This window comes from Diadema antillarum, unplaced genomic scaffold (assembly GCF_040938485.1).
Source record: "Diadema antillarum isolate AM-2024a unplaced genomic scaffold, OU_Dant_1.0 scf00000139, whole genome shotgun sequence".
Taxonomy (NCBI): domain Eukaryota; kingdom Metazoa; phylum Echinodermata; class Echinoidea; order Diadematoida; family Diadematidae; genus Diadema; species Diadema antillarum.
The window spans coordinates 1,291,030-1,363,118 of record NW_027271028.1 but is presented as its reverse complement, the minus strand read 5'-3'; the positions used below and the strand labels follow the sequence as shown (position 1 = coordinate 1,363,118).

At 40.7% G+C, this 72,089-nt stretch overlaps 1 protein-coding gene across 1 annotated transcript; it reads left to right on the top strand.

Moving 5' to 3' along the window:
* Positions 1-29,680: 29,680 nt before the first annotated feature.
* On the top strand, positions 29,681-66,064 carry LOC139721129 (plasma membrane calcium-transporting ATPase 4-like). The gene is made up of 5 exons (XM_071632458.1): positions 29,681-31,549; positions 53,951-54,156; positions 57,462-57,647; positions 64,950-65,180; positions 65,850-66,064. The coding sequence occupies exons 2-5, from the start codon at positions 53,982-53,984 to the stop codon at positions 66,062-66,064; spliced, it is 807 nt and encodes a 268-aa protein (XP_071488559.1). The 5' UTR covers positions 29,681-31,549; positions 53,951-53,981.
* The last annotated feature ends 6,025 nt before the right edge of the window (positions 66,065-72,089 follow it).

Sequence of the window (72,089 nt, the reverse complement as noted above, 5' to 3'; positions counted from 1 at the left end):
CTCAGAATAAATTTGCTTCCAAAAATACCAACCTCCCAAAGTCTGCCGAGTTCGTTATTCATAAAGGACAGCCGGCAATTTGGTGACGTCATTCCGCTCCAAAACAGTTTGCCCCACAGCGGCGAGTAAAACTGGCGTGGATTGCGGAGGGGCTTTATTCACCCATCCCACAGATGCATATTTTGTGCATTTCTCGTGCAATTTTCTGCCTGCCGAACATAATATACACTGCAAGACATATGATTCACATGCGGTGTGCCACTCTCGCCCATTGTAGCTCGACGGATTGCGTAGAATGTAGAGAGGGATTTTGCAAAGTGCATGTTGATCATTTTGTGCCATACTTTGTATGGATGGTGATAAAGCAGACATATTTGAAAGGGGTATTAGTGGATGTTCTTATTGGTTTATGGTTTTTTTTTTTGTGTATGTGTGTGTGTGTGTTTGTGGTATTTTACCATCTTTTACCACAATTCAGAAAAGAATAGTAGCAAGTATTGAAGAAGAAAAGAAATTGGCAATTGCTAGAGGGAAATTAGGGTTGCTTTTAATGAAGTGGGAATATATTTATTAATTGAAATATTTTAATAGATTAGTGAGAGAAGCACTCTAAAGTTTATGTTTTTTGATTGGTAGAGAGCGGCTGGGGCTTTGTAAGGAGATAGTTAAGTTTTATAATGGTTCAAATTTATGTGTTTTTTTCTCTGTTGCTTGTTGTAAATGCCTATTCTTTTCGCTGCTGCTTACTGCTAGTACCTGTGATTTGTAATTAGATTACATCAATTAGTATAGGGTTATGGGCGGTGGATATATTATGGAATTTTATGATGATTAAAGGTAATTTATTGAAGTGTTGGATTTGGATGTGAGCGAGTACCCTAGAATATGGGGGTAGGGTAGGTCAGGAGAGGTTTGTGTGTGTGTGTGTGTGTGTGTGTGTGTGTGTGTGTGTGTGTGAGTGTGTTCAAGTAAGTTTGTGTATGAATTCAAGATGTATGGGTTATGTATTGATTGATCATTGTTCATTTGATTAATTATTATTGATTGAATGCGGTTGCATACATTTAAGATGAATGTTTTGTTATGTAAAATTATAAAATCAAGTGAAAATCACTGAAAAAAAGTGTGTGTGTTTGTGTGTGTATGTTTGTTTGTCAGTGAAAAACAGGGATGTTGTCTATACTCTAGACCACAAATCTATTTACCCATCTACACTGTAGTCACAAGAACCACATACACAGTCCCAATCCCTCTCTTTCAGTAGAAGTCGTGTTCGTCGGTATTAAGCGTTGCGATTCAACCAAGATTAAATTTGACCCATGAAGCATTAATTCATCAAAACTGCTGGTATCTGACAGCAAACTGCCTCGTTTTGTTAAGTGAATGAATAGATACATTGGCAGCAGTGATTATAAGCAGAATGCTGAGACATGAAGTTAGTTTAAAATATGAAAACTTTTGCGATTTCAGCGTGTGTCTGCCTAACATCAAGATGTTCAGATACAGTTGTGACCTGTTGTTTGTATAATATGCCTACTTTTGTACTGGTGCACTACTGATTTAGTGATTAGAACCTACACAGTTTATGGTGAAAAGATTAATCTTGCATCAAACAAATAAAGAAACCATTTGAATTTACCCATGGCACCATCTGCAGTGAACAGTGACCTGTGTAGCGAGAGAAATTTTACTTTGAAGAGGGAGAGTACAGTAGGTGAAAGAAAGAGTGGGAGAGAGGTGTGAGAAAGCGAGAGTTTTCAATATTGTAGTGCTATACATGTTATAAGTAGCAGATCGTTGAAAACTTGAATAAATTTAGCCCACAGTGATATCCAGTAATGGTGGTAAAAAGGAAAGTGGGTAAGCGGTGAATATGGTGTCCTGTGGCTTGTGAGTGATAGTAGAATGACATTTTGCTTAGTATAAAACAAATAATGAACATATTGCAAGCAGGAACCACAGTTATGTGACCTAGAATGACATTTTGCTTAATATAAAACAAATAATGAACATAAATTGCAAGCAGGAACCACAGTCATGTGACCGAGACAGCTGTTTCTCTGTGTGCATTGGCTGTCATGTTCCACGGCCCACAGACATTGAAATGCTTATTACAATTTTTGTAAATCTTATCAATTTCTTCTCATGTTTTGAATTAGAATCTTTCCTCTGCTACAATTTGTAGTATTCACGCATAACATGAATATCTTCCTGGTATTATTATGGCTCTGTGTGTCTATATTATATGAAGACACTGATATACCAAGATTTTATGATGCCAATGAAGGAAAAAATACAATTGCAAAATACAATTAGGTAGACAACCACAGAGTTGAAACACAATGCTTCATGTACGGGTTCTTTCCGTCATAGAGAGCCGTAACTAGTCTGAGGTATACTGGCACAACATGTGATTCTTGGCAGCTAGCTAGTCTGTTGGCTCAGACCCAAAGCATGACTCAACCAGCCCCAATAAATACGCACCCCCAATAAATACGCACCGGTAATCTTGATCAAGCCACATGTCTGCAGGCTGCACTGTATGTGTTTTTAACATGAATACAGTGTGGCTGTATTACATTACACAGGGCAGCCCAGTGTTATGTGCCATACATTGTAATACTAGTAAGTCATCAGACACAATTTTTACAATCAGATACAATATCTCAGACATCAAAATATTTTGCATTGTTCAGAAACAAAAGGTAAGATTATGTGGTCTGTGCATTAATTTTTTCGGTGAATGAATTCCCCTGTGGCATCCTGTATTGAAGGGAAAAAAAAACCAAACTAATGTATCAGTGTCTATGTTGTACTGATATGAGGTTAATGCAAAGGCATGGTTAAGTTCAACCAACAGGGGTCTTTCACATTATCAGTTTATTCCAGCATCACCAGAGACTTCCAGTACTGTAAAACACAATTTTTTCGTGGCATGAAATTTTCGTGAATGGGAGCTGATGGCCTTAATCCCAGCATGAAGTTTTTGCGAGTTGCCTCTAACATTCAATGCATATAGTGTAGACGAGATCTTAAGTGTACATTTTAATTTCACAGAATTTGGCTCTCGCGAAATTTGCGAAATTAGAATGCACATGTACATTCCTCGTTTTACAGTAAATCGTTAGGTCACTGCCCCCAAGAACCAATCCTGTATTGACTCATTATTATCATCATCCCTTCAAATGCTTCAAACCCTGTTCAGACTTTTTCAATGAATTGGTGTAGACTCTGTACATCCAAGAGGGGAAACAGCTTGACTTCCTTGGAAAGGATATTTCATAATAGTTATCCTTTTCAGGATTTGTTATTGATATGATTCATTCACATTAATTTTTCATTCATAATGTGGTCTTTTTGTCAAGTGGTTGGCCTGTTTCTAAATGGGGTTGCCTAATATTGATATTCTGAGATTTTTCTGAAAAAATTATACGCATATTAAAGATATTAATAGATAGGAATAATAGATATGAATATTTGTGTTCAATGATATAGAATTTTGCTTGTTTTTAGGTGAAGAGCCATTTCCTTACCACTTTATGTTCTCTATGTTTATGTAACTACAAGCTTGTATTTTACTATGAAGAGTTTGGTGTATTTCTTGATAGACAGCAATTTGTCTCTGTGTTATTAGATATCATTCTCTCTCTCTTGTCTTGGTCAAATTCAGAGATTTATGTGAATTATGAGGTGATACATGGGTATTATCTTTTGGTGTGTGAAAGTGTGATGGAACTGTCTGTTACTGTATTCTGACTTAACAAAATGGTATTGACGCATGTGAAGTATGTCTAGCCTGTAATTATCTTGATGGCAACCATACCTTTTGATGATGTGATTGTTCTTTCACTACCAGCAATTTGTTCACTGGCAGTAGGTTGTTAAATACATCCATGTCAGAAATGTAAATGCACCACTTCCAAGAAATGATTTGGGAAAATTTGCCGGGCAGTGGTGACATGCGATTTTCAGAGTCATTGATCAAGTGTAGAAAGAGCAAGAAATATTTCATGTCTTTAATTTTACCACTTGACCATAAGAAAGCTTCCGAAAGCACTTTTTTGTTGTTTTATCTTTTTGTGTGTATCTGACAGCAATATCAGGCATAATGTTAAGCGTTGTTTTGTTCCATTCATGTCATTTCTTTGATTGCTTTTTATCTGAGTTGTAAATGAATGGTAGATTGATCAGTATCTGTCAGTTTTTGCTCTTTGAGTTACATTTTTAAGGAAAGCACAAATGATAGCAATAAAATGCATTTCTATTTGAGTGTTGAAGACACCATGAGCAAGCTCAACTTACTGTGTGTGACCCATCTTGTGACCACTCTCTTTCTTCCTTGTCCCCTCAGACAGGAGTGTTAGATTCCAGTCCAGCGCCCTCTGCTGGCCAGCGACGTCCTCTCTTTCTCACCGGCCCGGCGGAGAGGAGAGAGGTATGACGGCTTGCACCAAATGCAAATAGAGAAACCAATACCTCTGTTCCCTGGTGAAACAGTGTATCCCCTCGTAACAGCTCGGCATGACCTAACCCTTTACACCGAAGAATGCTGACTCTCCTTTACATACCTAATCTTTTATTTTTTTTCCCCACCATATTTTATTCACTCTAATGTGGACTTCAAAGCTGCCTGACGCTAACCATCTGCATATGACATGTACCTTGGAATGCTGCCTGATTCATGAAAAGCCTGTCTGTGTACATCTCATGTGAGCAATTATGCCCCGCATCACTGCTCAAAATATATTCGTGCAATAAGGCACTCACTTTGATAAACCACTGCATATCTTTCTACACATGGGACTAAACATACTGAGGAGAGCTTCACGCAAGTTCATGCACTCGGGTTATCACAGTAATTGGGTGGTATAAAGCACATATCTCAGTGAGGCAAGTCTTTCACTGTGTCATATTTCATAAGTCGGGCCTGAAATACCTACAAATACCTTTCAGTGAGGGCAATAATATCCAAACTCACTCTATAATTCTAGGAAAATTTTCTCTCTCCAACCAGTCACTACTACTACATGCTCATATAAATTCACTGTCCCTTCATGTACAAGAGTGTTTAGTTGCTATATTTCTTCCTTCTTTTTCTCTTCCTCCTTTTTCTTCTGGTACTTTTTTCTCTCCTTGCACTATTAAAAAGTAAATTCACTAATCTTTTCATGGATGTCTCAATTTGGCATAGAGACAGAGTAGAGAGGGGATTAGAGATTATCCAGATTAGGAAGATTTGTCAGTGGAAGAAAACCCTTGTGAGAACATTAATCTTCTGCTAAGTAACCATGTTCCTGGATACTTCATCATAATTAGTATTGAATGTTATGTTTAAATTCATTAAATATTTCCATGTTATTTTTATTTTTTTATTTTTTTATCTTTTTGGGGGGTAACTTCACAAGATTGACAACTTTGTCTCTTCTTTGGTTTAAAAAGTATACAAGGCCAAGGGGTGGGGGGGGGGGGCAATTTACTGGTATGTGATACTATGTAATTCAGGATCATCCACAACCCTTTTTGCTTGTAACATGACTTCTCATCATCAAAACAAATCATGAATTGAAGTCAATATAATCATCATCAGCTAAAGAAAGATCCAAACAAACCAAACAAAAAAAACAACAGAAGCCTACCTACAAACAACATTTCTTTCAGTAGTGCTTTGCAGTTAGGTTTCCTCAAATAACTTAAAAAACAAACAAACATACTGCCATCCCTGTACAACTCCATTACCTGGAACATCGAGCACAAAACTGCAAAACTTTTTAACCAGCCTATGACCCGACACGATAAGCCTTGTGCACGAGCATGATTTCTGATTATTGACAGTTTCTAAGGCATGCTACTTGTACAGGGTACAGCTTGAGAACTTGTGATCTCAGCTCATAGATGATATGCATGCAGTGTGTGTTCGTTTGCAGTCTGCAAGGGAAATTAGCAAAAGAAAAGAAAAGTAATTGGTGTCAGTGCTGTTAATAGTTGACAACTCATCATAACGCACACTCACATTATGTTTGAAACAAAATTATACATGGAAGGTTTTATGTTTAAATGTACATGAATAAATGTGTAAGATTTTAGTGTTTGTACTCTGAGACCATATATTATACTGAAATGCCAGAATATAGATTACTAAATTTCATGAAATTTTTCTTGGCTTATTGCTGCATGGGTGTGTTTGTGGGTTTGTGTGTGTGTGTGTGTGTGTGTGTGTGTGTGTGTGTGTGTGTGTGTGTGTGTGCATTCAAATATTCATATATTTACCGACACAAACTTCCTTTACTTCCGCAACATACTGGAAGGCTAAAGCAAATTTATCTAAAAAGGGCAATAATTGACTTCTGAACATCTAAATTCCATCAAATTGCATCTTTGTCTCTCCTATCATAATGTGGAAAATAATAGGATAAGATAGGAACTCTCCTGAGAGGGGCTATAATATCGGAGCACAACATTTGGAATTGACCATTCCGCCATGATATCCATCCACAGTGTCTTGACAAGAGATGGGCAGTTTTCGGATTAGCACTCGTTATGCATTTGATATAGGTCTATAGGTAATAGAGTCATTTGTCGTTCGGAAAGGAAAGATGCTCGCAGTTATTGGAAATTCAGAAGCTTTGAGGAGGAACAAGGGAATAATGGACAGTTTTATCTTATCTCCAGGAGTCATTATCTTCCATGTGATTCATTTCGTCATGAGGAGAGGGGTGTTTGCTAAGAGGGGGAAAGGATTTGACATTTTGATTCTTTGCATTTGATGATTCATAGAGGTATGGATATTATGGATAGAAATATGGGTATTTACGGATAGAAATATGGATATTTACGGATAGAAATGGATAGTTATGGGGGCATTTTGCCACCATTATGGCCTGAGCACTGCAGGTTGTTTGAGGTAATAACATGCATGAAAATGAGACTCATGAATTCGTGACTCACTAACCCTAAAACAATGGCATGAAGTGAGATGGTGGGATAACATGTAAACCTGAGTTATATACTCTAGTCACCTTTAGTGTCTTTAATTTTGCCCATTTGTCTCCTCAGTTTCTTCCATTCCTTATTAATATGCCGATTCTTTTTGGTAGATAAAGAATCCTACTGTGGTCATCAAAGACCTACCCCTACATTTGTTTTTGCTGTGAAGTATTCATCCGGCAAAAGTTAGTTCATTGTTCGATGTATATTAATACAGCTCGTATTACAGTCTTGCCAGTAGTCTAGTCTGAAACCCAACCCACTTTTTCTTTTCTGTGAAGTTTATTTAGATGCTTTAGCCTCTATGAAATGTGATTTTGTGTTAATGATGACAAAAATGTGAACATAGTGTTGATCAATGTTGTAAAACCAAAAACATTTGTAACATGATTCTCTCGTGAATCGGAGTGTATGGCCTTTTTCACGGCACGAAACTTCCACGAATCGTCACTGGCATTCAGTGCATTGTGTAGACAAACGTTTTTGTGAATCTTGGCGCCTCGTGAAATTTGTGAAAGTAACTTGCGCAAAAATGTCTGGTTTTACAGCATTGCATGCAAAGTGATGATAAAGAGTAGGTAGGAGCAGTTTATAAACAAAGTGATGCTCAGATTCATGCGACAGATGGCAGCATTTAATTGCCTTCAGTTTTCCCTCTCTATGAATCGAGAAATTCATGAGAAGGGATGTGCAGGTCTAGTGACAGTGGAATGATGCAATACAGACCATAGTTTCTGTATCGACACCGAAAAACATCGACGCAGATAGCTGAAAAATGTGATGACATGAAAATGGATAGTATTCCAGCAGGTCTTGGATGAGCTTTCCCACTCCCCACCCCCCCCCCCCCCCCTTGCATCATCTTCTAATAGTGATGGTGACCTTTTGCCAAGTTTATGTAAACTGCTTTTTTCCGGCTATGATGAACACTCCTCTTCGGGTGGTTTAACCTGGTGAAGAGACAAGTTTCTCATGCCTGCGTTGGTTGTGATTACAAAATGTAGCATCATCATCATGGGATCAATTGACTTATTCTGTCATTTCTTTCCAAAGGATGTAAGTATCAAGATGCTACATCAAGTTAGATAATCCATCCAACAAAGTTGTATAATTCAGGGTCTTAAATAAGCATTCATAGCACTGTGCATCATATGCTGTGATTAAAGTAGTGATTACCATGGCAACAGATTTGATTCTTTTTCTTGTTCTTTTTTTACTGCCAAGCCTGTACTGTTGACCCACAGTAAGAAGCCATAAAACATGCATTGCCCAATGCCTCCACTGGCAGATGCTACAGAGACAGCCTACTTTACTGCACAGGCACAGTGGTGATGGCGCCGTCTGTCCCGCTGTGTGAACTCTGACCTTCTTGGAAGACATTGAGCGTGAAATGCAAGCCGCTCTGCTGCCCTCGTGTGGTGCATGCCGCCTCTCCAGACCCCCAGGCCATCTAAAATATTAGCTCCACTCTTAGCCCCAGTGCGTGTGGCTGATTAGGAGTGCATAACCAAGGATATATGCACACACACATACACACACACACACACACCCTCTTATATACACACGCGCATCGGTACATATGCACATACACTCGGCAGATGCACCTAGTTTCACACACACACACACACACACACACACACACACACATATGTGTACACACAAAAAAAAACACACCCACACAAGACTAAGACAAATCAAGGGGTTAAGTTGCTAAACAACAACAACAACAAAACACCTAACACCATTTATAAATACAAAGTTTTACTTCTACATTGCACTCCTGTTCGCCAACACATAGGTATAGATAGTGCATATGAGAATAGAATCAAAAGTAAAATTCAAACAGTAGGTAAACATTCTTTACATGTTCTTGAATCCATTATATGGGTGCTGTTTGCCTTAGTTTATGCTACAATAAAAGGGAATTGTGAGCATCACACATAGATTGTACGTCATATCTGTGTTTGCAGCGGAAGATAATCGTATTCCTTAAAAACTCTTTATACATTAGTCATCACCTGTGTATGTGTGTGTGTGTGTGTGTGTGTGTGTGTGTGTTTTATGGGGGATTTGTTTGCCATACTTGTAAAAACAAAACAGAAATATTCTCGGGAGGTGATTCATCACTTTCAGCTGAAAGCCCTGCAGGGTCCAGACAATCGTGGCATAAAATTTTTGAATCTGTAACTAAACCCAAATATTCCCGTCTGGACTTTGGTGAGTGCCAATGATGTGAGGAAATAAGTTCATATCTCATGCTGATAAATGTATCAGCGATTTTTCTGGCGCCGCTGCAACAACACTGTTGCTTTGCCTGCAGCTCTGTACAGAATACGCACACAAAGAGAATTCCCTTCTGAAGACCGGTGGAAAGAAATGTTTAAACCTCATGAATGTAGGCTACACACCAAAAAAAAAAAAAAAAAAAAAGGGGGGGGGGGGGAGAACAACTCAAGTGTGAGAGCATCATTGCGACAATGTTTGTTTCTTGCCTGCAGTCATGATGCACGGGGTATAATATGAGTTCAATCCAGAGTCTGCTTTCTCAAGAGAGATAGATAGATAGATAGAGATAGATAGATAGAGAGAGAGAGAGAGATAGATAGAAAGAGATAGATAGATATAGAGAGATAGATACATAGATAGAAATAGATAGATAACAATGTAGATAGATAGATAGAAAGAGATAGATAGATAGATAGATAGAGATAGATAGATAACTATGTAGATAGATAGATAGAAAGAGATAGATAGAGAGATAGATACATAGATAGAGAGAGATAGATACATAGAGAGAGATAGATATATAGTAGAGAGGGAGGGAGATATTGACCATGATGGAACTTTTTAAACAAAAAGAGCAATCTGAAGATTACAGAAATACTTCTTGCTTCCTACATTTATGTGAATTCATGTGATTGTCTTTCTCTTCCTTCTCTCTTTGTAGCTATATATGCCTATATAGCGTATAAACATTCATATACATGGTGTATATATTATATATTGTATATATGTATCTGGAATGAACGGTTTAGATTTCAATGAAAAAACATGATTTATTTGTAATATGCTTGCCTGAATGAGCAATGACACATTTGTCAGATAAATCTCTTATAGGTATTACAGGTATATTTGATAAACTACCTCCCCCTTTAAAAAAAAACCAACACAAATAAACAAACAAAAACAAAACAAATATATCAAAAACACCCCAAATGATAATCTGTATAGTTGCACAACAGAATTTTGTCGAAACTAAAAATATTTGGAATACAGACTGCCGAAAGTACTGGCAAATATTTACTCAATGATGTACCCTTTGACATATGAAATTTATTTCTCACTGTCCACACACAGTTTGCTGCACTTAATCTCATATTTAGGAATTGTGTGTTATTTTGGCAAAATACAAATGGGTCACATGGGTGAAATTTAGGTCAAATTTTGCCTGAAGAAGGAAGCGACAAAATAAGAAATTGCATCGTGGAGCAATAATATTCCTGGCTGCTGCTACAGTAGCATCTTCTGCCACCTCGTTGCATCGAACGGCATACCCTGCGCACACAGACCCCACCGCAAGCTTGCGTGAGTGACATTAATTATTCTCAATACCTCAACCCCGGGCCTGTGAATGAGCACACCATGCGAAAAACACAGGACACCCTCTCGGTAGACTTCTGTGACAGTTGTTAAGTCAAAAACCTCATGCGGTGGTGAGAATTCTCTCTGCCATTATGTGCCTGGCAGTGGAGGGAGGGGGGGGGGGGATATTTACAGGAGGCTGGTTTCCACTCTAGCGTGCATTATCACTGAGCATGCATAAACAACACAGGGACTTGGAAAATAATCACAGCATATGAGTTGCTCGTTATGGCCATATCATCAAGTGATGGTCGCCCACTGATACGCTGGGCACTGCCTGTGATGTGAAAATAAACCTGTGCAGCTGTGCATTTCAAATCTCGGTGTAGTGGTGGGGCTCTACCATGCCAGAATTGTGTCACCAGGTTTTTTATTTTTGTTGAAGCAAAGCTGTTTCCATCATTAACATCTTCAAAGTCCCATGTTTATTTTGCTAAAAACTTTAAAAAGACAATTCAACAAAGGAACCGAGAATGTAGTATAGTGATCAAGTATAATGTTTCATTAAAAAAAACAACAACAACACAAGTATTGCATATTAGAATTATAATCTTTGCTGATACCTTGAAGAATTAGTTCTGATAATCATGACTGAATGCATGTAGCTTATGTTTACTGACGCCTGGGCTGAAATAACATTTGTGATTTCAGATAATATAGTGGGAGGGAGAGAATAATTGGCTTGTTTAGAAAATCAGTGAAGAATTGCCAGTCGTGATATTGGTGGGAGACACGGAAAAAGTGGCTTGTTGCAATCATGAGTAATAGCAAACAGCATTTTCAATTCAGATGCCCTTTAAGTACATGTATATTACACATCCAAAAGTCCTAAAGAGCTCACATCTTATATTTGAATCTTTTTGACAGCTGTTGTCAACATTCATGCAGAAGTTCAAATGTTGGTCATCTTTTTTTTTTTCGGGCGTTACACGGCTTTAGATAAACATTGAACAAATGAATGCAATGGAAATTTGTCAATTGTGGCAACAATAGATTACTCCTCTTATAGAGAGAGTGCTATATATGGTATCACTTGCAACATGAAGAATAACTCCCCAGTCTTGCCCTTCTTCAAACATTTTTAGCCCATCTGCCCAATCATAGCCCCTCATAGAAACAGTCAAGGTGTTAGACTACCATCCATACCTCTCCCTCTTTTACCCCTCCCCATCATGTACCAATTGCCCAGGCACAAATGCACTGCCGATGTGCACACGCACAAAGTGTGGATTAGACTCGCTGGAAACATACAGCTATTTGACCTTTTGGGGAGCGTGAACAGCTAGCTCGCTCTCTCCCTTCCTTTCTCTCATCATGACCTGTAAGCAGACAACATGTATTCTGTCTCTCTTACTCTGTGTCTTCCTATCTCTCTCCCTGTCGTGGTAATTAAACCGCCCAAATGGCAGAGTTAGACATGGCCATAAGGAGGGTACAAAATATTGGCCTTTGCTGGTAGGCCATGAAACCGGCCCCCTGGGCTGTCACTTGTAATTGTACACATCAGAACTTCCCTCTCTCCCTCCCTCATTTGCTCTATCTCTCTCTCCCTCTTTTATCTCTGTTTTTTTTTTTCATAGAACCTTTGTTCAGAGAACGTGATTCTGAATTTCAGTCGGCTCTGTACAAAGCATGTGCAAATTTCAGATGTTTATTCATTTCCACTGGTATGTGTTAAATGCTTTAAATTCCTACCATTCCTTCAAGGTCATTGTGTATCAGTTGAAGCATTGTTGTAGTTTTCTAGATTGTAAATATGATGCATCATGCGTTACCCCGGGGTACCGTAGTACCCCGGGGTACCACATTGTGTAGCGCCACCTCACATCCACTCGAGGACAGCCGCAGAGAAATGCATGCACTGTGTGTGCGCGTACATAGTCATTCCCATGCCACTGCATGTTATACTACAATGTATGCATGCATGGCATGCTGTGCCAGCAATAGCGTGTGCTTCAGTGCAGTGCAGTGCAGTGGCTAGCGCACGCTAGCTCCAGCACCAAAATAATTTCCACTTTTTGGCAACCCAGGGTACAACCTCTTTAAAAAAAATAAGAAATGGCTGATTTTTATTTGGTACCCCGGGATACCATTTATGTCATCATATGCTACTGGAATAGGGTAAGGTTTTTTTATTGTTATTTTTGTTTTTTCATTTTAGTCAGATACTCAAAGATGAAGTATGAATGAAATATTCATAACAAAGTGATTCAGCCTCGTATAAATGTCATTTGAAAGTATGAGGGAAGATCTGGTCATCTGTTTCAATCTCTTGGAATAAGATACAGATAGGGGTTATCAAGATCATATGAAAGAAACATACCATTCACATGCATTCTGTTTCTTTGTGTCAATTACAGTGACTTTTTTTTTGTGATACCCAGTATGGTCCAAGGTCCACAAAGATCTTGATTCATTCTATTGAAGCAAATTCCTGCAAAAGTTTATCTCTGAATGCTGAAAAATGTGGCACTCTTTAGCAGGAGTGGATAAAACTTTATTATTTTTTTAAACAACAAAATGTGCAATGTAATGATTGAAATTGGACATGCACTGAAGTGATACCCAACAAAGACTACAAACAGCTGATTAGCGGGATGATTAGTGACAAATGCAAATGAGATCATAGTTTGTAGTTAAGGTACAACTAAATGCATCATTTACTGTCACATCCCACTTTGAGTTATACGTTAAGAGTTAACTGCAATGATGAAAATATTGGAAAATTAGTGCCACAGGTTTTTAATCGTCTAATTAATTTGATTTCCAATCCGCTCATTATAGCCTGTTATGAGTTTCTCATCTAATCAATCGACCAATGAGATCTCTGAGGATTCCTATAGTCCTTGTCTAAGGGGAGATGTGGGGGGGGGGTAATGAAAAGTTGGTAGGCCAGTTCATCTAGCAGCTATCCTACCGCAAAATGGTTCACAATCACATTGTTCAAATAATTTAATTGGCTTAGCCAAAAAGGTTCCAGAATATGAGCTCTGCATCCTGGATAATGAACAGGTTCATCACATTTCAGTGGAATTGATTCAATCAATTTGCCGCGGTATGAACGTCATCTTAGTGGGCATGACTTGGAAGATATTGTCGAGTGAACTTGAAGGCCAGAGAGCCGGTGGTGATGAAACATTAACAAGTTCCTGCCGCAGAACAATTTGGCGGAGACATGGGACCTGACAGCCGTGTGAAAGGCACATGGCGCGTGCCTCGTGCAGTTCGCACCTCACTAAATACTGTCCAGCACTACACACTTCTCCTGATGTGTGCAGGACTGACTCTTGTGCTCCTGGACAGCTAATGGAGTTAGTCTCAGAGTCAAGAGTCTCAGGATGCTGTTCGCTTTTCAGCTCCAGTCGGGACCTCTTCTCTCGGACCACTTTCGTGAAAGCTGTTCTCCTGCCCTATTTTTTAAGATGTCATGTGAGGATTCCCAACAGAAATTTTGCCCTTATCAGCTGAATGTGGACCACTCTTGGTAGTGAACCTGTGCCAACATATGGCTCGGGATCATAATGTTTTAATTTTCTTCCGAGAAATGATGTCGGTACTCATCTTAGTAGGAACAAAGAAGATTTCCAGGACTGAGAAGGTTGGGAAAGTTTCAGACAATTTCTTTGGTTTCTCTTTGCCAAGCCTGCTCATTAATTTGAGCTAAGATTTGAAACACAATAACAATGTAACACATGAGCAGAAAATCAGGTTATTCCTGTCCTAGATACTCTTCATTTTGAAGTGTGGTACTACACTGGCAATAAGTAGAGGGTGGCAGTACCACTCATTCTGAGTGCCTCAAGTATTCTGAAAATGTTTCTATGAGTTAGTTGAATTGCGGCCAAACAGAGAGTGGATTACTGCTGGACCTACATAATCCTGAGAGGTAGATTATTCAAGCTAGCTTATCTTACTTTGTCAAAGATTTAGGAGACAGAAATGTTTGATGATTCGAGGAGTATTTGTGAGTGTCACACTCTTATCTATTCTGTGAGGCCATGAGCCACTAAGTTCTGATGTTCACAAGTTCACAGCAATAACGTCGGGACCTGTACAAGTGCATCATGTGCTTTTTCATCGATGTTCGATACTGTGGCTCGATAGATCAATGTAATATGTGCAGATGCTGAGCAGTGAACTTGTCTCTGGGCAATAGCCAGAGAAATGATTTGTAAGTGTGGCAGTGAAGCTATCACTACAAGCTATTCACATGATCATTGTCAAACCATTGTTTTGATGGCAGAGAATTGAAAGGACACAGTTTTCCCCAAACCTTTTGACCACATTACTGAGATCCTTGTCTGCGTTTAGCGACTGATGTACTTTGTAATCAGAGTGATGAAGTTAGCAGCATAATTTGCCCTGATGCGTCAGCGTGGCAAGACACTCGATACTGTAGAATTTCCTTGACTGACAGCATAGCATGTAGAATATGCAGTGGGATTTCTAGCATGTGATTTTACGGCCCCATCCTGGACTTCAAAAATTGTTTCAAGCTCCAACGAGCAGGTTCACTGGAAATGACATTCTTGAGGGTTGATGAAACGATTTAATATGGACATGACCCGGAATGAATCGTAAACATGTGGCTGTCAAAAGGGCGATGTACTTTTCGGGAAAGTCGGGGACCATGCAGATAATCCTTGGCCGGGGCAAAGTTGGAATCGGTCACGTAAGAGGCATTCCTCGCAAGCTCCGTGCTGCTGGAAGATGCGGGGTATTTCACGGCCTGGTAGGTTTCATGCATTTTGCACTCAATCGCGGTTAAGGTGCAAATTTATTGTCAACCTCAGAAAGCGTCAATGTGGAACAGGCTAGCCTGTGATGTGTATATGTGCGCAAAATACAAAAAACAAAAAACAAAAACTGCATACACTCATAGACACATGTTCAGATTATGCAGTCACTGGAATGCCTATCTCCTTTAAATGCAGGTTGCTCCATCATTCAAAAGAGAACTTTGATAGCGAGGAATTCAAATGCAAATGTCTAAATGCTCCCTTTGGAAGTTTTTTTTTTGATGAGCAATGCCTAATCATGCTGAAATTCACAGAAAACCTCAGCGTAGCACATAAAAATGTATATATGTTTGTTTGTTTCTTTTTTTATTAAGAGCAATGCTTACATTCGAGAGGCTACCATGGCTAAACAAGACCATTATTATTAATACAAATCAAGTACTAGAGGTTAATAGATACTAAGGAGCAGGTGACACAGAAGTATGTCACCAGATATTTGTGTCTTGTACCTCCAATACGCCAAACCCTTTGATATACTATATCAGGACAATGATGCAGAGTCTATGAAACTTAGCCGCATCATACATACTTGTATGGAGAATCCTCCAAATCACCCTTCAGTTCAACTCTTGTGCGTCAGAAGCCCCGTGCTAGTTTACTATTTCATAAACATCCCACTCTTGTTACATTTTAATTTTTTCACTCCGAAGGGTTTACATGCATGTCATGTTGTCTGCTACATGGTACATGCCATCCGAGTGCTGTTTGTTATGGGTAGCCTCAAGCCCATATGGGCTGATATGATAGTCCCATGGTACTGCAGTCAAAGTGAAAAGGCTACATGGAGCGAGATTGTTCTGAAATGTTGGACACTACCTACCTGCTGTTGCGCAGCTTAGCTCTGATCCACTCGGATCACGAACTTCTCCCTTTTCCGGGAATCGCAGCCATGCATGGAAGAGCTGCTAAATATACACCCCGGTAGCAGTATCAGTTTGTTTGCTCCGCACAGAGTGGTCAAACACAGTCTCTGCAGAGCTCGCCATTACAGCACGGACTGACGGAAATTGAGTATGCTATTTGCAGTTTTATGCTGCTCATGCATTTGGGATTAGAACTATATTTTTATGTATGCCACATGCTGTTTGCTTTGCTCAGAAATTCTGAATGAGCATATCTTTTGGGGCTTTTTCTGCCTCTTTGGAGTGGGTTAACCACTTGGAAAGGGAAAGTTTCCCCATTTATACATCATGTGGATTGAGTGAATGCAGCAATAAAATGTGACCCTGCATCACAATACCCAACAAAAAGTCGCCAGGCATGGATTTTTAGTTAAAGGCAGATTCTGAAGGAGCAAAAAATGATGTATTTTTATAACTCAATTCAATCTTCCTATCTATGAACAAATTGAACGCGCATTATACATTTTTTTTTTTTTTAATGATGCATATTTGTGAATAATGTATGTATATGTATTGTGAATAAATCAAATCAAATCAAATCAAATCAAATCAAATCAAATCAAGTGGACTCTTCCAACCTATCTAAATATAGCTGTGAGATGAATGGGACGAAAAACAGAATGTAAACTGCCAGAGCAACAACAACGAAGAGATTATCAGATTAAGCTTAAATTGAGCATGCTCTATCAACACATTCTGTCCATGATAAATGCCAACTTTCAAAATAGAAGTATTATCCTTTCAAGAGTTATCAGAGAGTTATAAGTGAAGAGTGTGCAAAGGATTTCAAGATTGACACGATTGTACATTGTACAGTTTTATGCATCACCTTTAAATGTGAACAGAAGAAATTCTCTCAAGAGACTTGATGTGAGAATCATTTCGTAGGGGTCACCTGACTTCTGGAATTGTCATATGACAAACACACACACACACACACACACACACACACACACACACACACACACACACACGTGGGCGCGCGCGTGCTCTTAGGTGGCATAGAAGTTTTGGGGCTGGCTTCAGACCGTAATGGCTTGGTCAAGAGTGAGGGGGTGGCTCACTCGGCATGACTTCCTTACTCCTCCGGTCATTAGATTAGGAGCGATGTGCCCGCACTGAACACCCTCTGCAGTTGATGCATTGGTATTTACACAAGAACTCCGCATCTCCAGCGGCGGTAGGCACCGTTTATAAACAGGTCCAGGGCGCTGCGGAGTCGTGGATGGCGAAAATATTGCGTGGCACAGAGAGAAAATGGATTCGTCTGTAAACCCGAAGTTGCTTTCAGAATGGCAAATGTTACTTTTTATGTCCACCGGCATTTATTGACTATTCCTGAGATGAAGACATCCATGCCAAAATCAGAATTTGGGGCAAGACAGGTTATGATTTTTTTTTCTTCAAACATATACTGGGAGCAGCTTCTATTCGAATGTACAGAAATTTGATGATATGAAAAGCAATTGCAAGAAATTGAAAAATAGGTGTGATAAGGAGTAAAGATAGTATTTGATAACGTTTTATGAAGTACATTATTGTTTTATGCCATTGTGCTTAAAAGTGGTTCTTTGCAAAGTACAGTACTTGCAGATTCTTCACTTGTTTCCTGTTTAAAAAACAAATTCAACTTCATAGTTACAACTGGTAAGAAAGCGACAATATGCTCCTCGTTAATATAATTGACCGATGATCTGTATGTTCAAATGAATCATTTCATTGGTGTTTAAAAATGCCACTGGAAGGCAATTGTTTGTCTCGTCCTATGAAGAGAAGCTGAAGCATAAGATTTCTTTACAACAGCAGCAGAGAACGAGTTACTGTGGAGAATGCCTTAGAGTGTAGAACAAGGAATGGCAGATGCATGCTTGAAGAAGTGCAGTCCATGTGTTCACCAGTTGATTAAATGCCCATGTGGAGGTTTGCGTGCTGAATGCAGCAGGATTTGATTCGATAGAAAAGGTGCGGCAACTGTACGCTAAGCTTTATCAGGCAAAACGGTATTGTCGATAAATTTTCAGGACTCGTCGAAGGGCATTGCTTGCGTTTGTTCTGTAATTTAGGGAATCTGTCGTGCTTATGGGCAATGGCAGGCAATTAACAGATCAATCTTGCTTCACCCCCCCCCCCCTCCCTGCCTACAATTGCTGAGCATCTAGTTTGCTTTGCTCATCAAACTGCCCGTCCCAGCCCCACACTCCGGTGATGGAGTAATAATGATAATGGCCGCTTTGTCAGATCGTGCAAGAAATCATGCGGCAGTGAAGAAGGCGTTTTCATCTTTATTTTCATCTTCTTCTCCCCCCTTGTCTTGCCTTGTTCCTTCTGCGGGGCAATCAAGTCGTCGATACTTTGCCGCTGGACACTAGCACCCGCAGCTTTGGGAGACCTGGGAATGATCGGTTAAATTGGCCACTCTGAACTGAGCTTGTGCATGCTGGGCCACGGCCGCAAACTGCTTCCTACTTTCATGTCGATTCTTTGAAACGCTGTTCTGATGTCACCATCATTGTGATGTCACAGATACATGTACATGCTTGGATCTCCATCAAATAGCACATAGAGATGAGAAGAAGATATGGAGGGAAGTGCTCTCTGGAATGCGAGAGTGGTGTGCAAATGGATGAAGTCACTCCTTAATGCCTGGTACTTGTGCATCAAAGTAATGTCTCCACAAGATGTATTCTCCAGTTTGATACAGAAAAAGAAAAAAACAACCAAAACACAGAAATAATGACTGCAAGATGTCACAAACGAGATATGAGACCCAGAGACGTTGTGACAAGTAGTGATAGTGAGCAGTGAATCTTGATCAGTAGATGCATTTTGTAAATGTCATAGTCTGTGGGCTTTTCTGTGAGCTACATACATGCCTCCTTGCAGCAGTTTTTATGTGGTGTGAACAGTGTGTATCGAAGTCATTACTTGTTACAGGGAATATCTGTGGTCCTTCATGGGACAGGTTAATATACTCTTGAAACTTGAATCTGTGTAGCATTTGATACATTTAATTTACTTAACTGCAGGGCACACACTCAATATCCTGCATCAATACTGTAGCAAATGAGATTTTAGTGTCAAAAACAATGTAAGAATGTTGTAGTTATCCATTTCATGATGAGCATTCTCAGTGCTAGGATAATATTAGATATAAATATATTATTTCTGGCAAAGTGCACATACAACAGACCGTTTTCATAACACATCAAAATTTGTAAATGTATCTTTTCATTTCCTATTAATGAACCATTTCTTTCATTTCATTCTTCCTTTTAAGTTTCTTAAGCAGGTATTCACTTCGCATTAATCAGATTTTGCTAAGTTGGGCGAGCCTCCGGCAAGCTCTGTGGTGGTTGGTCCTGTCTTGTCTGAACTAAGCATTCATTGAATTTGAATACAGCAATGCAATGCTCTATCGGCTATCTACAGTGGCATGTCAGGAATTTCATGAATGTGAAATCACATACTTTCCTCTCCTCTCCTCTTTTTGTTTTTGTTTTTCCTTGCATTTAAAAAAAAAGGAGGAGAAAAACCTGATGATGAATTGATGTTGCGTATTTTCCCCTGGCAGGGTGCAGAATAACACACTTGTCGCGTATGTTCTCTCAGGTAGCCATGCATTGTTAATGAAATATTCAGGCCCCCCCCCCCTTCTCAAGCGATCTTCCTAAATGAATGAGGACACGATGTCGAGGAACGTGCATTCGCATGAGTCATGCTCCTTCTGAGTCAGAAAGAACTCAATCAATATGCCATCTTTTTTTTCTTTAAAAAAAAAGGGAGGGAAGATAAATATAGGAGAATGTTAGAGTTGCTCCAACATCCCCCATGTGTTGGGTTTAGATAAGCAATTTGTGTCAAGATGTCGCTGCGCCATCGATCGGCGGCTCGATATTTTATGGACACCGTGCGGATACTGTGCATTTCTCTTTTTGAAAGGGGATTATCACCAGTAAAGGCTTCTCTTATCTACGTGTTGGGAAGAGCTTCTTTGCGCCCAGAGCCAGCCATGCAGGTGGAATTGCAAGAAAAAGCCCAATAGAAAGAGAAATAAATCCAGTGGAGCTCGCATCGCAGCGCTCCCAGCAGGGAGCACGGTTTCAGAATTGGGTCTTCTTCTGTTGTGTCAGCAGCGCTCCAGCATGAAATATCCGAGGAGCGCGTTCGAGAACCATGATTGAAATCGGTCGTGGTGGGGAAGTGTTGGGAGGCAGCGGCTCGCAGATCGGTGTCAGTTTGAGTGACGGGAATATTCATTGAATGAGAAACTAATTGTGAAACATTATGACTCAACAACGTGTTACGGGCATGTTTGGCACATTTTAATTAATCAATAATGATGCTTAGTCTAACGACTAAATTATGAAAGAAATGACAGATTATGTGTTATGGTGGGATTATATTGATGATGGAATTACAGAAAAGTGTGGAATTCTTCATAAGGTTATCAGTCTAATGACATTCATATGACCTAATCAGAAAGGAATCATTGTCATTTCACACTTCTGAGGTTAATCAATATATGACAAACATACCTATAAAAAAAATCAAATAATTGCAACAGATGGCAGAGCATGCTGCAGAAATTAACATTAAATGTTAATTGCAGTAGCATGCTCTGCCATCTGTGTTCATGGTCATTGGCATCAGTGTACTATCTATCTGGCTCTGAATAGATAAATTAGGTATTCATGTTGTTCTTTCCACTCTGAAAGCCAAATATTTCGTTGATATGCTGTAAGTGGTGATCATCTGGCTAATTATTAAAAGGAATGAAATTCTGTTCGTATTTGCGTGGAAGGATGCAATAGTGTCCAACATTGTGTCCAATGTATGGCAGGAAACCTTTTAAAAACTTTAAAACTTTTTTAAGTTGGTACAATGATTGTGCTCAAACTGCATGATATAAAAGAACCAAGCAGGTGGTTTTTATTGGATCTAGCAGACACATGCATTGAATGAATGTATTATGTACCTGGGTATTTGATATGGATTAGTGCCTCATTTTATAGAAGACCCACAGTATGCTGCTAATCCAGTTTATCATAGATTATCCCACTAGCAAATTTTTCTGATCTGTTAAATTATCAAAACTGTATTGGCCATAACGCTGAAGTAGTACTTCAATATCTACAGTGGATAACCAACATGAACTGCGCATGTACTGTAGTCTCTTTTGTTCTCCTTTCCTTTTCTTTTCCTTTTTGTGTCACAACACCACCATACCTCAAAGGCTGTGCAGGCAGAATTGAACCTGATTGGGTGACATTTTCACCGGCATTGTCGACACGGTTCTGATAGCCGGCACTGGGGCACATCTCAGCGTGCCATTAAGGCCTAGTTCCTGATTGATTGGCTGGCCAATGAGATCAGAGCTCATTGGTTTGAATTCCCTTGGCAGAACTCATATGTTTGATTTTGTTGTTTGCCTCAGAATGTCATCTTCACTGGCAAATTGTTTGTTAGATTGCACGGGGGGAGCTGTTACAGTTTTGATTTGTGCATGGAGCACAGCGGATAGGAAAAATAGGTCTAAGGTTCCTGTTCCCATAGCATATGAAAAGGGCTATGCAGGGCACAGTTGCGCGGGATTGAATTTTGAGAGTGATGTATAACATGATGGCTGATTGTGTATTAAAAAAGTTAATTGGGTAAATTATTTCTCAGTTGGGCTACATCTCTGCTTGATTCATGCTCCATATGAAGTCATTATTTCCAAAAAGACATTCTCCAGAGCCTTATTTTATGGAGCATCTCTTTTTGAGCGTACCAGCATGACTTTAGACAAAGTAGATGAATCTTGACAATGCTCTCTTTCTCTGTCAGACTGAATTAGTTTTTGAATGCGAATTGGGTCTCCATTCGTGTACAAGCATGCTCACTTGAATATCCGTACTATTGCCCTATTCTCTTCCAGAAAATAACCAAACGAAAGAGCAAAAGATGTAGCTGACACTCTGTCTAACCCATTGCTTCTGAATCATGGCAAATTCTTTGTAGATTTGATGCATGGAACATCAAATTCTAATGTGCAAAGGGTTAATGTGCAGCATTCTACATATAGCTCCACAGAGACCTGAGGAATGAATAATCTGGCCTGACTAGTATCTCTGTCCCAACCCTCCCTTGGTGAAATGTTTCATGCTCATGTTCAGTGGTTAGATCTTTAATAGTGAGGCTTGAAAGGAGAGTGTGAATCGATGTTTGATTTGACATGCTCATGTTCCCGCTGTGAAATGAACTGTCATCCTCTTCGCTCTTACCTTACACCAGTAGCCACCGCTTCTCTTCCCTTCATCCCCTTCTAAGGCCTCCCCAAGAGATTTCTTGTTCTCTTTCTCTTACCGGCCCCTGAAGGGAATGAGGGCATGTGGGTTTATGGGGGGGGGGGGGGGGGGGGGGTGGGAGGGGGGAGGAGGATTCGGTCTACCCCCTTTTGAGGCCGCTCTAATATTGGTGGGCTGCTTGTGCATACAGGTCAGAGGCCAATGTATATTGATTGCTCACCTCGCTTGCCCTTTAGGCGCCGGTCCAGCTTGGCCTCCCCTCCCCTTCCCTCTGATGCCCCCCCCCCCCAACATCCCAAACCCCCAGTCCATCTAGTTGGTATGACCAGGCCGTAGAATTTGCAATTACACGCTGCCGTCCCTCGCGCCATTTGCGGGTCATCGCGTGTCACGTCTCGTTCGACCGGCGTTACATCTCGAACGGGGCAACCGGGCAGTGAGGTAGAGGTTGTTTTTTAACCGCTGCAAATAGGGATTCTGCCAAGATCTATTGATTGGTACATAGTGTGTGATTTGTGTGCCTCCTGCAGTAAGGAAACATCTACAGGGATATGTAGCACTGCTTTAAAGATAGGTCATCCCTTTTGCATGCAGATTTTTGAAAATTTGGTGAGAACACCTAGGTATTGAAGAAAACACCATTTTGAAACCTCCTGTAAATTTTGAACTCGAGAGGGTCTTTATTTGTTGAGTTAAATTGACCGTTAAGATTGGAATTATTATTTCGTACTACGAAAAAATTACAAATCTAAACTACTAGTCTAGTTTTTACAGACCTGTGTGATGCACTTACATGTATGTAGTTCATGTAAGTGGTGTGTTGTTATTTGCCATATATAACAAAGTAAAAGAAGCTAGTGAATTCTTCCTTTCTGACAGCTTTAACATGCATATCTTTTGTTCGAAGTATAAGTATAATATTACAACCACAGGAGGATTAGTATATGCAGCTGTGCCTCGTACACAGAATACGTTACGGTGAGCATTTGGTACATTATTTGAATGTTAACATCTAACAACCTTCAAATATCACAGAAATGTTATAGCTTTACAGTAGTCTTGTCATTCTGGTGAAATATATCATGTTCTGTGCTATTTGGGAAGGAGTGCAAAAGGTATGGCCCATCTTTAAGATCAGATTACATGACCAACAAATAAATCTAGAAAATGAGGATAAGGCTTGCTTAATCCCTTCAAGACTACTCCACCAATGAATTGACAGTGCTATTGTGCAAGATCGACTTCACATTGGCATTGATGGTGTTAAAGGAAATTTTATTTCCCAGATTATTTTTATCTAGGTGAAGCCTACTTGACTTGTAATATGATCAAGGCTAGATACATACACTGTGTATTTCATTCCTGTATGTTATACTGAGTATTATGTAAAGATTGTGTTATCAATAGTGTACAGTCTTACAAATGAGATACTGCTATCATTCGCTCTTTCGTGCAAAAGGCTTGGGAGAAAATTGTTTCAGAACGGCTCTTGGTAAAAACTGTTTCAGTATAGCGGGCAGAAAAAAGAGATGATAAATGGAGCGAGAGAAAGAGAGGGAGATAGAGCAAGGGAGAAAGGAAAAGAGAGAGAGAGAGAAAGAGACAGAGGGGGAGATATAAGAAGATGGGGAAGCGAGGAGAGGTGATTCCCCCTCTTGCACTATTTGTGTGCCCTCTTGGATACTGGGATTCTGTGAGATACATGAGAAGGCTAAACTGGACACAGTCCAATGGGTCAGCAAGGTCCTGTGAGAGGTCCGTCCAGACTGTGTGCAAACAGAGACTGTGAGGGACTAGAGATGGTAACTTGTCGGTCAATGGTCGTCCTTGTCCTTCAGTATCCCCTTCTTCTCTGACCATCTATCTCCTCATCTCTCTTCATCTCTTACTCGATTTTCCTTTAAACCTCCATAAGAGCTGATATTTTTTTGCTGTCCATGGCAGTACAGTTTCCCTTGGTAATGACAGGATTATAGTGGCATGCTGGAACCAGGTCTCAACAGAGGTAGATACATGTAGATAGATAGATAGATGGATGGATAGATAGATAGATAGCAATAGATAGATAGATAGATAGATAGATAGATAGATAGCAATAGATAGATAGCAATAGATAGATAGGTAGGTAGATAGGTAGATATAGATAGAGAGATAGATAGAGATAGGTAGGTAGATAGAATAGATAGGGAGATAGATAGGTAGATAGAGAGGAGTAGATACAGATGAGATAGATAGATAGATAAATAGATTTATAGAGAGATAGAGATAGATAGATGGGAAAAGAGAGAGGAAAAAAACAAACTTTTTAGAAGGATGGCTTGCCTTTAGTGTGAAGAGTCTCTAGCTGAAATACGTTTACCACATCCATTTGATAGGCATACAGTAATACCATGATCATCCACGCCAAGGCAAACACCACAGTTTGACAATGTAATATTTCTCCTATCCTGTGCAAAACAGTATAGTCCTTCGAAATGGATGATTGGGTTTGAAAACAATTTGTTGTACAACTTACCATAGCTATAATGGTCAACTTGTATCTGCACTATAAAATTGAGAATGTTTGGAAGATCATTTGTTGAAATTAGGAAAAAAGGAAGCCAGTGGATGGAGAAGAGATGGCATAGTATGACTTCATGTGTGAGTGTTTTATGTAGGCAGCGTGAGTATTCCATTCAAGGTCTGTTACTTTCTCTAAATGAGGTACAATGAACCAACTTCAGGTGTGAGAGGCGCAGGAGAGTGGTAGTGTAGGTGTGTCCACGGTAACAGGAGGCGGGGGTCAAAAGTAGGTCAACTTCAATTTCATTAGAGTGGAATGCTCGGAAGTGTACGCCTCTGCTTAATGAGATTGTCAAGTGTCCAAGGTTTCGGGTAACTTATTAAGCTGAGTGTTTTGCCTGCTTTTCTATGCAAGAATTGTTTTGGTCTACTCATATTGAGATGGGAACAAAGTTTTGAGATGAGAAAGAAGGAGTTAAACACTCACTTCATTGACCTTGTTATTCAGCCGAAGCATTGGCAAGTGCATGGCATGTTAGACTGAGCCGGATTCATTCGGGGAAGAAATGTAGGCCCTGCTTGTCTGGTGATCGCGGGAGTAAAATCCGGGACTTTCGTGCCCCACGATAATTTGAGAACTTTGTTTGTACACTGCTTTGAGAACTACAGGCAAATGGATTATTTCTGCCTGCAAATAATCGATCATCATTATTCGACCATGGTATGTTTGAATATGATTTGTTTTTTTGTACGCCAGCCGCCCCAATTATGCCCAATTTGCTGGGCTGGCCAGGGTGCATGCTTGGTTAGTCCGGGTGACGAATGCATGCCATTAGAAGATCAATATTGTGGAAGGTTACGAACATTTTCTTTTTTCCTCCCACCTTTTACGTCAGATTTTCTGTCTTATCTAGTAAATCTGGTCAGGCCAAAAATGCAGAAACTATGCTTCTAAATGCTCATGGTGCCTTCTTAATATCTTGTGCCAGGATGCCAACACATTGTGACATGGAAATCAAGAAAATGTAAGAAATATGTGAGCACTACTAAAAAAAAAAAAGAGAGAGCTTCATTTAAGCATTATGTTACAGTACCAATTATGATCATGGGGGGGGGGGATGGTCATGAACATTGTCTGTTTTATTTGCTCAATTCAGTGATAATATGTATGAAAAATTGTAGTACGTGCTTTATTTAGTATAAGAGTACAGTTCATGAAAGCTGGTGAATTTCAAGGATTATATTCTTGGGGACTTTGACAGCAGACTGTAAAAGGTAGAACTTTGAATTGACGTGAAATAAACAGAATGAGTGGAAAGTAATACTTCCAAGCTTGGAGGTAGATTTAGAGAGCTCTTCAAACCTCGTGAGTTCTTTAGCCGTTTTGTCGTCATCTGCTCATATTTTTAGCATTCCTTGTTGACTGCAGCTGCATTCCCAAATTATGCAAACGGCTCCTTGTAAATTGTCCCTATCAATCCAGACTTAGGCAAGGTGGTGATGCTCCTTCAAGTTGGAGTAGGAGTGACATGCATGCATAACACCACTAAGTCAGCGGTTGATGCCTGCTGTTGTAACTAAGAACCCCCCCCCCCTTCCAACCATTGTAGCATTTACACAAATACACACACCTTCACCCACAATACAACTCATATAATATGTTCCTTTTCTCGCTCTCTCTGTCTATCTCTTCCTCTATCTATTCATATCTCAGTGGCTAAAGCCTTCTGTAAAGCAACCCCCTGCCCCAACAATGTTAGCATATACACGAATACACACACCTTCACCCACAATACAACACACACACTCACACACGACACACACACACACACAAATATATATATATATATAGATAGATAGATAGATAGATATATATACACACATATGTTATATATATTCTCTCTTTGTCTTTTTCTATCTCTCCCTCTATCTATATCTCTTTCTCTTCCTGTCACATCAACTGTCCTTCATACTGCAATCTGTGAAATCCATGATCTGAGCCAGAGTGCCCAACAATCGTTATCTGCTGAAGATATTAACATGTTTCGTTTGTTTGAGTTCTTTTCTTTTTCTTTTCACCATCCCAATTTGGAGATGTGCATCCAATTGCTACACACAAATCTGGTTTTCCTATCACTTGTCCATTTAGAAGTTGGATGAGCATTTGCAAAAATGTCATGCCATTTGGGGAAAACAAAGAGTGTTTCCACATTTTTTGCAAAAGGGTACTCTTCTCTTTGTCAACTATGGTGAAAGAAATGTCAATTTTTGTGTGTGCATTCGGTGATATATATATATATATATATATATATATATATATATATATATATATACACACACACACATATATACATATACATATATATATTTATATTTATATTTATATATATATATATATATACTTTTTTTTTGCTCTTCTTTAGGCAGGCAGTACGCTCATCTCATGTTTTCCAAAATAAATTTCAAAATTGATGTGTACTCAATGAAGCGTCTGGTGCATTTAGTCTTACTGGTGACTTTGAATGTTTCTTATTTCACTCAGCAAGCAACTCAAAGTGACATATGTAGAGCAACCTTTGCTGAATATACTGTAAGCTGTTATCATTCGGGTACTTCTTGGGGTACTTCTTGAACCCCCTTCCAGAAAATGACGGCGACAACAACAACAACAACATATTATGATGCAACTGTATGACAAAAATCTATGCCAACATATACAAGGTTTGTAGTCTGTTTTATTCCTATATAATTGTGATGGAAGCGGTAGATGCTTCATGGTCGTAAAAAAATACCCCTTTTGGCCGTAGGGTTCATTCATTGGGAGCAGAGGTTGAGAAATGATTGAATCAAAATGAAATCATGTAAAGATTTTGCTTTTCATTGGAACCACATCAAAGCAGGTCAGGTCATTTTTGCTCGCACTCTGCAGTCAGAATTTCTCATTACTAGTTGCTTTAGCTCTCGAGGAGGTTTTAATTGGTGCGTTCTGACTTGAGTATGCGCAGAATTGCAAACGGCGTATGCGTTTTATCTAAAAACAAATTGGCCATGACAGTGCCAGTATTCAAGAATAATAGAAGGAAAACGGGGCCTGACCAGCAGACTTGCGATTACATGTCACGTAAACTGCTACGGAGGAAAAGGGCAGCGGATCCGTTGTACTCTGTCCAATCATCTTGCAGGGATATAATGTAAATGTAGCCTCAACTTTGATTATAATGCAATTCTGCAACCCGGACTGATAATGGAGGGTTGGATTAGATTGATGATGGGGGAAGGCTTTCAACATGCTTGCAAAGGCTGTTCATTCTATGTGCCACAAGACTCTACCATCATAGTAGGGAGATGAAGTCTTGAGCAATTCATTGTAGTACTCCTTTATTATTTTCTAAGTCAAGGTCACCATTATTATGTAGGCTTTCATATTTTTTTTGTCCATATTTTATGTGTGTGTGCATCTAGATTGAAGTGTCTTCATATTTTTTGCATGCTGGCAATTATGGCCCACACGTTAGGCAGCACGGCTGTTCATTAGCAGCCGCAGCTGATGCGGGTGCATGCTCGGGTTTGTGCGTCTGTATGCCGAGCAGAGCTATATTTAGACTGCAGGCTACTTGCTGTGAGAGATATACTTGAATATTTCATCAAGGAGGCAGAATGGAAGAAAGAGATAGAGAGAGAGATGGAGAGTTGCCAAGATAGAGAGAGAGAGAGAGAGAGAATTAATGAGTTGCCAAGAGAGAAAGAAAAAGATTTGACAAAATGGAAATAGAAAGAGATAGAATGAAAAGGGCTCGTTCTTACATCCCTCTATTTGTTGAGAATGAAATCAGATCAGTTAGACTTTTCAGAGCTCACCACATTTCTCTTTGTATGAATCTCTCATTGTCTTTCATTGTGGTGATGTTTCTCTATGTGGAATCCTTGTGGACTTAAAGGGATGATGTGGTGTTGGTTGAGATGAGGATTGAGCTTTAAACTTTTTGCAAGGTACTGACCAAGAAATCACTTATAAAATGTTACAGAGCATACAATTCTAATTCAAAGTTTATTTGATAAAAAGTTTTGAAATGGCTGAGATATCCAAAAACAAAGCAAGCCTAATAAAAGGTAGGTCCAACCTTTTATGAGGATCCCTTTATTTTGGATATCCCTGCCATTTCAAAACCAATTTCCATCAAATAAACTTTGAATCCCTGTTAGAGTTACATGCTCTTTCATATTTTATTATGAGGTTCTCATCTCACAAAAAAAGGAAAAAAGTTTGAAACCTGAAGCCCCATCTCAACCAAAACTATACCATATCTTTAAATCTGTTATCTGGCATGGAGGCATGTGCTTGTGCTTGTAACAGTTTTAGTGGCAAATGCACATATATGGACTATTATAAACAGAAAACATAAAAATAGATTTCATCATTTGTGGTGCTATGCCCTTTTACAAGAGCAAGATGCTGATGTGTCTGTCAGGAAGTGTCATAGACACATGTAGCTGAACGAAATATAATTCCAGATGATTGGAACGAGATGCACGTATGGAAAGAAAGAAACAGATATTTCTTGAAAACCAGGCATCCCTCTCTAATGACTAAATACTTGTTCTGTTTCCAATGTAAATACTGTAAATGTGGAAATTTTTCGCGATGTGGAAATTTTCACGCATATTACGCGCTCAGAAACCAGCACGAAAATAGAAACGCAAATTTTTTGCATGTCATATGTTCCACTAATATTCTATCTTGAATCCACTGAATTAAAAACTCGCAAAATTCTTCTCACCCAGCCGCATGCAAAAAAAAAAAATACTAGCGCGAAAATAACCACTTTTACAGTACCAGCTTGTACAGTACTCTATTATGCTTTTTACTTTTAAAGTAGGCTGTTATTGTATTCGTTGGACAAGGCATCGTAATGGGAATACTCATTACATGAATAATCCTGTTGCTGCTAATGATCATGCCATGTCTGAAACTTGTGAGATATTATCTTAGTCAATTCAATGATATTTTACTGTCCCCCCCCCCCCCTCCCCTTTACCTGTTGTATGGAGAAAGCTTGCAGCACCAACACAGGAGCAAAGCTCTGACTTAATTTCAACACAGCATCATCATTAATCATTTGAGACTGTCACGTTTCTGGAATACCGTGTCCTTCTCTCACACATTTTACTCCCTGGAGAGGCGTGGCAGATGGAGAAGTAGATGAATAGGAATAGGGTAGACGAAGAGAGGGACAGAGAAAGAGTATTCAAATAGAGAGATTAAAAAAAAGGGAGAGATGATGATACATAAAAGAGGGAGAGAGTATTTTAATGGAGGAGGGATAAGAAAAAAGAGAGTCTTAAGATATTATTCCACATACTAACTACAGCAGGACATTCAGAGCGCAAAGTCATCTGCATGTCTTGGTGCAAAGGCACACTTGCAGGAAATACTCTCCCCATCTCTCTTTCATTCTCTCTCTCTCCTCTTACACACACACACACACACACACACACACACACACTTACACTCATGCAAACAAATGCAAACATGCGCTATACACATATATATACACACACACACATACACACACACACATATACGCAGCGTAGCCAACGTGTATTGCTTGCCTGCAAGCTCCCATTCTGCCCATTGTCATATGCACAGACAGAGAGGCGGCGAGGGACACAGAGGGGTCCCATAATCTATGCGTGTGACGCACAGGCCGGTTGCCCACATGTGCCAGAGCACTTTGGCGGATCGGGCTCCGAGTGCAGGGGGAAAAGAAAGCACACTGTAGGCTTGGCTGTAGTCGACGGCGCATTGGACTATACCGCCATCATGGCCACCGAAGCTGCAGCTTGCCTCTGAAGGAGCGAGGAGAGGGGACGAGGGAGGAAAAAAAAAAGGAAAGAGCATCTCCGTGGATACCTCATGGGTTTAAGATCGCATCACCCCACCTATGCCCTCTGACTCCATCTCGACACGTTTGCCGACTGATTGTTCTTCTTTCATATGTAATTGTATGCGTGTGGTGTTTGTGCGAGGTTCAATCTTGGGATTATCGCTCAGTTTACCCGGATTCTTCCCCACTCGCCGTGTGCTGTTGACACCGCTTTTCTTGGATAAAGAGTTATTTTGTGGTCATCTCGAGAGTGCAGCAGCAGTCATCTTACTGTGTGGAAATTTACAAGGATCAATCTCGTCCCATTCTCTCTCTATCTCTCTCGTCGTCGATTGCTCCTAACCGTGTCGGCGCACCAGAAATCGCATCAGGGTGACGTCAGAGGGGGACATAGAGCGCCTTCCACTGGCCCTCCCCTTATCACCCTCCTGTGTTCAAAGGACACACTCCTAACTGGCTCTCATCAGTGTAAATCTGGCGGATTCTAGAGGGGATTTGTCAAGCTAATTATGAGGTGTTGGCTTGGGGTCGGATTAAAGCAAGAATACGTAAGTATATGCAGAAAGAGAAGAAGAGTAATGGGATACCCAGAATCTTGTGTGCAAGAATTTAGAAAAATGCTGCTTCTACACTAACAATCATGTTCTATCCATGCATCAAGAACAGCGATTGAAAAAGTCTAATACTGTTTACTCATTGGTAACATTACACAAAGACAAAATATATTGCTCACATATTATATATCATTGCCATGATCTCTCTGTAAGAGATATTTCAGAGGTAGATTTTTTTTTAATGATTTCCCTTTCAAACGGTATTGTATCAGTTGCAGCCTTAGTTTTAAATAATTAAAGATAACATTTGGGCCCGTTGACTGTAGAAAGTTGAGTATACATTGAAAAATGTAGGTTTGATTACTATGATTAAAATTTCACTATCATTACATGTATGTCACTTATTCTCTGTTTGCACAACTAAACAGGATAAAAGTAAAACCTGTTGCACTATTCTCGCAGCTTTAGAAACACCTCCTGCTCCAATTGCATAGGTTTTGAATTGCAAAGTCCCCTTTTTAGGTGAATTTTTTCGTAATGGCAGGTGTCAACCTTAGTTTTAATTCTGAATGTCAAGGGGCTACCCCGTGGCCCTAACTCCATTACCTATGGTTCAGCATGAATGCTGTATAAATAGTGTGCACACAGGGACACCAAAATAAAAAGATTGTCATTACCAAATGAATGAGATGTTTTGCGTGCAGTTTTGTCAATTCGTATATCATTTTACGTTGCATTTGCAATCATGTATCACGTTAAGCCTCCCTAGCAGAAAAAGAAAAAGAAAGGTCAAATGCAGTGGGGTTTTCTGTGCTAATCGGCTCTCAAAGTATGCAAATGGTTGAATGAATGGACTCTGTCATGGAGTATTTCTCAATTGCACACAAGGTCACAATCGTCATGAAGAGAATATGGCCCTATTTGCTCAGGGTAACCTCGTTAGTGATAACACTGCTCTCCCAGACAGCTGTCCAATTATTATCATACCCCAACATTTTCAGATATATATCCATTTATACGCCTGTCTACAGGGGTATCTCATGGGCAAATCATCTTGTGCGAGAATGAGCACACATCAGGTGGGATTTGAACCCCAGACCTTCTGTTTACAAATCAAGGGACCTATCCACTTACTGTAACCTATTCACTAAAACAAGAGATGATTTCTTCTTAGCTAACCCCCCCCCCCCCCCCTTCTACAGCGTTAGTCCTTGTAGATGGATTTTTTTTCTTTTCTGGATAATTCCACTGATTATACTATTTTATAGGTGCCTTTTTTTTTTTACAGTCCTTCCCACGGAATGATGTAAATGTAGAATAGTTCACAAGATGGAAATTTTTCCTAATGTGATGCACCACAAGTGTTTTTGGTACAGTTCATACGTTATCTGCAGGAAGCGACAAAGGTGTTCATGCTGCAATGAAGATGCCCTTCTAGCTCCAATGTGATCATATTTAACTATTAAATCTAGGCCATGGCTGATGCATGGCTATCAATTTGGTGCACACCTCCATGCGAGTTCTATGTGTGTTGCTGTATTGACATTGCAGATCTTGTAGAAAACAACAACTGCATTTATTATTATGCAAACACTAAGGGTCCAGACTTTGGTGCATTACTGCCTAAATGTTCTCTCGATGTTGGGATAATGTGATTGATGGTTGTGGTTACAAGTGGACAGAAACACAAAGAGATTGATTTTTTTTTTCTTTGGGGGAGGGGGAGGGGTAGCGAACGGGGGAACTAGCAAGTCCAATGTATACCTGACTGTACACTTCCATTCTTTCAGAGGCATTAAATCCAAGCGCTGGTTGTTGATGGAACGAGCACACACTCTCAGCATACATAATATATGACAGGAGGGAGAGCGGTTGAAAAGCAAACACAATCAATCTTACAACGAACGGCACATCGACAGACCGACAGAGCTGGGAAGGGGGGAGGAGAAGAGATAAAAAGGAGGAACAGCGACCCCTCCCAAAACGAGACAACGGCTACGCCTTCTCTGGCTGCCCTAATGGCATACGTTGTTTTTTCCAATCTGGGTTTCACAGTTAATGCATAATTGTCGCCATGTTTGTCCCCTGATTGTCGGTGGCTTTTTCCAGTTTCTCCCTGTCTTAGATTGTGTGTTGATGTAATTGATTTCCAGGAATCTTCAAATGCAAGCTGAGCTATCTCAACTTAATGGGAATTTGATAAAGGAAAGATCAACAAATCATGAGTTTTTTCCCCCAAATCAGCTACACCACCATTTTGCTCACTTCAGGCTTAGTAAATCCCTTCAATTCTCTTTGATATTGGTTACGTGATGGCCAATTATATGATTACGAAAGGGCATGGAAGACTGCAGTATGGAGTATGTGTATATACATGTGTGTGTGTGTGTGTGTGTGTGTGTGAGTATTTCTGTGTATTGTATGATCACATTTTGAAGTGAAATTTGATTAATGTTGTAGCTTCACATTTATATGATTCAGATTTGAAATATGTAGCTAGTCTTTTCATTCTTAGGTATTGTCTCAAAATCGTGTCATTACCGTGTACCTACAGTATAGGCATACATTGTAGGTCTGTACTCTAGGGATAACTTATGGTAATGGTGCACTGATTTTAGGTTGATTCCATAGTCATCTGTCATCAGCTTGCTTTGTAAGCAATCCGGTTTGATCATGTCTGTATGCATTAGAATAGGTACACTGTATAGTGTCTTTTCACATCAAAAGTGTAAAAAGCTCTGGTAATAGTGACATGTGCAAGCTTTGTACATGTGGTTTTTTTTTCCAGAAAGATGAAAAATACTTTGAGGGTGAAAAAATTTCTCTATATCTTTTCAAGAGAACCATCAGATGTAATCTCATGAAACATTTAGGTTTAACTGTCAATCGAACCATGAGTGATGGCCCATTTTTTCCCTTGGCGCAGACTGGACAGTTTGTGCCACAACCTCCCACAATCCTTTGCCAGTGTAGCCTCTGCTGCCTGATTCGATCGATGATTTGACAGGCTATCGGCCGAGTGGGAACTTGTTATAGTGTCTTCCTGTCTTTTGGTTTGAAGCGTGAAATTCTACACACCTCTTTAGTTGCAGCGTGGCATGCATCATCATCCTTGTCACATTAAATCTGTACATAGCGTGCCTCTGTTCTGTACAGAGCCTTCCTCTATGTTACCATCAATGTTCTCTATTTTTTATTTATTCATTTTTTATTTTTGGATGGAGGAGGTGCTGTAGAGTTTAAAGGTCCCCCCTCTATTTTTTCACATTGTTGATGGCAGTTGTATAATAAGGGAGTTCACGGTTGCGATTTGCGCATATGTGTGCAAAATAAAGGTCAAATGAGAATAATTGTGTATTTGCCATTGACTTTCAAACGAAAAGAATAATTAGGCAAATGAGGATCCGGAATGTTAAGTTGTAGGTTTCACCGTGTTAGAACACACAGGTGAAAGTGATTCATCAATAATGTTTAACAAAAGCTGCACACGTATTTCATTGACATTGATTACAAAGGTGGCATGCTTCAACAAAAAATGCTCTGTCACAGGTCGTTTCCATGTTATTTGAAAGTCTGTGGGGTAGGGGTCAAATGAGACATGCGCTAACCATGTACTCCTTTATTAGTGTGCGAAAGGAAGTTTTATGCTTATTCTCAGTTAATCATAAATAACATGATTGGTTACTCTTACACATTCAGATGATCGGCCAGTTATGCGCCAAATCTACAAGAGTTAAAAGTATAAACATTCATTTTATTTCGTATATTAGATCCATTTAGACTGGATAAAAGTGTAAATAGTTTGCATTACAGAAGTAGAACAGAAAAAACAACAACAGTTGTAGCAGATCACGCTGTAAGCTATGATCGTCGTGATAAACTGGCCATTTTGAAGAAACAGCTCAGTGAACAGCCATCTGCCATGGATGTGTAAACGTTAATCTACACAAGATATGAACATACCAGTGTACAGTCTTGTGCATTAGTTCTAGACATTATTCATATCCTTGTGTACTCTCATGGTAGTGCCATGTTCTAACAATCATTTTTTTTTTAGCTCTATTTCCTCGAGAAATTTTTGACAAGTCTCCACTGTTTCTAATATACACAACTGTATCATTGCACATTGACCCATTGAGGACATGCTGATGTTGCTATAACACACATTTCCCACAGACACCTGCCTGAATATCCGCGGGACTTGTCCTCAACGGGCTAATCTAATTAGCCTTTTCACATTTTCTAAATCAATATGGTAGAAAATGAGATGACACTGGAGATATTGTTGTAGATATGCTGAGAGAATTTCATCCTTCAAAATGCACAGCAGAAAGAAAAAAAAAATATTGCCCAGGGAGTTGATTCTGACCTTTAACCCAAGCCTCCAAACAGGATCAAAGTCTTAGATTACCATGCACTTCGACACAAAATCCTCGGGTGCTTATTTTATTTCCACCAATGCTGGTTCCCCCTTAATTGGATGGAACGCTCTCTTGTAATGTTTATTTTAGACTTCACGGAACCTTGTAATGTATTCCTTTGCTACTTTTCTTTCTTTTCCCCTCGTACTGTTTCTGCCTGTGATGATGTTATTAGTTTCTTCTTCAGTTCACTTCCCCCACCCCCACCACTTTCTATCCAGTGTATTCTTCTGAGTTTGATGTGATCGTATCTCGAAATGTATTACCCAAATTGTGATGTTTTGTTGATGTCAGCGTTCACTCAAAGTTAATTTGAATCATCTTCGTCTCTAGCTCTCGTGTCGTGTTTGTCTCTTCGTCATCTTTTATTTCTTGCAACTCCTGCTTTCCTTCCTCTCAGTCGTTCTCTCATTTCTCTCTTTTTGTGTGTGTGTATATAATGTACTGTTATCTCCCCTCTATTTTGCTCATGTTTGCACGTCTTTTGCATTTCTGTTTTCTCTCCTCCCTCTCTCGTCTGTGAACGACCTCTGTGCACCTCTTTCTCGTCTGTCGTCTAGTTTTGGTGTACTGTTTACCGAATTCTTGATTCTTGCCCTCCAATCATGATCCCCGTGTATCCATGTTCTGATATTGTGTACACACACCTTGCGACCCGTGTATGCGCAGTAATGAGAGACTCCAGATACACCAAAAGATACATACTTCATTATCGAGCTGCCAAGCTGCACATCATCTTTTCTTTGTCGTGGTTTCTCCTGTTTGGAGTGCATACCAGAGAGCAGCTCAACATTGATTAGCAGCGAGCCCACGAATTCACCTACCTGTGCCCACTCTTGTTTGGCTGCTTCTAATTTCTATGGCACAATGAGAGTCTTTGTGATGCTGTGCCATACTCTTTTTAATAACAGCTCCTCACCTTGGCAAGCTGATAGAAGCAAAGCTAGTGTTGAGAAAAATAACGTAAACACGTCTCCATTCTTGCAGAGTAGGCGAGGGAGCTTGACTTAAATGTCGGCATATTTTAGGCACAAAAAAAAAAACAACAACATTTCCAGGAGAAATGTCATGATATTAAATGTCTGTTCAGTATGCAACATTTTTCTGTTCCCTGGGCCCATAGTACATTTAGTAACGAGAAAAGCATTCTGAGAGCGCAGACCTCCATCAAGCAGCTTGTTTCCAACCATACATGCATCATTCACACATATACGAAATAGCAAGATAACGATCGTGATCCGAATCTCGAGATCTGTATAGGAATGTATAATCCAATTTCCAAGTGATAAAGAAGCCTGTGTTTACCTCATCAGTTTTTTTGCAATGCTGCGCGTTGCCGCCTCGAGCAGAGCATGCGCTCTTGCACGTATGCAAACCTCAAGTACGCAAACCTCAAGTACGCACAGTGTGAACTCCCTAGTTCATTGACCTTTTTGCAAAAAGTTGAAAAATACCATCAGAAAATTTTGTAAAATTCTCTGATTACTACCAAAATTTAATCATTTGTTCCTTGTGCCATTTATCAACTTTTCCTGCAAGTTTCATCCAAATTGGTTCACAACTTATTGAGTTATCTTACACCCAGACAAACCAACGGCAACAAAAACATAACTTCCTTGGCGGAGATAATGAGGGATACCTAAAGCACGCTGAGGGAAAAATGAAAGAAGGTTCAGGGAATGGATCGCTTCTCTCATTCTGTCCAAGATGAAAGTGGTTTGTGCAAGAATGTGATACAAACTATCATAAGGCCCAATACTCTACCAAATGATCAGACAAAAAAAGTTGATGGGGAAAAAGAGTTTAGGGGAGGCCGGGGTATTTTTCAAGAAGCAAAATGAAGGCTCTTACACTCGGCCAAGTCATGCAGTTTGGGTGGCTGTACAAGTACCTGTGTCTAGAAAAGAAATGGACAGATTTTATTGCTTCTTTGCCTCCATACAGACACTAAAGCTCTGAAAGCGCAACTCACCTTCCTGAGCAGAATCTATTTATGGCAGGAGAATTTCTGCACTTGGATTACTTTAACCTTGGCCATGCTGCATTAGTGGTCATTTTTAGAACAACGTTTATACCTGCTCAGTTATGTAATGATGGATGTTTTTGTCCTTTTGACAGATACAGTAGATACTAGGACTGTGTTTTAGCCAAGTTTATCCCTCCGTCAGAAGGGGAAAATATGAGGATTGCTTTTACCAATCTGCAGATGCTGTGCATTTTCATATTTTCCGTATATGTGTCATATTTTTATGACATCAAAAACACAGGATGAATGTAGATTTTGTTCTAAATGGAGGTTGAGTTATTTATAGAGTGCTACAAATGATAAACAGAAACAATAAACTAAAAATACATTCTCTTGAAAGCAAGGAATTGTTTTGAGTTATTTATAGAGTGCTTATTAATAATAAACAGAAACATTAAACTAAAAATGCCTTTTCTTGAAAGCAAGGGACTTGTTTTAACCCTGTTAAGAAATAACCACCTCTCATTAGTTATGTGTTTTTCATTTGATACACATTTTTCTTTGTTTATGAACTCTTTCCTCTTGGATACAGATTTTTGAAATCTATGTTATATGACACTGAAGTTACTTTTATAAATATGACACCAGATTAAGTTATCATACGCAATATGTTATGTTGTTGAGCACCACAGAATTGACGTTGTTTTCAAGGCCTTCCCAGCCCCACAGATTATCATAACCAGCTTTAGACTTAAGATATTTTTCAAAAATAATTGTTGGTGGACAAACATTAGTTGAGAGTTGCAGTATACATTTACATGGAGTACATTTTGCTGAATGTGAAAAGTGTGGGTAGGGCATATCTTGTCCTTCACCCCACCCTACCTTTTTTTTTTCCATCCTTCCCCACCCTTTTCTATCCTATACCCCACCCTGCCCATCTCCTGATGGCTACTGCGCCGTGCTTGCTGGCTTGCTTCAGCGCATACAGGCCTCCGGCCTCAAGCCTGTAATCACATTAGGCTTCTTAATGATACGGGCAGCAGTGTCCTCAGCTTGGGCAACAGTGACATGAGCAAAGTACTGGGATGGGTACATGGGGGGATTCTCCGCATACCTTGGCGGGCGCTTTCCTGCGCCTTGGAGAAAGAGTCTCGCCCCCCACCCCTCTCTCCTCCCCATCGATCCTCTCGCTCTTAATTGAAAACACAGATCATGTGCAATGATAGGCTTTATGTCCCCCTCTGGGGGTCACTAGAGAAAGAAAGATGGTTCGTGCATTATGAATGCTTCAGAAGACAAATAGGTAACAGTTCAGTTTTTGAAGTCATCGTTAACAATTTGATGGAAGAACAATTTGATTTAAAAAATGAAATTACCCGCTGTTTCTTTTGTATCTGGAAAATGTATGATATTTTGAGTGGTGATGTTATCCCGTGGAAATTTGCTGAAATTCCATCAAATTCATTTTGTCACTCATGTTGATAAAAATTAGATATTTATAACTGATTACATCATAGATAAAATGTCAAATGGATCATTTCCTCTGAAGGGAAGATATACAATTCCTATATTACTGTATAGTGCGCCTGACTCACTGTATGGAATCATGGGTCTTTCTTGAATGAGTTATGGTCTGTCAGTATCGCTTAGATGTCTTTCTGAGTGGAGTGCAGTTACATTCCAATTTCTCTGCTGGAAGTACTCGTAGCCTGGCTTCAAGCTTGTTGGCTGTTTATTAAAATATATTGTGCATGAATGTTTTTCAGCTTTTATTTGTTCGTTATGCATTCATTTTCAATGAAAACATATCTTCTCATATCAGAGGGTATCTAAGCTAATTTGTGGTACATCATTTATTGCACTAGGCAGGTTGTTGGTAAATGAGGTTGGTAAATGGGGAGGGAAAAAAATCATTTACAGGCTTGAAGCGAGACTGATGAGAAAGGTGGCAGTACGCTGAATGGCACCTTTAAGGCACGCCAGATTCAACGTGATTGATGCTGTGTTGGTGCTGATGCAGACTTGAATCACTCTCTCCATGTTAATTGCCCCCAAGTCTAGGCAATCAAGGGTGTGTTAGGTAAGTCATTAGCATCCAAGCACTCCAGCATATCATCAGTACTACTAATGCCAGCCAGTACAGCAGCCAACTCCGATTTTGATTTCCATGAGGTCACTGATCTTCTACCATGCAGTGCCCCCCTCAAATCTGCCTTCCCCCTTCATTGCTCATCCGTTGCTTGCACACTTGTCTCCGATATTTATGCTGCTTGGTGGATAAATCTCCCCTCCACGGCTGTTTGGAGCCTGGGAGAGAGACTAAGTGGAGAAGTCTTCGGGCTATGGGTCGAACAGGAATGAAAACTCATAAAACGTCAGAGATGATTTCGACCTAAATGATTCAATTCCCACAAGTGGGATAAAGCACAATCAAGATAATGGCACTTTGCTGAGCTCCCTCTATGGATGTGACTTCTACTTGCCTCACTGTTATATACAGTATGGGTCATGTGTTTAACCCCTCAACCCAACCCCCCCCCCCCTTCCCTCGTACTTTACAAACGGATCAAGTGGACAAAAATTTAGCTAATTTGAATTTGCTGTGTTTAATAGTTAGATTGTGCCCTAACCTTCCCTGGACCACCATATCAAATTAGTATTGACATTACATGCAAACAGGTTGCCAGTGGGAATGACTGGCTTAATGGCAATGCTTGACTGCAGATCCAAAAGTAATGTGGCTACTGGTCGTGAGAATACTCCTACATTGAAATTTATGAATTGGAATGAAGTTTTACATTTAGGCATAGTTTACATTAGATTCTCCTTGAAGTACATTCCTGATTGAAACTGTTCAGATATCACAAATTCTATGCAGGTAAAAAGTAGAACAGTGAAATAGAGACTTGCATAGCAGTGTGAAAACTCGCTGGGTGTGATTCACTGCAAGAGATATCCCAAAATGCCTATTTGTTTCTGTTCCCATAACAACCTGAGTTCATAATGCCAATGCACTATTAGATATACATGATTTGGGCAAAGTCAACACATACACACACACACACACACACACACACACACACACACACACACACACACAAAGTGCTGCCAATATCGATCACTTATTTTTAGAATAAAAGACGAAGTCAACAGAGCAGTTTTTGAGAAGGGCATGAATTGGAGGTTTTCGTCCAACAATACCATCACTGACCCCACCCTAGCAGTGGCCAAGCCTGTAACTCCTGCCCGGGCTGCGGTCTTCCCGGAACCCCTTTCCTTCTGCTCCAGGGGTTCTGAAAGGCTGCCCCAGGGCTGGGGAGCGCCCATGCACCTGCTGATGTACTTAGCGGCGGTGCATCAATTTTTCATGATAGGCCTTTAAAAACACCATGCAATCACAGGGCGCCACAAGCTTCATATACACATAATATGCTGCACGCACACTCTGCCCACACTTCTGGCTCAGCAAACCCAGCTCTTTGCATGTGGCCAAAAATTGGCAGCAAGACCCTGTCCCTTGCTTGTTAACACAGTGACGCAGTGGAATGCTGTCAGGTATTGTAGAAGTTGCCTGTACGCCATGCAAGTTGGAGGTGTGTCCATTCAACTTTGATAGAAAGCCTGTAATCTGATATGAAGTCAATGCCATACACCTTATTAAGTACCCCACGCTCACTGGTGTAAGATTGAAGACTCGATGCAATGGAAAGATGTGAACTTTGCTCTACACAACTAAAAGCAGTTTACATCATAGGCTGCATGTAGTGTAGTGTGCATGTTTTGTTACTCTTTGTTTGTTTGTTTTTTACTTTGGAATTTTGGGTTTGGGTGATTTTGCGACTCGGGAGAAATATATGCGCATTTCGTGATCAACCTTGAGTGCCCTTCATTTCAACGTCCTTGGCTTAAAATTGCGATTGATGGCACTGAATGCAATGCCAAATCTTTTTAAATCCGTGCGCAAGCATGGGAGATCCCAGCCAGAATTGCTGCGTGCTGTGTTAATTTGCACAATTTTGCTGCGTTTGAGTGCTACAGCATAGCGATCTTTTCAGACTACATCATAAAGAATGCTTCCACCGCGTTAATGGAAGATGCGTGGGGTGTAGGCGTTCAACCCATTTCGGGTAGTTACAGGTGTGAAATTTCATTCTCTGCAGGGATGGTGTTGCGATCTGATGCTTTCGCTCACTGTTATTTGATTTCTCCCATAACCTTTGAAATTGTGTAGCAACCTGAAATGGGCTGAGAGTGTCATCTTTAGGAAATGATTCTCCATTATCGCGATGTCCAGAAAGATAATCAAATATGGTCAATGGGAAAGAGTCTTTATTTGTGGCTTTTAGAAGCATCAGTATTCAGTCATATAATGTGAAATGATGGATGCTATCTGATTGATACATGTAAATGGAGAGTAGTCCTCAGGAACATAAAGTCCTTTACATCTTGGGAGCCATGTACGGTCTTCTTATCTGCCTTACATGAAGTTCTGCCATTTAGTGGTCGAGTTAGAATTTTTGATGTGTTTAGATTGGTGTTTGTTTGAAAAGCCAATGGCATGACAGCACAACAACAAAAAAAAAATATTTACAGATGAGCTTGAAATGTTCTATTCAGCAGAGAGGCTTGACTCACTCTGTATGGATGTTCCCTCTTGTTTTCATTGTCAGACGTGTCCATGAAGGCAAGATTTTTATTTCATACCTAGCTTGTGTGCTTCCATGATCAATATCACATTGACTTATTGCTTGACCTTTACAGCTATCCATTCTTACTGAAGTGCATTTGTCATGACAACCATGTATTGCTTCTTTGTCGCAACTGCCGCTCATATCGCATCCATTTCAGGGAGAGATACACTATGCATTTTATTCTTGGGATTTTGCGTTATTTGCCACTGTTTTGATGATCTTCCCACATTCCCAGTCACATTTTTGAGGAAGGCCTATAAAGCATCTGAAAATGTCATTTGCAGAGTACAGGGAGGCGCCGGCTTCGCAAAAGAGACGAGTTTGGATGAAATTCACGTTTCGCTGTAGGCCTTGTCAAAGGGGGTCTCAGTTTAGTCTGCCTGACTCGAATATCAAAATGCTAGCTGTATGCCAGGAGAGGGTAAGAAAATATCAGACGATTTATCTAAAGCGAGGCAAGAGGAGACCATGCCCACTGGCAGCCTAATGCTTCCATTCCTCTTTTCCCGCTGTATCCAGACGAACAATTTATTTCGACTACACTCGGTAAATCTTCGCCGAGATTAGTCCCCCCCAACTTCAATTTCGTCGCGCAACGGTGTGTTTTGCCGCGAATCATTTCACCCCGCATCCCGGGGAATGTTGAGCAAAGATCACATGATTTTTCTGGTGAACTTTGGTAGCCTTGCATCAGTGTCGGGGTGACTAAAATCTAAGAAATGTTCATATGCCCCCCAAGCATAACTGATCACTCACCCACACTTAAGTTAAAATGCACACACACACACACACACACACACACACACACACACATTCATAGTCCGGCACACACATTCATAGTCACACACTCACACGCACTCTCGTACCATGAGCACAGTAGGCAAAGATGCATTTCCAATGCCAGCATACAGCAGCTCCACATTAGCACTGACATTTCTGAGCCCCCCAACCCGAGCCACCAACTAATAATGAATCAATTTTAGAGAAAATTGTATCGAGGCAGCTCACCTAATCTGGGCAATTCATCCGAACTCGACAGGCACTGCTCCGCTTGGTGAGACCAAACGATTTGCTCCACGACGACACCCTCCCCCCCCCCCCCCAACTCGTCCTCCCTTTCCCTTTGCGTATTGCTTCCCAACTTCCAGGCCCAATTTGGGCAATCCACCGCGACCGCCTATCGACATTGCCCGGGAGCAGATCCTGTTTAAACTTACACAGATGCATTAGGTGAATCTGCCCTTTAAGCTGGCAGACAACTTTCTTGTCGTCTTGGCGCTCGCAGATTTCCACCAAGGCCGGGCTTAATACAGTCTTCCTATGACGACTAAGCTTGTTACCGGGCGCGTTCGACTCTGAAACCATCCAAGGGAATATCGGTGAAGGAGAAAATCCCTTCCCGTCACTATATTTCGTTCCGCTAAGGTTATTCTCAACCGTAGATGAACTGACAATCAAACTGCATTAAATACTTCACTAGCACTGCTCAATGAAAACAGCATGTGTTGGCTTTATTCACAGGACTGTCTAAAGTTGTGTCTTGTGACCTTCTACTACTGGAATAATTCAAGAAGTTTTCTGCAGAACTGCATTAGATACCTGGTACGAAAAACAAGGGAGCATGTCTGCATTCAACTGTATTTGCTGCAAGCAATTACCGTATTTGCTGGTGTATTAACAGCACCTGTGTGTTAACAACGACTCCATTCCGGCCCGGGGAGAAACACATGTCTGTGCTCTCAGATTCATTTCCATGAGATTCAAAGTATGGTTTCCATAACAACTGCTTGTGGAAAGAGATCATTGTGCATAATAAATTCATGTCTGACTTTGACTTTGCACTCAGCTGAAATAAACAAACAAACAAACAAACAAACAAACAAACAAACAAACAAACAAGCTAAAACCACTCAGTTATGAAAGATTTATCTTGCAAAAAAGCTGCTGTTTGTGTAAGCTCTGTATTGGCAACTGCACAACTAAAATCTGAAGAGGGCAGCATACCATTAAATGATTTCATCACAATGCATGATGGATTGAGCTATCCTCAAATTATAGTTCAAAAGTGTCATCTTTCCCCATTGCTCATTTGATCAAAGCAGTGCACTGTACAAATGTGCTTTCACAATCTTCAATATTGGTTTGAGATACTTGTACATGTATTTTAAAAAAAAAATCCCGAAAAACGTATTTAGAGCAAACCTATTTGGTGAATTTGTTCAGAAACCATCATCAAAACTTATTCACCCATTTCTGCCACTCATTGTCGTGATATGAGGGTCCTTCACCTAACTGCAGTGTACAGGTACTATAGCCTACTTTATGGGTTTAGTAGCATGGCTGCTGTCTGCACAGTCCCACTCATATATTTTTGCGTAAGTTTAGTGCTAGTTTTCATGGTCATTAGAGAGTTTACTGGGCAATATTGTTGGGCTTTGCTGGAAGTGAAAAGTGACTTTTCACCCTCACCATTCTAAGTCTCTGAAGTTTAGAAATTTCATTTGAATTCCCATCTAGCGTGCTCCATATCTCAACCTTTTGTGTTTCTGCTACCAAATCATCATATCAGGATGATGCCCATGTCGAAAGCATGCGAGCTCCATGTGTGCAAATACAGGTGTAAATGAATGAATTCTATAGGAGATCTTGTTGGCCCAGTGGAGGCACAATATAGGAGTACTCCACATACAAGCTTACTGCACATAATGCCATGTTTGATCTATTGATGTGACTGTGCTTTGTCTGCTTATTCTGCCTTCTGCGTCATGACAACAGAGCAGTCATGTGATACAGCAACAGAACAACCCTAGGCTGTATGAAAGTCGTTTGGCCAGGATATACATTGCATTTTGTGAAATTTGATATAATATTGATTTGCTCTGATAATTGTAAAGCTTTTCTCAGATATTTTCTCAGATGTAAAGTCTGTGTGTAAAAGTCTAGTAGACAATGGAGAGTTTCCCCATGTTAAACCAGTGAACCCTAGTTTTCTCAAATGGCGCACAGTGATATACATTAGTAGTCATGATAACTGATTGACATTTTAACACTGTTCCCAGGAGGGTCTAGTGAATGCATACTTGGTTTGAAATGAAATAGAGAAAAAGAGAAGAAAGATATATGAAGGAGATAGGGATATAACAGAGATATACGAGAGAGAGAGAGAGAGAGAGAGAGAGAGAGAGAGAGAGAGAGCGAGAGAGAATAGAGACAGAGAAGAGAGATTGGAAGGAGACATATGAAATATATTTGTGTGTGTTAGAGAGAGAGATTTAAAGTAGAGATAAGAGGGAGGCAGATGTGAAGAAGATATGAGCGAGGGAGAAAGAGAGAATGAATTTGAGATATGAGAGACATGGAGATATAAAAGAGATACAGAAGAGAGAGATTACGGAGAAAGAGACCGACGTACTACAGTTAATGTCCAAGGTACGCTGATAGGAATACATCTTTGTGCTGACAATCATCCAGCAGTAATAACTCAATAATGATACCTGTGTCAGCTGTGCACGATCCTGACTCTACCGTGTCTTGTTGAAAGTCAGTCTTTGTGTCATGAATACCATGTATTCTCGGCAAAATATCATCAAAAACTGCATGGAATATAGTGATATAATTGTATTCTATCATGCACTAGTTTTATGGTGTTACAATCGGGCAGTCCCACTTTGGTACGTACATTCCTTTAATAGCTTGCATAGCAAAGCACAGAGTTTCATTGAAAGTGTAAGAGTCTACATTGCAGAGAGACAGTGGGATGCAAACTGTATGAAGGTCCTCTTTGGAAACTTAGTCATGGAAAGAAATTGTTTGCTCTTTATGTGTAATGTGGCAAGAATCTCTTTCATCTTACCATGTGAGTCTGTCTGCCTGCCGTTTGCTCTCTGAAATTGCATCAGTGGAGATGTCAGTGTCACATTCCTCCCCAGTGAGACATAGTACAAGCCTTCCCTGCCCCACCCACAAGCTACCAGTGCCCCAGGGCTGCCCTTGTGTGTAGTCCACATGGGCGCCCATGCCAGGAGAGCCTCTCCCAGAAAGTATCCCATTAGGTTGTAAATTCCACCAGAAATCGACTCGTGTGGCATGTGCTGGGCTGTCCCAACTGCGCTTTGAGCTTGTCACTGCACCGACATCAAGCCGTGAGGTACCCTTCACGCGGGCACGTCATGTCGCTTGTCCCCGAGGTTTAGAGAGCAAAAGGGGCGCTAACTCCACCTGGATGCTGTGTGGTGTTTACAGCCTTCTGGCTATCTGGCGATGGTGTCATATAGTGGTGGGAAGGGAATAACCGTAAAGGATGGCAGCAAATAGTGACAAGAGAAAGTATGACAAAATTGATGGTTGTGATGCTCCTGTCATTAATCCGACCTCCCCCCTACACACACACACACACACACACACACACACACACACACACATTCATCTCTCCCCCGGTCCCATATCTTTTGTAGTTGCCCATGAGGTGCTACCGCCTACTCTGAGGGTCATAAGTAGCTCTCTCTTTTCTTCACAGGCCTGCCAACAGAAACATTTGGCAGCTGGCCCTGATGACATTCGGCAGCTGCTGCAGACATTTGCCGGAGAACCTCTTGGGGGTTGATTTATCGCTTGACATTCAGGAAGAGCATCGGGAAGAGATGGGGTAGGGGGATGTATGACCCAAAAGCTGAGTAGCGAAAGGAGCCGTTACTTAACCTCCTTTTTCCTCATCTCCCATCCGTGGGAAGCATGTCATGCATGTCTGGCACTTTTTTGAAGCGATAATTTCTTCGCACCCTCTTGACAGGCGGGATTTGCACTTCCTGTGTCACCGAGTCGAGTCGCTGCACTCCACCGGTGCCGGCAGTGCCGCAAACCTGAGGAAAGCGCAATTGCTGTCCAGTAATCAAGAAATCTGAGGCTGCCCAACGCATCAAACCCTTCTGATCATGTCTTGAATGATATGGAATAGATTGGGTATTTCTACAGTAAAAGGGGACACTTCAGGAATGTCAGATTTTTTTTTTTTTTTGCACATTACCCCCAATACATTCTGATCATTTATAACACTTTGATGAGAGATGAAACTTTGCCTCAAAATTGCTTCACACAAGTAGTCTATAAGAATTTTGCCAAAATGACATTTTTTACATGTGTAATGCTGGACTGACGTCTATGTACTGACATAAATGAAGGTCGAAAAATAACTTTTCATTGAAAATTTGTTGTTTTTCAACTGAATGGCCTCATAATGATTACAAAAGATAGCAACCCCCAAATTGTATTGATCTCTGTTGGTGGTAAACATAAATTGTTTCAAAAGATCATATTGTATGGGGGGGGGGGGGTAATGCACAGTGGAAAAACAAAAACAAAAAACAACATCCCTTGAATATCCCCTTTTACCATGAAAATACCCATTTAGCCTAACTCCTGGCTTTGATGGCGTATCTGTTGGTACCACTTTAGGAGATTTTGTTGTGATGAATCTACGTCCCAGATTTTATTAAGTATTTGCCTCATGAGATCACTGTTTGTTGATTTCTTTCCTAGAAGGGCTAATCTATACCCAGTTTGTCTGTTGAGTCATGGTGGTCCTGCCTCATTAAGCTCTGTAATGGATTTGTGGAATTAGAGTAATTGCTACCCCCTCCAGTTGTGTGTATTCACGTACGTTTATATCTGTCTGATGTTTGCTACCTACTCGTGTAGACAGTGATTAGTAGCAGTCATGACTGGACAAAGAGAAAACAACAACGAAAAACAGCTTATTACCTTGTTCTTTGGATCCACCTCACTTTGAATAAGCATGTTGTTCAAATTATTATTCGACCAGCTTTCATTACCTCTGCCAAGGAGGTAACGTTTTTGCCAGTGTTGGTTTATCTGTCTATCTGACTGTCTGTTTGCAAAATAGCTCATAAAGTTGTGAACAGATTTGGATGAAACTTACAGGAAAAGTTGATAATGACACAAGGAGCAGATGATTAAATTTTGGTAGTGATCATGAAATCTTGGTAGCGATCATGGAATTTTGATGAATGTTTGAAGGATTTATTTATTTATTATTATTATTATGTTTTGCAAAAAAGGGTCAATAAACTTGGTATTAAGTCTTTGGAAATTCTTGTCTGGGAGACATCTCGGGCAAGCTGTGGCATTGTACATTGTACTTCATTAAAACAGATTAGATATGTGGGTCGGTCAGTTTGCTGGGGATATAAGACTGTCCAGTTCCAGATAGCTGTCCTCAGTTACAAAATCCTGTTAGTGGACTTAAAGCAGGAATAGGCATAGCTTTATTTGCATTAAACTGAGGAGGTTACACAGCCATCTTGTTTTGTTTTGTTTTTGTACACTAACACCCTTCTACTCCTAAACTGATGACATGTCTTGATCACGTCTGAGGCATGGAGGAGTCTTACTTTGTGATGTGAAGCAAGTATAGGTCAAAGAACTCCGTAGAAGAAGGCGCTTTTCTTCTTCATCGGACATCTCGCTACCTTCCAGGGGAAAACCAAGGGAGAATGTCAGAAATATCAAGTTCGGTGGCTGTTACTGGGCCGGAGTTAACACGGATTAGTTTACAGTACTCAAGACTCTGTTGATGCTTTTTACCATCGCGTGGAGGAGGTTGTTGGTAGTTGCTCCTCGGGTGAGCTTGCGTTTTCGCAGAATGCTTACCAAAATATGACAGATGCGAGTGAAACATGAGAACTGATGTTCAGTTCTTGGCGGGTATTGATAAAACTGCTAATTCCCTCGTCCTGCTTGGCATGGGGGCAGTACATCCACATCTAACCCTGATAGCACAGAGCATAATTATAGTGATCAAACAAAAATTAATGGATGGCAGCTCTAAATATATATGTCATTTATCTCCATGTACAAGGATTCTACATGAATCGGTGACGATCCTGAAATTTATTTGTCAACAGAATTCAGAATGAAAAAAATAAAAATATTGAATGTTCTTGTATCAAATATGTGTCATTTATTAAAATGTAATTTTATGTACATATTTTAACAAGAAAACTACAAGTGTGCTGCAAACTGTGGATTCCCCAGTTTGGTGTGTCAGATAGCGGTTGTGAATTGTGCAGGGCTAGTGTGTGTAATCAAACCCAACCTTACTGTTACAGTGTGCCAAGAACCACTGTGTCAGCTGTTACACACTGTACACAGTGTGATGCACCACACTGTGGAGTGAGCAGCATGAAGAGTCCAGTATAAAACTATAAACTAAACTTTTGGAAAGATGACTGTTTTATGTAAATCCCACCTTCTGGCCAGGGCCTCTTTAGCTCCTGGCAGTGCCATGGAGAACGTCTGTGGCTATTCCTGCAGTTTGCCTTTGTGACCTGCTCAGGGAGATGTCTCAAGCAGTGCGCAAGGTTCGCGTCTCCTATCTCGATGTGTGCATGTTGGCTTTGCTTGTGTATGTAAGGGTGGATTTGTAGTAAGCGGTAGTACGATGCGGAGCTTCCGAATGACCTTTAGAGGGCCTCGTCCCGTGCGTCTGATTGGTCGTGTGTGTGGGTGGATAGGACGGCCTTTTGCAACGGCTTTACGGTGGGGATTCCAAGTTAGTATTGTGAGGTCAACTGATGTGTACATGTGTGTGTGTGTTTGTGTGTGTGAGTGTGTGTATGTGTTTGTGTGTGTGTGAGTGTGTGTGAGTATTTATCCCCCTCCCCTATATGTAAGGTGTGCTTGGATGACAATGACAGAGAGAGGGGGATAGACAGAAGAATAGACTGAAAGAGAGATTGAGAGGACTATACAGAATTAGATGGAGTTAGAAGAGGAGTTTGAAAGACAGATTTATGTCCATGAAGAATGATGACAAAATGCATAGATTACAGACATTTTGGTTTCATGGTAGTGTCTTAAAAAACAAGAGTGATATTAGACAAGGAGGAACATACAAGAAAGTAGAGTCCATCATAAAGACAATTTGAAAGAAGAAAGAGGAAAAGGAAGTGATTAGAAAATAAGACATATTGTGAAATTGATAAGGAAACCAGATGAACCCTTTCTCTGCCACAGACTTTGGACAGTGTCTACAGTGCTATGGGGTTTCTGTATCAGGGAGCACTCAAAGCAAACTTAGGGTTAAGTGCACATGACTTGGATGTGGAATGGAAGAAACTAACATTAGTGGTAATGAGAAAGAAGAAAAAAATGTTTCTTGTGGACGTCCTGAGACGTAAGAGATGATGTAACATTGAAGGTCAGTGAACTATGCGTGACTCTGAATTTAACATATGATAAGAGAAACCCATTTTAAACACAGCAAGACAAATCATTGAGATGTGGTAACTATGAAATCATGCGGAAAGGAAATCCAAAACATCCTTTGGAAGGAGTTGATTGTTCAGGCGTGGGACAAATTGAAAGTAAAGCAGGTAAAGAGAAAGCCACAATTCTAAAGATCACATAGTGGGCAGAGAGAAGAGGAATTTCAGCGAAAGCGAATGCAAAAAATGTTGACTTAGTTTGGGCCAAATTCAGTGAAAAGAGGTCCACAATAATATGAAGTGGGCCAGATAGGGGAGATTTTGCCAAGGCGCAACCAGGAGGATAGGGGAATTTCTGTGTATCAGCCAGTGGGTGTGTTTGAGAGAGAGAGAGGGGGGGTGGGCAGAGATAGAGAGAGAGAGACTGCTTTGTAAATGAGAACTCGGCAGCTAAGTGATAGAAGTGAGAAGGGGAGATGTCAGAATTGTCGCTGAAGGTTTTGACCGGACACCTCTCCTCATGGCTCCTCTTTCAACAGGAAGTCGACCCATACACATCCTAAGCATACAACTCCCCCCCCCCCCCTTCCACCTCCTCCCCATTCTTTTCTCTCCCTGTCTAGAGAAGTGCAAGGAAATAAACACAGCGGTTCGAGACATTCATTTGTCAGAACCGATTCCTGTGGCCATACATCAGAGAATGCTCGGCGAGTCTGCGAGGCCCGTGTGCTCGGGACGAGCCGCACAAAAGGTCAGGCCGTGTCCCCGTCTCATTTATTTTGCCGGTGGCGCGAGTTTCTGGAAAAAGGAGGTGGAGATGATCAGATGTTGCGTTGCCATGGGGAAAGTGGAGGAATTGGGGAAAAGAGGCGGCCAGTGGATTGGGGGGGGGGGGGAGAAGGGGAAGGAGTAGGGAAGCACCATTTTGGGCAATGAGGGTTGGCTGGGGTGGGAAGAATGGCTCATCATGTGTGTGAAAGAAGGAAGTAGGGGCAGTCAGGAGGATTGCTCTTCATGTGTGGGCAGTGGTGTCGCAGTATGATAAAAAATGCATTGCATTCATTCAGGTGACCTGGAATCCTGTAACTCACACCCTCACTCCATCACAGAAGATAGGGGCAGGGTCTTTCATCACATACACTATGCACCAAGGGGGTGGGGGGGGGAGAGATAGATAGAGATAGGGAGAGAGAAATATATGCTGTGCATCAAGGTGGGAAGAGAGAAGGAGAGGGACAGATATATAGAGATAGAGAGGGAGAGATAGAGATAGAGTGATAAAGATAGATAGAGAGAGAGAGAGATATAGAGAGAAATATAGAGAGTTCAAGATAGAGAGATAGAGATGGTAAGAGAGAGAGAGATAGGGAGATGGAGAGAGAGAAGGGAACACCATCTGCAATTCTGATAGCAAGTCAAGTTTCTCATTCCACAGGTGTGTCGTTTGATGCAGACTGCAGATCAGGTTAATTGGAGTAGGAATCTATTTTTATGTGGGTTTTCAGAAAACTAGATAGATTATATCATTCTTTAGTTTTGGTTGGATGGATCTTTGCCTCAGAGCTAGTTTGAACATTCCCCCCCCCCCCCCAAAAAAAAAAAAAAAAAAAAAAAGAGAGAGAAAAAAAGTGGTACTGAACATATGAGACCCTGACTCCTATAAAGAGATGATGAAGTCCTTATGTTCTTGTCATGCAGAAATTTTTATGACAAATGTACACAAGTGCAGACCTACACACACACACACACACGCGCGCACACACACACACACACACACACACACACACACACACACACACACAGAGCATTGGTACATGATGTTGAAAATAGTGACATCTACCTCTATCTTAGTGAAGTGTGATTATCTTAGGTAGATGTAGAAATGTTGTAATAGTCTCTGTTTACAGACTGTCAAATGAAATAGCCCCCATGTGGCTTGGCTGTATGCTGGTCTTCTCTAGGCACCATTTCAGCCTCTGTACCTCAGAAACACAATCATATAATAGTGCATTGGGCTGAGAAAAACATGAATATACATACACTTGATGATGCACCTATTTTGGATGTAGTAAAGCCATTTTCATCAATATAATATTTTTTTTTTTTAATGGAGCAGCAAATACAAGGCAAAGATCTTCTTTGCATGATGAGTTTTGCTTGTTGGCATGCTAATTAGGAAATGAATGTTCTTGTAGGAAACAGTGATACAATCTCTCTTTCTCTCCCCCCCCCCCCCCCACACACAATCAATCTATATAAGTAATTGTATTAACCCATTCATTCCCATGGAATCATGTGAAGTAACAATTGGACTTTGAGACAGTGTGTTTCAGAGGATTCGTGGGCCTAAACCCACTGAGAGTTGATGGCTGTGAACGTTATCCTTACGGCTGCTGATTAGCAAGGCATCACAGCGCTGATCTGAATGAGACCCCGTTGCCATGGAAACTTTTGTAGATGTATTATGCAAATTCATCAAGTTGATCTGGTCCATTGTGTGTGTGTCTGTCTCTCCTAGAAAACCTTTACTGTACTGGTATTCTTAGAATTGCTGCTCTCTAACTCATTAGGCATAATAACGTGTTTGAGTAAATGATGTACTCTGATTTATTTGAGGCTAGAGGTTGTTGTAGCTATTGAATCAGTCTGTAAGACACAAACGTTAAAATATTAAGGTTTTTACAGGTATTGTCTAGTATTTTTTTTTGACCCATCAACTTGTTAAGTCTTATCCACAAATGGTACTGCATTTAATGTACTCATGTTGTGGATGTATACCAACTGAAGCAGATACTCCTCTTAGATAATCAGCATCAAGGAATATTTACAACCAGCCATTAAAACTTTACCAACTTTGGATGTCCTACAGTCTCCCGTCATGTCCACGGCATTCTGTTGGTGTTTTTTGTTTTTTATTTGGTCCTATTTATCCTGCAATGTCTGTCCTGTTTATAATTACTTTATCTTTTTCCCTTGCAATGAAGAAAGTCTGTTTTTGCATCAGTTGCATGAGTTGACACTTCCAGCGACAAGAGAATCTAATGTTGTTGATTTTTTTTTCCATTCTTTTTACCCATCTCTGCATCTTCCAGGAGAGGTAGTACCGACAAAAGACGATCCTAGATGACGGAGTACGCTAACATGGCGGACGAAACGGATGACGGCACCTTTGGTGTCACCGTGGAGGAGCTGCGCCAGCTCATGGAGCTGCGGAAAGGGGAAGCGATCAATGAGATCAATGCAAAGTATGGCGACGTCATGGGCCTCTGCTCGAAATTAAAAACATCGGCGACACATGGTGAGTGCATGCATGGCCCTCTGTTGCGCATTTGTGTTTGTGTTTGTGTTTGCGTAGCGTGCATGATGTGATGGGTGTTTTTTTATGTGTGTGGTGTGTTTGTGTGTGTGGTGTGTATATGTTTTTGTGACTTTGTGTGGAGTATGTGTATGTGTGTGTGTGTGTTTGTGTGTGTGTGTGTGTGTGTGAACATAGTAAACACTTTGGTATTAAAGTCGTAATGTGCTAACAGGTGGATTGCCTTTGTGCAGTTGGAAGCATCTTCATCAAAACCAAGTTTTCATTCAGTGTCTCCCCACCTCGGCAAAAAGGAAAAAGAGAAAATAAAGAAATTGATAAAAAGAATACACTATGGATGCAAGCAAGTAAGATCTACTTTGGTAGGTTTTTTTTTTTTTTAGATTGTTGTATTGTCAGTGGTTTTTAGTGCCTGGGAAGATTAGAAATATTGGGAAAAACATGTTTTCTTTCGAAGAGTGAGCTTTTCCTTACAGAACTAACGCAGGATTTACAGAATTTCTGCTTTGATATGAGATATAAGTATGTGGTGACCTCCCATATTTCTAAATACAAAATAAAGCTAGGTGCTTTTCTAACAAAGTTAATGCACCACAGTAATGAATCTTGTCGCTCGGAGTCTGCATCAAAATGGAAGAACCTCCATGTGCTCCAGTCCATATTGTTGAATGTTATTACTCTTTACAGCTGCTGTGATCATAACTCTCCATGCCCCACTCCCATAAGAGCTTGCTGCCTTTTGGATGACATTCTCCTCTTTAATCAAACTAATCTTTCTCTATAAAGGGTGCATTTTGGTGTGATGTGAGTGGAAGAGTCTACAATACTCTGTTATATTTCAATGCTTGCAAGCAAGCATGAGTAAAGAAAGTGTTAATCGCGGAGTTTGTGGTTTGAGCTAATGCATCGACGACGGACATATATTTCAGTTGTCGTTGGCAACCGCCGAAAGATGCAGATCTTGCGCGGGAATCTAGAGCTGCTGCGGTGAACTTATCGTCCCATTTTCATTTGTTTTGTGCTGGCTGGTTTTTTTTTAAAGAGGAATGACAGTGCTTTGCCGAGGGGGAAACCATGTTTAGAGTGGTATATAATGCATGGCGCCATTTTGATTGCAGACTTGATATGTATGTCACTGATATTCAGAATATATTTGAGTTAAAGACGCATAGGTTCACTGTGATACATTGAATACACTGTATGAATCTCTCAACAGCAAACAGTACAGTGATTACCAAATATGTTGCCCGCAAAGAATCTAGTCTGTTTGAAAATGCTGAAATATCGGCTACGATTTCTAGGGTGCATGCGCTGTTCACTCCTGTCTTCAAGGTTATACATATGCATTCTTTCAAACCAAATACCTCTTGTTTTCTGCTGTGTGCATGGTGGATTGTGCAGCGCAATGCAATAATGGGATATGTGTCTGTCCCTTGTGGGTATAGTCATGACATAGCAGAGTCCTTTTTTTGATGGGGCTGTAAGAGGAGAGCTAGAGCAAGGGAGCCATAGAACCAACATAATTACAGTTTATTAGTGTGGAACTATTTTTGGCCGCGAGCAAAGAGACCAACGGCAAATTCAACAGGTGGGGCCGCATCACTTTGTCGCATGACTGCCAGATAATTAGCGACAAGGGACGCTGCGTGTCTGTGTTGACCAGGCCTTAATTACGACCTCTGCGATCACAGCAGCGAACTGTTTACCTCCCAGGCCTCTACCGTTACACGCCAAATATTTGAGCAAGATGGCCATGTTGATACAGGGTTCCTGCGGTCACGGTAAACCCGGAAAAGTCATGGAATGTTGAAAATGTTTTGCCGAGCCTTGAAAATTCATGGAAAATGTAGGATTATAGATATACATCATGGAAAAGAATTGGTATATATCTGAAGCCTTTCAGTGATCTTTTTTGCAATGTAATTTTGTTTGTAAGGGATATTTCATCAAATAGAATCAGACAAACTTGGTGGCTAAAGAAAGTGTTGGGGTGGTATATACTCTGTCCCTTTACTAGAACACTACTTATCTAATAGAATGATTTTCATCAATTTAACTCTAACCACTTAGGTGTTCATGAAGTTACTATCTGAAAAGGGTCCTTGATTTTTAAAAATTAACATGGAAAAGCCATGGAATTTATTTTTGTAAAAGGTGCAGGAACCCTGTCGATAGAGGGAACACTCTCCTCCCCACCCCTCCCCCGAATTGAAGTGAATTCTCGCGATACTTTGTGTCAGTGACCGCCATTGTCTGCAAGTGTGAGGGTGACTTCTTGACTGGGTTTGCCAAAAGTAATCAGCTCCATACACAGGTTGTGCAGAGAAAAAGAGGCAGTGGTCCAGGAAGAATAACAAGAGATTATGACATGGTTGCTGTAGAACATGAGAATGAATTGGAGATAGGCAAAGCAGCTTATAGATAGGTGTTTAGATAGGTGGATATGTATATATATATGTGTGTGTGTGTGTGTGTGTGTGTGTGTGTGTGTGTGTGTGTGTATGTATGTGGTGTGTGTGTGTGTGTGCGTATGTCTGTACAGTTACATATATACATATTATAGATATAGAAAAAAATGGGGCGAAATAACAAATTTCACTGATTCAAAGCATTTACAAAAATAAATTGTACATATTCCTGGGGGGCGTTTCATCAACGAGTTCGTCGGAGTTTTCACCGACGAATTTGCTATCAGCCAATCAGACCAAGAATTTCATTAGCTTTTAACAGTTGTCAGTGTAAATCCTTGCGTCTGATTGGCTGATAGCAAATTCGTCGGTGAAAACCCCCGACGAACTCGTTGATGAAACGCCCCCCAGGTGTGACAATATGATTTACTGTACGACAAAGTCCACCCATGTTTACATTGCAGATGATCATATTTCAGCTGCATATCAGGGTAGCTTCAATGCACTAGGGTGTTTCAATTCTATCATGCTTCAAGTCACACTATCAATTAACTGTCCATAAAATAGCTGTGAACATTGCAATTTTTATGTCTTACTGTGTAGTCCAGCTATCTTCATCATGCCATATTAAATTAGAGACTTATGAAGTATAGGATTTATATTGGTATAACACTTGCAGCAAAAGCTTTCATGCTATTGCAGTCAATAAACAAATTTATTGTCATTGCATTCTTCTATGGTCACCCTTTCTGTTTTCTTTAAGTGTGTACTCGTTATATCACCTCAGATTTTTCTTTCTTAGTATGTTGATCCCCTGCTCTGTCTAAAATATCAATAAACAAAGAGATGCCAATTCTTGGTTTAACCATGTCCCCACAGGTATCAATGGCCTTCAGTTTGACGTCCAGAGGAGAAGGGAGACATTCGGCAAGAACCTCATCCCGCCCAAGCCTCCGAAGACATTCCTGCAGCTGATGTGGGAGGCCGTCCAGGACGCCACACTCATCATGCTCATGATTGCTGCAGTCATCTCGCTGGGACTCTCCTTCCTCCCAAAGTCCGAAAGTAAGTTTAAAACTCGACCTCATCAGGGTCTCAGAACCTTCATTTTCTTCCTGTTAGCTGTGGTCACACTGCAAAAACATCGCAGCAAAGTTTAACTTCGAGAAGTCTTGGCAAAGTTTGCTCGTCCGTCCACACTGGCAGCCAAACTTCTCGAAGTTTCAGTTCTCAAAGTTTGGGTCACTGATGTGCATGCGCAACACAGAAGAAAGCGTGCACCATCAGGCAGCTGATAATATTGATATAACAATGCACATACATACATGTACACTCTAACAAAGTAATTGGACTCACTTGAATTTGACTTACAAAAGAAAACAAGTAAAGTCATCGAAGCACACAAATGCACTCTGACAAGCACCAAAAATGATCAGGAAGACATAGACGTAGACAGGACTAACAACAAGAGACATTTAGAAGGGGCAGTTAGAGAGAGAAGGAGCATATCTATCCAAAGTCAGAGAGTAGTCGTGTTCTTCATCATTAATAAGATCCAGGCACTAATTTTATTTTTCTAACGTATGACCTTTTGATAATCTTTTAAGGTCACAGGGCACATCTTGTCTGTATCATCTTCTTGGTGTGATTCTACGGCTTGAATTAAGATTATTATTATTATTATTATTATTATTATCATTGTTATCATTTTTCTTTAAGGGCAGGGCTTCATTCTAAAGGCCACATTATCTTCATGCAGCATGAATTAGGAGTTCTTGAAAGGGCAGCAGTATATCCGAGGCCACACAGTCACTTTTGAGAGGGGCATCCCAAGTCGTGTGCCTAGATTAATTCAATCCCATGGAGTCTTTCTAAAGGTCTCTGCAAAGATGGACCTTTTCTTGTCTGTAGTTTCCTACTGTACTAGCTGCCCTTTGTAGATCTGTGTATTTTTGTTTGTCCAGCATCATTGAATGATCTTGCTTCATCTAGATTCAGGATGTCCGGACATTATCTATTGCCCTTGTTTGGGGAGTTTAGAAAAACAACGAAGACATTGTAACCCAAATCGAGTCTCGTGCAGTAATTATACGCAAATGTGCCGGCAAGCTGAGCTGATATATGTCCCTGCGGAGAATTCTGTCTCGTCTCGTCTGTTTGTTTCGACCAAACTTCATCAGACATTCCTTTTCCGGTGCCTTTTCTTGCATTTGCAGATGTGTAGTGGTTAACGATATTAGCATTGACTTCCCTTCCTCCTGGTAGTGCATTCCAGTTGCGAACCGCTTCCCCCGACTCAAAAGATGTTCTGTAAACACATGACATTTGATTCATGGTAATGCGTGGCGCGTGTCCTTCGACCAGACAATTCATCCATACTGCCTCCCTCCACCCGCGTGAAGGGTGGGGCGTCACCGGTGGGGACGGGGACGATTCTTCAAGAACTTATTCGTCAGAATGCCACGTCGGACAGCCAAAGGGGAGGGGATCGCATCTCGGAAAAGAAGAAATGCTAATTCTAAGTGAGCATAGCATCGATGCCGGTATCCGATGACACGGGTAATGATTCTTAATAGATGCAGCATACACAAACATTGTATTGAGATATAGAAGAAAACTCCTATTCTTTTCCTTATGCATTGAGAGGGAGGAAATAAAGAACAACAACAACAACGCATGACTAACTTCCTGCATGCAGACTTCTGCTTTCAGTGTAATTTGGATATCATGTTTGAGTTGGCTCTAGTCAAATGGGAAGAGTCGAATGATCAGAAAAGGAGACATTCCGTGAAGATGGGACCCCCCCCCCCACAAAAAAAAACACAAAACAAAACAAAACAAAACAAGATGTAATCCAGTGACTCAAGATGGAAAATAATAGAAATCCTAAAATTTCATGTACATGCTGTACTTGATCTATGATTCAAATAGAATTTATTCATAATCTGTGATAGGTATAATGTCTGTATCAGAATGGGATCTTGCCGTATTTATCATTGTTCCCATTTTTTTTTTTCAGCCAAGGAAACAGCAGCCAGTCAGTACTACACACATACAAAAACATTATTATGCATGATGACCAAGTTCATGTGACTCATCTTTCTCCAGTAAGTGGGGGGGGGGGGGGGGTGAGATAGAAAGAGTTAAATTCTGTAGGAATCGTGCTCCCTGCTTAATCTAAAAGCAAAGGTTAACTGAAATTGCTGAGTGTATCAATGCTTTTTTCCTTCTCTCTTTGGTAGATGAACTTTGTGTAGTAGATGAAGTTGGGGGGGGGGGGGGGAGGGGGAGAAAATTGCAGCTGGTTTGGTACTTCATTAAAAAACAGCCAGAGACAGATCTGCGAGTGATCCTTAAATGGATGTAAGTGGTTCATAGTTTGCTCGTAGCCTGTAGACCCCGTATCACAGCCAATCCGCTTTGAAGTCGCTCAGGTGCCGACATTGAAAGTCAAGAGATGTGACTGGGAGCTGAGGTGCAGAAAGCTAAATTGTGCCAGATTAATGCGTGCCCCCGCTCGCTGCAACGATCGCCGTTGAAGCTAATAAACTGCGTCATTTCGCTCCCGACAAGTGGGTAATTTGCGTTCACACGGCAGAGTGGGCAATTTGCGTTCACATTGCAGATGACGAAGATCGTTGTGCATTTTAGAGAGAGATGTTTGTACTTACAGCACATATCTGGCACATAGATGTTCATAAGGACATTTGATAAATTGTCAAGTGAAGTTTGAATGTTCTGGTAGTACATTTTTACAGCCTCAAAGACAAGACGTAGCAGAATTGTCGAATTGTGTGCTGTTTCATAAAGATTTGATATGGTTTATGGGTTGTTGGTGTTGTTTTCTTCCATTATTCTGCCCTGAAGGGTGCTGGAGACATGATTTTCATTCGATGCCATTTGTAATGTACCAGCATTATATCAAATATATGGGATCAAGAAATGCACCTCAGTAATTTAAAAAATGCTGAAGCTTGGATAGCAAGCCTGGAGGAACTTTTGAGACCCTGATGCTGGGAATATCGAGGAATGATTTTGCTTAGGCATAGTTGGTTGTAGAAAATAAAATGCAGATATCAGATTTTTTTTTTTCATGTGTCATTTATATCCTTTGAAAATGAAGACTTATCCAGAACATTTTTTTTTTGTTTGTTACAGAAGAGTAATTGAGAAACAGCTATTGTGGAATTCTAGAACGACAGGGCATGTTTTTAGAACTTTCCATCTTTGTTCATAAAGTTAAAAAGACATAAGTTGAAAAGTAGAACTATAATGTAATGAGCATTACTTTGTCTTTCCATTAATTTTCTGCTGTAGTTATTTTGAGAATATGTGCAATTACTTTTGCAAATACTTTTGTTTGTGCTGAATTAGGATTTTAGGTATGGCGTCCTGTCAAATTGTATCATGTACCTCAGAATTAAAAGCGAAACTTAAGCGTAGCATTCTTTGACAATAATGACGACAGATGGGTAAATTTTTACTAGTGGAAATTTCAATCATAATTCAATTCCATTTAGGATTTATTTCTGATTTATTGTATTTCACATTAAAATGCATGTATTGAGGAACAATTACAGAAATATAGATATAAAACATTGAAGAAACAAAGCAAGATTATTAAAACTAACATTAGGTGCATAACGAACATAAGCTTATCCCTAACCAGGCCGGGCTTTTTTGGCTGTTCTGTGGCTGGGGAGGGTTGAATCAACCCCCCGAGATCTTGGCGATCGATTGCGCAGTCGCCATGAAAATCGTCACATGCATTACCTGTGGCGTTATCTACCAAACTGTAAAATAGAAAATTTGAATTTCCATGTAATTAATTAATTATGCTCTAATGTATGCATAAAATCATACATTTTGCTCTAAATCAGAAAACAAAGCTCCTAGAATCCTAATTTTTGGTGATAACATTCTTTGTAGCATTCCTAACAATATGCTCGAAAAAAAATCAGGTATCAAAATTTATTTCTTATGTTTTGTATTGTTTAATGAATTTCTTATGTATTTCTTTGTTTTTCCACTTTTTTTCCACTTTTTTTCTCAAAATTAATGACAGAACCAATTTCAAGCGTAATTATGCTAAAACTAATTGATTTCAGTCAATGAACATGAAAATAATCATATCTTTTTGAATAAGGTAAGAAAACTCCATTTGCATAGACTTTGTACACAAAATCATGTTTTTAAGCCATTTTCATTCTGACAAGCATGTATAAAAGGTCATGCAGCGTTGTAACAGTATGCCCAATTTTCGCGAAATTGATGTCATAAGATGTGTGAGACTTGAAAGTAAAAAGTCAGTGAGCGGCGCGGTCAAAATAATTTCGTGTGGGGGAATAGTCGTGGAAAATGTCGAGGGGGGGTTGATTCAACCCCCTAGCCGTTTTAGGGTTAATGATAGTGTTCCGCGAATGTGAATAATCAGAAAATGGTAGTGCGTAGAAAGCCTAAAAGGACTACTTATGTTATGATACATGTACCCCAAAATATAGTTATTATTAGTAGTTCATGAAAATGATTAGTGCCACATTATTTCTGATAACGGCATTGCATATCTTAGGTATTATAAATGCTGTGAATCAACCTATCCCTGCTAGTCAGTTCTGCATTGGAAATCTGGGTGCTAGATTGACATCCAGTGCTCATCTTTTTTAAAGCCACACTGCCTCTGCATAATTCCCCGACCACAAAGTAGGGTGGGAAAAGAAATAGTGCAGTAGTGTAGTCGTGGTAGCAGCAGCAGTGCTCCTGCATACCTACATGTATGACTGGGAGGAACACATGAATATGCTGGGCCAGCTGTGTGGGGTACCGAGTGGTGGCGCGACCGTGGTCGGGAGGATCACATGACGTACGAGCTTCACTCGCCAATCTCACTGGATTAGATTCTCGATTCATTTCTCTTTTATTCTCTCTCTTTCCTTTTGTCACAAGAAAGAGAAAGAGAAAGAGAGAAATTGTGCATTAATCAAGGGGCAGCCTCGGCTGATGGTTTGCATGTCGTCTGCAGACGGACGAGGCGAGGCGGTTCTTGTCATCACACCGAGGCCCCGTGGCTGTAATTCCAACTTGGCAATGCATCTCGGCAATCTACTCTTTCCTCAATCCTGTGTCCCCTCTTCTTCATCATTTTTGTTGATGTTGTTTACCCTTTGTTTTCCTTTTCCCGTCCCCCCCCCCACCCGCCCCTTCCATCCCCTTTCCACATTCTTGTCCTCTTCTCAAAAAGCGCTCAGCCCCCGTTCAGCCATAAAACCGAGAATGGGAAATGTCGGATGCGGATACTGATGAATGGAGACTGCTGAAACAGATTTGGGTGGAATTGTATGTGTATGGTGATAAGGGGTGTGGGAGGAATGAAGTCTATGAATCAATGGTAGTGCAAACTAAGCAATGATGGTTCTGCTGGAGTTTTGGTTTTTATCTGGCTCACCGTGACTCAGTTCCTCAGACTGAGGACCGTCTTGGTTTTGGCCCAAATCAGTGGGGACCTGATGACCATTCTTATCTCATAAGACAGGCATGAAGAAATTATCTTCGGTGTTCAGAAATGAATTTGTCATCTTCAGGGGGTAAGGGAAGGCATGGGGATTAAAGAACTCTTCATTTGAGTAGGAAGAAATAATTCGAAATAAAGTGTAGTTTTCATTTCATCTCAATCCACTCACTCTTCCCTCAGTATCTGTACATTCTCAGTCTCTGTTCCTTTCCTAATTTCATCATTCTTCTTCTTTTTTTTTTTTCCGCTCTCAGATTCACTTGCTCTCATGTCCATATTTCTACATCTCATTCTCTGTACTCCTTTCTCCATCTCATCATGTCGCATTCCTCCTATTTCTTTTTTTTTTTCTGTCCTCCATCCGATAACACTGAGATGGTCATCTCTTCTTGACTCTTCCCAATCATTTACGGTTTACCATTTCCCTCCGACTCCTTGCTGTACTAACTCATACCATGTCATTACTCTCTGTTCTACTGGTTAAGCAATTACTCCTTCATTTAGCTATTCTCCCTGGCTTTCTTTTGCAGTTCATTCTCGGCAAATGTTGCATAATCTAATCAAATACTACTTCTACGCTGTCCAGGCTGCGCTTTCTGGTTCTGTACTCTCGTGAACATAAAAAAACGTTTCTGTATTCTAGTGAGTAGCCCCCCTACGGTTTTGCATTGTCAGCCATTTGAATGTCTGGGAGCTGCCAGCGTGGTTTACAATGTGATTATAACTCAAAAGAGAATGAGTGTATGCCTTAAATGGTACACATGTACTTGTGTTCTCAGCAATCATTCCATCTTGTATTGACAGAATCATGAGAATGCTTTCTATTGCAAACAAACTCTCGTCTCGTCCATGCTGTATTGTCAAAGATTATGTGCTCATGTATTTTTCAATGCAGTCTAAAGTGTGACTTTTTTCCCCCTTTTCATTTCTTGTCTTGGAATTCTTTGTCAGAATTTGGAATTGAATTGAAAAGGGAGCAGTCCATTGTAATAGTGTTGAGGGTCTATTTGTAAAGAAACACTGCAGTCAAAATTGCGTTTTTAATCTACAAAGCATGACGCACATTGTGGCATCAACATCGCAGCTCTACCGATGGCTCACTCTTGGTTTTCTCTTTAAAATTTACAAAAACCATGTAAGATTTTTGAGACTTAAGAAAAGTCAGTATCACCTGTGAACATGAAGTTCAACCAATAATGCTTTGAGAATAATTCTTATTGGAGCTAAAGTTACAACATTTGTTTTTATGTGATGGTATGGATAGATGAGCGAGTTGATTAATAACTGTATGTAATTATACACTTCTAGATCATGGTTCAAGCTGTGTCTTTAATCTGCAGGTGGGGAGAATGTGTCTCAATACAGAAATTTCAAATTTCTGTTCATTTTAGAATACTTTCAGTGGTCTTCTAGTAGGTTAGAGGGTAGAGTAGAGGTAGTAAGGGTTGCATGCCTATGGGATGGTCAAGTGACAATCCTGTAGACAACATTTTCAAAATGTGATCTGAATGTTCTCTTTATTGCTGTGTCCAGCGGTTGATGACCATACATTTATCATCGTCACAGTGCTGGAAATGAGATACCTTTATTCTGTGGCACAAAAACTGTGTGACTGTGGTGTGTCTTGTCTCTCATACACTTTCTATGATCTTACCAATATGTGAGGGATTTAACTACCTGGTACATGGAAGAAGAAAAAGTAGTAAAAGTTGATACGGTGGTGTCTGGTGTTGTGATTCGATATAACTAGGAACAATTTTAGCAAGAACTTTGACAACTCCAGCACACCTGTGTTTTCTGTGTTGCTAACCTCTCTCTCACTTACCCCCCCCCCCCCCCCAATCTCCTTCTCCCTCTAGCGGAATCGGGCGAAGCAACAGCCAACTGGATCGAGGGCGTGGCCATCTTGGCCGCCGTCCTCATCGTCGTCCTGGTTACGGCGTTCAACGACTGGTCCAAGGAGCGCCAGTTCCGGGGCCTGCAGAACAAGCTGGAGTCGGAGCACACGATAGCCGTCATTCGGGCAGGAGACGTGGCCCAAACAGTAGTCTCAGAAATAGTCGTAGGAGATATTTGTCTTATAAAATATGGTGAGTCCCTTTCAGCTTCAACCATTCTTGCTGTTAGGTTGTAACATTATTTAAAATCAGTTGCATTGAATCCATCTCCTCCATACCTTCTGTTAATTTTTTGAGTTCTAGAGAGGAAAACCATTAAAGCTATTTCTTTTTTCTAAGAAGACACCTGACTGCAAGCCAGCAATCTGGTCCCGCAAAAGGGACTCAGAGATGCAAAATCTTCTGAGTAGCTTGTGGAGATGGGGAGAAACTGTGTCAATCAGTGAAATTTTTAGGGTAAGCCTTGGATCACTGCAATGGATCCTATTCTGCTGGAGAAGTTTGCTTAATAGAAATCTGGGCCTCAATTCATTTCCGTCCGAAATACATCTCTTCAAATGCTCTGTAATCAGCTTGTATTTTCCTGATTCTCTGTCCGAGAAGAACTTAGCCGCATTTTGAACAGGACTGCAATGATGCAAGTGACATTACATCAAATCTGTCCTGATACATTGCAGATACTGTGTATGTGAAAGGTCAGAGAACAAATGAGAATTCCAAAATGCTCAGGACATTTTCTTATTTGTGACTCTTTTTAAGCATAAGCTAGTTCAATCCATGTCATTTGTTCACTACAAATAGTGATGATTACAAAGTGTGAATTCGAAACTTTATTGTTTGGCTTGACCCCGTTGACCCTAGGTGACCTTTTACCTGCTGATGGGGTGATCATACAGAGCAATGACCTCAAACTGGACGAGAGTTCATTGACCGGCGAGTCTGATTCCATCAAGAAAGGCGTGGACAGGGATCCGATGCTTCTATCTGGTAAGAAACGTCTTTTCTGCTCTCATTTTGAAAGCCATCTTCCCGAAATACATCAGCCCAACAATATGACTGCTTTGATTGACCTTTGAAAGTATTGGGACTCATCAAATGTGGAATTTGATCTGACATTTGTCCTCAGTGATCCCCTTGTCTCCAGTCTCAGTGTATCTTTCGTCGACTTTTTTGTTTTTTCGAGTGTGATTCTATTAGTCCTTGACGTATCCGATCCCTTTTTGTAATGAAATCTCCTCCCGCATATTGTTCATTTCGTAGTTTTGTCAGCCGTCGACCTAATTTCCTTCTCACGGCTGTTTGTGGGATTCCTCTGCTGCTGTTGATGATTTGTTGAGTTGAAGTAATTATCCCCTCTCCTCACGCATCAATCAACGGCTAGCGCAGTGATCTCGGTGAGGATTGGGTTCCACTCCTCGATTTGTCACTCGGTGCTGCGACTTCAAATGACCCACGCTTTTTCCAAGTATTGGATTCTCGTCTTGAAATCAGTATGCTGATAGGGGAAGGGAAAAGTACTGGAATTACATGGCAGTGCCTGACTCGTCCCTATAGAGTACCAAAGTGTGATGTCATAGCCATTCATCGCCATGGAAACTGGGTCCAAACAACCTCAACTGACCCGAGTGTTTGTGCTCATGCCAAGCTATAACAACAAAAACTGTGACATTGTTACTTACAGCCTTATGTACTCTGTTCTATACTCAATATTTCCTCTAGTGTATGTTTCCAAAGCTCAAGTGCAAAAAAAAGAAATTCTGCATTCCTCTTACCCTGTCCCTCCCCTGTACCCCACCTTTGCCCCCTCTCCCCCCCCATAAAAAAAAAGAGAAAAACAAAGTTTGAACTTACTTTTTGAGCTTCTCAGAAGAAACTGTTAACTTCAGCTCTCAGAGATTATATAGCGTGAAAGGGAAGAAATAAACAAACTGCTGTTATGTGACATTCAGAACTTTTTTTTTCTTTCTCTCAGATCTGCCCCCACCTTAACTTTAGGAATGTGCCTGCTCAAGTTACCGCTGCCACCTGTTTTCAGCCAATATTTGCATTAAATCCAATCTCCTGTGGTTTTTCCCCTACTTTATTCTTCAATCAAATTTTCTGGTTTAGCTCATTTGCTTCATTCACCTGTGTCTCAGTCTAAAATTCAACCACTGTAGTGTAATGTATTTATTTTCCTTAAGCATTGTAGATGCCCTGTTCAGAACAGGAAAAGTTTACTCCTTCAGTTCAACCCTGCCTCCCCCCCCCCCCAAAAAAAAAAAAAACAAAAACAAAAACCCAAAAACAGAAAGTGGTCATCTTTATGTTATTCTGCCACAAACTGACGCCTTATAGCATTGACCACAACTGTGTCTGCTGAGGCATAAAGTGAACAAGTTAAGGGATAAAAGATAGATGCAAAGTACTGGCAGTGGAACTACGGTAAACCCACTTGATGTACAAATGTGTACACTGCTGCTGTGGAGAATTGTGATCCATGGATGCATATGAAGCCACGACCTTGTACATTCAATTTGTTTTTATCTATGTCTTTTCCATTCAACTTCCAAATCTGTATACATTTGGGACCCACATTGGAAAAGTGTGGAAATAAACTGTGGTGGTGGTTGTTGTTGTTGCTGTTGTCGTCACTGCCTTGTCAGTGCTGCCGTCGCCGGCATCATTGTCGTCGTTGCTGTTGCCGTCGTCATCATTATTGTTCTTATTGTCCGACTGAATGTTGTTCAGTCTTCTTTCCGAAGCCTGGGTAATGGTTTTGAAGAGGCCAGCACGAGCTGCTATGGGCATGCATTGGTCAGTTTTCTGTCTGTCGAACTGGTGCTGGGAATTCCATGATGGGAATTTGATACCGGAGTGCAATATTTACACTTCTGGTAAAGAATTTGGAAGTTATAGAGTCTGAAAATCCGTTTTGTTTTCCTGAGGATTTGTGCTGAAGAAACATTTGATGTTTTTTTTTTCTTTCCTGCAAATCTTCCTCTCCATCATATCAATTGTTATTAGTGATTGTCTCTTTCAGTTGACTTTCCTAATTCACATCTTACTCGATGCTTGAAGCTACGCTAATCTCTCCTCGAATATTTCTTCCTCCGATGTTGTAATGAGATCTGATTTAGTTTGTTTGTTCTTTTATGAAAAGCACCTCGCCAGACGGGGTAATTTCTTGTCTCTGCATTAATTTTGATTTCTAGAAAACACAATTCCACCCCCGCCTCCCAAAGAACTGAACATTACTACACCGAAAGCATGCTAAAATGTAGAGCAATGTTATGAATAGTGGCTTTCAGATCAGGCACAATGAATTAAGTGTGAAAGCTACATTAGTTTTTGACCGAGTTACACCTTCTTGATGAATTGCTTTTGATGTTTGTCATTCTTGTATTTTTAAGAACTTGGCCTGTGCTTTTCACCACAGCAGGAATAAAATTTGATATGGGACTGTCCCTGTAAAATTTGTGTTTTTCAACATTTTAGATCCCTAGCAGTGGTACCTCTGCATCCTTCATCCCTATTCATTCACAGAGCTAAACAAAGTCCATATGATGACTTTCCTTTGGGTGGGTTTATTTCGACCGTCCGTTTGGACTTCAGAAATATGAGGTCATCTCAACTTCCCTGCGATATTTGTGTCGCCTCTGCAGAGTGTGATAGATGCTGCTGGGACGGCAATTTCATACTCCAGCCATTGTCGCGAGGACGTTTCGGACCGAAGTGAACTAGTTTTGCGAGTATCGTCGGACATCTAAGAGGCTATCTGTAATGCGACCTACTTTCCCGGGCTGCGTCCTTCTCCTCCCCACTCGTTCTCTACATGTTCTCTTCCATAAACCTACTTCACCAACCTTTGGAGGGGGGGGGGGGTGATAGAGTGCGGGGGTTAATAATAAGATACCATTAAGAGAATATGGGCGTGAAGGGGGGGGGGGGGGGAGGGGTGTAACCGGAGGAGGAGGAGGAAGGAATGAGTTCTTCGAAGGTAGATCGCCCACCTGATTGGAGGGACGATTGCGAGATGGCGCATCTCACGGCCATTCATTTACCTGCTCCCGGCAAGAATGTCGGACTCGGGGATGCAATTATGTGGAGCTGAATTGTGCAGAGCAGAGCAGCCATGATGGCCAGCCAGCAATGTGTAGCACAAAGAAGTGCTGACATCAGTCGGACAGCCACTAGCTGTGGATGGTCTTTCGTTATTAATGAATTTTTGAATGTGTAGAATATTGTTTGCTGTCTGAATTTCTTCTTCTGCCCTTTTTTTTTAATTTTTGAGTGGAGTAATACACATGTAAGAGCATTGAAATCAGTTTAATGGCAGTGTTTGTAAGCAAACCTTGATTTAGGCATTGGTCTGGTAATATCAGAACTCCTCAAAAATGATAAGAATGTTATTTATGTCAGCTCTACTAGCAGTAGTGGCAGTGAGGGGGTGGTATGACGGTTCTTCTGGTTCGTAAAGATCGTGGTTGATAATGACGATGACGCTAGTGATAGTGGGTCTTTTTTTTTTTTTTACATTCGATGAGACAGTGTGGTCACTTCTTTTTCAAGAATGTCTCCCACGCATGTTCCTCGTTTGTGGCCATTAGGGTGCACTTACCGGCAAAAGGGTTTAAAATTAGCTGCGCATCTGTGACCCGTGTCTCTCGGAAACTTGCTGAGTAGTTGAGACGTATCGTCTTTCCATGATTCATTCCCCCCCACGGTGAGTCACCAATTCATTCATGTCTGAGAAGATGAGAAGAATCATTTGAGTTTTTCCCTTCCCCCTCCACCCTCGTGCATTCCCTGCTCTCACCTCACCTAGTCCTCTGTCAGTGTGTTTGTAGAATCTTTCCAGAAGATACCCGTCCAAAAGTTTTAGCCTCATATGTCCCTGAGAGTCTCACAGCTAAGGAGGTTGCCGTATGCATGTGTTAGGGAAGCAATTGTTACTGAAACGATGATAAGTTTAATGATGTCTTCTTAAGGAAACAATCATTGCTGAAAGGGGTTAGAAGTTTGGCGTCCTGAAGTAGCTCATACACTTTCACGTTTGATTGATTAAGTAGTGCAGAGCATTTGAAACATCTCGTTTGGCATCTACATGTAGTTTCCAATGATTATAATTTGTGCGCTTATCTGTGTGGCATGGCACTTGTGGGCGAATAAAAAAAAGAGAGAAAAAAAAAAGAGAGGAAAAAATGCATTGAAGAAGCCTCCCACGTTAAGGTCAGGGAAGCAACCAGAAGGGGATCGAATGATGTGAGGCGCTTTAAAAGGTGGGCTGCAAGAATTTTTTACGCCCAGACAGTATCCACATGGGTTTGCCCTTGATTGACGTATTCGAGAGGACAAGGAAGTGGTTACAGGAGGCGTAGGGTAGAGGGGGAAAAAAGGAGAAGTATGATTTATTTGGAGGACGAAACGGGAGAGTGCATGCTTGACTGCCCTCGTTGGCCGGCGTCGTCATGCCATTTTACACGGGATGCGGTAACGCGAGAAGCTGCCACCGCCCTTGGTGCCGCTTTCCCTGTCCTATTGACGTCATATTCGCATGATTTGTAGGCATCAAACAGTGAGGCATAGACAGAACGTAGGGGCAGAGTTCACCGATTTGTGCATCAGGGGAACAGATCTAGTGGGGCAAAAGTGACGTGCGGTCATTTTTTGCTTTACTCCAACTTCGGATGTAGCAAATATAATGTGAATTCTGTAATGTAAGGTTAATATTTTGTTTGATAGTATCTGCAAAGATGGCTGAATTGTACCTAGCTGTAGGAATATACTAGTATGTGAGCGAAGTCAGAAGCTTAGGACATGTAGATAGATGCAATGCTGAAAAGAACCTCATTTTGACTGCAAGAGTGTACGGCGATCTGCTTTCGTATCTGCCCATACAATCACCTCTCTCCTCTTTGGTTAGCTTTTAGGTTTGCTCAATACTTGTCTGTTGTGTTTCTCTGAGATTTGTTTTTATGTATCCAAGATTTCATGTGTCAAGTACTGATGACTAAAAAGATGTCGAATTTACTCTTTGATAATTCAAATGAAGAAAACGATTTAGCTTGAGTGAGCCAAAATTCATCCCCAATTGGCCCAAATTGGCCCAAAGATGAAGGTAGGCAGTTGTGCAAGCTGTTCAAAATGGCTTGTCAGTTTAGATTCTGTGCTGGTGATGGCAAGATTTCAAAGTGCTTAATATTGTCAGTGTAAGGAAGAAGATAGCAGGGCTGCAAATGTATTTTGAGTGAATCATACGTTTGTTGGGTTTGTTGGTGTGTGGTTTTTTTTTTTTGTGGGGGGGGGGGGGGAGAGGGACATAGCGACAGAAAAAGGCACCATACCAACCAAATAGGAAAACCTTTCGACTCACATCGAATTCAGAAACACTTGTTATTTGCCCTGACGCCACTGAGGGGAAAATGGCACGCTGTTTACACAACCATCAAAGCCTGGCGTATTTTGGTAACCTTCTGGTGGGGACGGCTGGAGTTTCGCTATTAGATTAGAGATGAATGGTGTTCGTCTCCACTCGCACACGGATCCGTACAAGGGTGCGTGAAACATGCGGCCCGCCCACTCCTTGGTTTCAAATGCAGCAGCGTCTGCCGCCTCAGGGGGCCCGGTGTCATAGCGCTGTGCTGACAAGCTGCCCCTGGAGCTATCAACACACCTATAGTGATTAGACCAGTGGGAGAGAGCTTGGCCTGGCCTGGCCTGGCCTAGACTGGCTTTACGTCTGTCAAAATCGGCCGTGAACAGCCTCGCTTAAGAGCTCCCCCATGAGAAGGTTTGACACAAATGTGTCACAATACCAAGTCCCTAAATGACGTGTCCCTTTAAACAAGATTTTCAAGTTCTGGATACATTCAGCATGCTGCTTGAACACCATTAGATTGTGCACGTTGAGTGCATTTGACGCTTTTAAAGTTCTCTCATGATTGTGTTTGAAAAGGCACCTACCCATGTTTTTGAGAGTCTTTTTCCTGCAACACCAATGAAGTCAGTTCATTTTGATTGTAAACAACATTTCTTGAGGGCATGGCAGATGTCTCTTTTTAAGATGGATGAAGGAGAGTAAGAGCCTGAGAAGCTTTAACGAGTCTTGTTATCCGAGAG

Excerpts from the sequence above, each read along its gene's own strand:
- LOC139721129 (XM_071632458.1), top strand. The coding sequence starts at position 53,982 with ATGACGGAGTACGCTAACATGGCGGACGAAACGGATGACGGCACCTTT. Across the intron at positions 57,648-64,949 it reads CTTCCTCCCAAAGTCCGAAA|CGGAATCGGGCGAAGCAACA; the intron begins GTAAGTTTAAAA and ends TTCTCCCTCTAG. Across the intron at positions 65,181-65,849 it reads TATTTGTCTTATAAAATATG|GTGACCTTTTACCTGCTGAT; the intron begins GTGAGTCCCTTT and ends CGTTGACCCTAG.